Source organism: Diadema setosum, chromosome 19 (genome assembly GCF_964275005.1).
Source record: "Diadema setosum chromosome 19, eeDiaSeto1, whole genome shotgun sequence".
NCBI lineage: Eukaryota > Metazoa > Echinodermata > Echinoidea > Diadematoida > Diadematidae > Diadema > Diadema setosum.
Genome location: NC_092703.1, coordinates 7960532 through 8032620, shown reverse-complemented (window position 1 = coordinate 8032620; position 72089 = coordinate 7960532). Strand labels below are relative to the sequence as shown.

At 37.8% G+C, this 72089-nt stretch overlaps 2 protein-coding genes across 2 annotated transcripts; both read right to left on the bottom strand.

Moving 5' to 3' along the window:
• Nucleotides 1–22142: 22142 nt before the first annotated feature.
• Nucleotides 22143–46840, bottom strand: LOC140242781 (ectonucleotide pyrophosphatase/phosphodiesterase family member 5-like). Its single transcript, XM_072322540.1, has 4 exons — nt 45837–46840; nt 42274–42456; nt 40985–41314; nt 22143–22402 (listed from the first exon to the last, which is right to left on the bottom strand). Exons 1-4 carry the CDS (start codon nt 46693–46695, stop codon nt 22236–22238), a joined length of 1539 nt encoding a protein of 512 aa, XP_072178641.1. The 5' UTR covers nt 46696–46840; the 3' UTR covers nt 22143–22235.
• A 9098-nt stretch (nt 46841–55938) lies between these two features.
• Nucleotides 55939–70932, bottom strand: LOC140242969 (uncharacterized). Its single transcript, XM_072322712.1, has 9 exons — nt 70914–70932; nt 69996–70334; nt 68402–68719; nt 65547–65840; nt 63719–63739; nt 62187–62453; nt 60659–60766; nt 57983–58104; nt 55939–56561 (listed from the first exon to the last, which is right to left on the bottom strand). The coding sequence occupies exons 1-9, from the start codon at nt 70930–70932 to the stop codon at nt 56184–56186; spliced, it is 1866 nt and encodes a 621-aa protein (XP_072178813.1). The 3' UTR covers nt 55939–56183.
• Nucleotides 70933–72089: the final 1157 nt, after the last annotated feature.

Sequence of the window (72089 nt, the reverse complement as noted above, 5' to 3'; positions counted from 1 at the left end):
TATATGGTACTCTGTGAGTAAAGACTTTATCAAACACCAGACTGGAGTGGTGACATTATCACATTTCCTCATTATGAAACAATACTATCTGCAGATTTTCTTATTTCATGAAGACATTCTAACGAAACTGGTCATATTCTGTTTGCTGATTTTACTGTTTCTATTATAATCAACTCGAGCAAAAAGTAGATTCTCAACAGGAAAAACGTATAAAAAATGAGTCAGGCTTTAGGAGAAGACAAAAACTGTCTGAAGAACTAGAGGCATAGCCAAGCAGAAAAAACAAACAAACAAACAACAAACCGGACAACAAACAGAGGGACAGTCAGATTTACAGACAGACAGACAAACTGCATACAAACAGTCAGACATGCAGACAGAGACAGACTGATGAACAGATAGACAGACCTAACATATAGGCCAAGAGGGAATGAGTTGTTTGGATCGATTGAAATACGAGGACGCTAGGTGGATTAAAACGCGACTCTTGTACGATCGGATGGCCGATAACTTACTTCTGGGGACTTCTTTTCAATCGCACGGGGAGCTTGAAGCGCAGAAATACGATATGTACATAGATAGGCTCTACAGCGCGCAAACGGGTCAAGATTAATTACACGTGAAATTGTCTTCTTCCCGGCAGATGCTTTTGCCGCCATAGAAACGGCAGACCCTACTTGGCAGCCTGCCGTATTTCGTTCTTGTACATAAGCTTCAAGTCGGTGATAATCATCTTCTAAAAATCGACCCGGTCTCGAAAACCCACGCCATTCAATCACGTTTCTTCGTTGCGAAAAGCAACATTTATGAGGAATGGTTATGTCGGCATGCAAAATGTACGCACTGTGGTGCAATCGGCGACATAGTGTGATTTCCAGATGCTTCGTATCTTGAATGGGTCTTCTTGAGCAGTTGTCATCATACGAAAATAACAATACACAGCGTGGTAGATCTCTCCATACGGAAGGTAAAATGCGAGTTAATCGAAATGAGACAATACTTCCAACGAAAATAGAAAACGCCTTATCAAGGACACTTGCCGTTTTTGTTAACAGCTGAGATGACTTTCTCCAGTTTTCAATCTTCATCTTCTCCCCCCCCCCCATACCTGTTCTTTTAGGTAATTTTGTTGTTGTTGTTGTTGTTGAATATGGAACACTGACATGAAATTGAACACTCCACTCTCCTTACAGACTGATGTTTGATGAGATGAGAAGAATATTATTGAATAGAATCGAAGAGAGCATAGACGAATCTGCTAAATATGACTGTGCGCACGTGTGTACGTGTGTACGTGGGTGTGTGTGTGTGTGTGTGTGTGTGTATGTGAATGTATGCAACCTTTGTTTCGCTCTCATTCTTTCTTTAAATATATATATATATATATATATATATATATATATATATATATATGTATATATATATATATATATATATATATATATATATATATATGTATATATATATATATATATATATATATACGTGATATATATCTGCCTCATTGCGCACCCTCTCCCTCCCTATAGTCTGTATCTTTCCCTCCCTACATCTGATCCTCTCATTCTCTTGCTGGTCGCGGTCCCCACACCCTTTTCCTCACAAACGTTTGGGCTTATCTCTAATCGCTGGCCTCCGCGACGGAGAGCCAGTCCAGACGTTCACGACGTGTTGATGCGGTGTTCCCATGGCAACGCCTACGTCTCCGGCGAGCGAAGGCATTGGAACACGGCTGACTAATGAGCGGTACGTTTGTTACGGTCGGCTGAGATGGTACTGATGCTTAACCCCTTGCGCGCCACATCATAATTTCCTTTTCATACGTTTGTGTGTGAGATTTGTTCACATTAATTGAGACTCATTTGCAGAGAAAGGGTTAATACAACCCCTGTGTAACGTATTTTTTCTCTATCCTTCTCTCTCTTTCTACTCTCTCTCTCTCTCTCTCTCTCTCTCTCTCTCTCTCTCTCTCGGTATTTGACACGTAGACATTTTGTCGTGTTGCATATATATATATATATATGTATATATATATATATATATATATATATATATATATCTTATTTTTTATTTATTTATTCTTTTTTTTTTTTAGAGGAGATCTAAAGAATAGACTTCATTCGTGGAGAAAATGTCATGTGAAGAAAGGTTGAATAGGCGTATGTTATGAATGGCTATTTACATGAGATGGAAATGGGTAAGGTAAAAACACGGGCAACGGAGAAGCACAGAGAAATGCGATATTCAAAACACACCTATACCTCCCCCTCCCCCTCCCCAAACACACAAGCACTCACACCTACACACATTAAAAGCCCAAATGAGCTGCACCGAACTAATCAGACGTACCAGGAAAAAGGACAGATATTCTATACACAGACCTTGATACAGGCTTGCAATTTCAGAATTTTCTTACGATCGCAGTGCTTCATTCATGTAACCATCTCAGGAATGTATCAGCCTGTTTGACTTATTGACAATCTGACATTGCAATCACTATAAATGAACAAATATATAAATCTACTGAAAGAAAGCAGCATGAGTCTTGATACTAGTACGTGTAAACTGAGAATTCAAACAGAATACAAAGCTCATGATTTGCATGAGTGTGCTAACCGTGAAAAGGAATGAGACAAGAAGATATATATATATATATATATATATATATATATATATATATATATATATATATATATATTGTTATTATATATATATATATATTATTGTTATTATATATATATATATATATATATATATATATATATATATATATATATTATTGTTATCATATATATATATATATATATATATATATATATATATATATATATGTATATATATATATAAATAAAGGGAGGGAAGGGAGATGAGGCTAAAGATGAAGCACAGAAGAAAAACACATTTAGAGAGACACAGAGAGAGGTGAAGAAACTTCTTTGTCCATTTTTTGAAAAGAGTCGGAAACCTTGAGCGATACAAACTGGACAGTAACAGACAGTAATTTTGTCGCTGAGAATGAATAATTTTCATTGCAATTACATGTACGCCATAATAGGAGGAAAGGTAGTTTGCAAATAGGTGAGAAAAACAGAGACGGGAGTCTAAAAGTTATTAGGGGCCAGGGACAATGTGGCGAGGAAACACGTAGATGCAACACACTCCTGCGCAGTGGGTTTCTGCGTAAAGAAGAAAGAGATTCATGTTAAAACTATGCATAACTGTATTAGTTTATTTATGTTCTTTGGTTATAGTAATTATTCGGCTTTAGAGAAGAAACACCATCAATTTTAAAGTTTCATTTGTTTCTTTTACATTTTTTTTCTCTATAAAGTCCAGCTCTATGTAATCATTAATGTTTTCCTGTGGCAGTTTTTATTGATTTTTATACTTAGATTAGCTGGGAAAAACAATATTTTATGAGCTCAGCAAGAAAAAGTTCTAAAATATGTTTAAAATACACGATTTGTAGTGCGTATGACAATGGAAAAGACGCAATTACAGAGTGTCAACTAATTCACTTAAACGTTACAATGCAATACAGTAATTTACTTTCCGTGTAGTAAGTTGGTCAATCGTTCTTTTTATCAATGCAGACGATACTTCAAGTCTTATTTACTAATCTTGTTCATTATAATTTTTAACAACTTCAAGGAATACATTGTGTAGCTAGAACGAATAATAACTTCAAGAGTTTTGATAAAGGTATCGTACAGGCGATTTTGGTAATAACTGTTGCAAATTCTTAACATCTCCAGGGCCACTATTCAGCACCGCGTTTAAATGTAATTATGTCACATTAACACCCGCAATAACACTATTATGGTAAATTACTCTAGTCCCCGAACGTAATGAATGCATGAAAACATTAGAAGGGAATAATTACCGGTCCATGAGTCCACACCGTGTCTATGAAACCTGCAGATGAAAGTGGACAAAATTGGTACAACAATTAAATGCAATCCAAAAACATAGTTTGTATCTACCCCATGAAAATGGATTTGATCCTTTTCTCGTCCTATTGTCTCTGAAAGTTGCATTTATGTAAATTAGTCATTTCAGTGTCTCGTTAAGAAGGAAAACATGATTATTTTCTATTTACCTTACTTGCAACCACGTTTCACTGTGTTAAGTCACACGATTTTCACGAAAACTATATGAACAATTCATTAAAAAAAGGTAAATAAAATAAGTCAAAAGAGGTCTTTTTACAGAAATAATCACTAAGACCTGATAACATCAGATCACAATATACATGATATATGATTTCAAAAGAAGCAAAAAGACACAACCAGTATATTTTCCATTATTGTGAAGTACACAATTGATCCAGTGACTTTTGTATTCAATATCAGAATACATTTGATATATTTATTTCTCTTTCTGTTTCTTTTATTGATTTTCATTGTTAGGATGTGATTTTATTACGCACCTATCCAAATTAAATTTCAAATTAACTTCGAATGTGTTTCATTGATTTTTTCCCCTTTTTAGTAATTATTGCTGGAGTCATTCACATCACCAGCGCCTGTGGTTTGCCATCTGAGTCAGCTGCGTAAGTGTAACCGTATATTAAGTGTAGGTGACGAGCTGCCGTGGCGGTAATCCATGGACAGCTGTCAGGGAACGTCTGCTTTCAAAGATGGAGGGGAGAGAGGCAGTTTTCTTTCGTCGCCTAGCGACCGCGTTAGAGCTTACAATGAACCTTTCTTTTCAACGGTCGTGCGAGCCTGTATACTCTGTTGAACTTGCGAATGTTGACAGCAAGTTTGGCAGGACGAGATTCGGTCCGTTCGCATTGCTGCGGTGGTGACGGTGTTGGAAAACGCGCCTCTACCGCCACGGAGGTCACGCAAGGATAATCCAACCCGATAGAAAACACCTGCAGGCGATTTGTCCACGATAAGAGCTGATGTGGCCACCTTTTTTTCATATAATTTGTTTGATATAACCAAATATATATATATATATATATATATATATATATATATATATATTTATATATATTATGTGCATACACACATAATACAGAGAGAGAGAAAGAGATAGGGAGGGAGAGATTTACATAATGTAATAAAATAATACATGCAATATGTATAATCATCTACGCATTAGTGCTCTCTACTCAAAACATTTTACTTCAGGTGCTTTATGTGACTTTTCTTCTTAAATATAAGGCGTAATACTGCAGTCTTTCTACTTAATGCGATCAGTTTAGTATTCAAGAAGTTTTCCATCATGGCCTTTAAAAAGTGCGAGAGGGACAAGGGGACATAGGAAAATAGTACAATCTGTAAGAATGAATTACAAGAGTTCTGTTCACGTCTCTACCAAACCGAGACTCGATCGAAACTGAATATTCAACAGACCCAGTAGCTATACGTGACATTAGAATTCCACACAATGGCTGTGACATGGACTTTGTCGCTATGGAGTAGATGTTGATTAGGGTATGCTAAAAATTCAGTTTAAATTATAGAGATTTGTATAAAGATATGGTTTAGCCCAGTGTTTGCAAGTCTTCACTCAACATGCGCAATAATAGGGAGACACACATACTCCAACACATTATATCGTATATCTTGAGTTTATCTATCTTCGCTATTTCACAGGAAGTCTCTCGTCGTCATAATACTTTCTCTCCCTCTATGTCTCCCATTCTTTTCTTTCTCCCTTTCATATTTCCCCTGATTGCATTCCATTGTATCCAGAAAATCTCTCATCGGAAACTCAATCACTCTTGATGAGACATGTAGTACTTGTTCTCCGGATGCACCATACTTGTGGCTGTGTAACCATGGCAACCGGGTCGTAATTCTACGGCGCCAGTAATCTTCCATAACATCCCTTTAAATATTGAATGTACTTTGTCCCGCTGATTGTGTAGACTTCTCTGCTGGGTGTATACATGAGCATGAATAACAGCCGAAAACAACAGCATTCAGGAAGCAATGAGTGAAGTGGGGTTCTATACCATCTATTTTCAGGGCCCAATATTTTTCTGAAAACATCGGTGGATCTATACCATTGGGAGTGATGGGCTACTAAAGCCTTTAAAGTCGATAAGTCCTAACTTTAACTTCCCATATAATGACGATTTCATGAGTTACTTATAACACAATGAAAATGTAGAGATTTGGAGACTGCCTGTAATTATGAAGGTCTCCTCCACTTGTTCCTTGAAATGAATAGATTTTCACACCTATATGTTTACTTCTTTCATTCACTTATATACCTTTTATGTTATATGAGTAAGATTAGATATTTAATTGTTGTTATTCTATTACTATTTCTATAAATATCTTTTAAAGTGGACAAATGAAATAAACTGAAACTGAAACTAAACCTTGTGGAAGTTTAATGAGCGATCTATCAATAGTTAACTTATCTAATACTTATACGTTATCATAATTAACATTTTGACATCCTGGGTCAATGATTAATTAAGTTAAAATGAAGAAACGGAAGCAATTTGTCAAATAGGCAATGATAGCGGATCAGCACTGAGCTGGTGGACAAAACTGTGAAGCTTTGTTTCCAATATTTTTCGAAGTAATGTTTAACAGCAGGCATTCTAAGAAAAGCATAATATCTATGTGTAATCTGCAGTAACATGCAGTTGATATTCACGCCTGTCAGCAAGATGCATCAAAAACATCAGAGCGAGAAAATTAGAAAGACACATTATCCAGACGATATACATTAGCATAATACAATGAAATAAAGACGCCAGATGCTATTTCCGTGGGGAAAAGTAACGTTGTCCATGATATTATATGCTTGTCAGCACTTACAGAAACATGGAGAGTGCTTTATAACAAAAAAAAAAATGTTGTTTCTTGACATGCAGGTTTATCAGTCACTATCTGTTACCCATGAAAAACGTACAACAGCCCCAGCATAACCAAATATTCCGTGACGTCACCAAGAAGAGAAAGCAAGCAAGCAAACAAACACATAAAGAAGCACTTTAATCGCTACTGATATGGCCTCTGGTGCCCTTTGTCATAATAAATCATGTGTCTCTGTGACCAGAGTGCCCATGACTTCATTTCGGAAGTATTCAATACGATGTGACCACATACCATAGGAGCCTACTGATAGCCTTCTCTGCACTTTTCATATGTGAACCACAAACCAGTTCGCAGTTTCACTTTGCGCATGGGCGAAAAAAAAAGGGCATTCGTACCAACAGGCATGTTTGTTTGTTTTTAATTCACTGGCATAAGCATATGCGATGTAATGATAATTCATGTAATTCTTAAAAATGCTGCTCGCCAGCACATCCACCAGACAGCAAAAATGGAATATATATTTGGCAACATCAATAGAAAGAGATTGTCAATACATTCAGTGTAAAATAATGAAATCGATGCTTTCCCAGGAGTTAATTGACAGATCATTCTGGTCATCTGGTCTACGCAAATTCATTCTTTGTTTGATCAGGATCGATGAATTCCATAAACTGTTACATAAAGCTTCGTGATGCATTTTGTCTCTCTGAAAACGAGAGAAGTGCTCCTATAACCTACTGGGAAAAACAGAAAGGACACTTGTAGCATATACAAGGACATTCATCGTATCGTTAATTAATTCATGCACCCGCACAGCTCAAAAGCGCCACCAAGACATTTTTAACATGCTTCACTGCTTTGATCCCATCATCATCGCCGCCAGCAAGCTGGGAGAAGAAAAATTCGAGAAATCTAAAACTATATGCGCAGAAAAAAAAAAAAAACCTCACAAAAATCAAGTAAAGTGAATGTGCAGTTGTGGTGAAGTTAGGAAATCATGCCTCAAACAATTTCGCTTGGGAGAAGCAGGCAGTTTTTAAAAGAAAATTAACATTTTGGCAGAATGATTTTCATTTGTGACCTCAATATATCACTTTTCCGCAGCTTATTCCAGAGCAAAAAGAGACCGTAATGGTATAGAGAACAGGTATATCTTGCCATTAGGCAAGGACTTGTGTATATATGTGAAAATGTGCAAATCAGCCATTACCTATCTTTTGACACAAAATTTGTCATTTTCTCAGGTTTTGCTGCTCCTCATCATCTGTGTTTATTCAAAGACATTTCCGTCTGAAAAAGGCACATCAGCGAAACAAGACTGAAATGAGGGAAACAATTCTTTTGTTAGTGAGGATACATGATCACACAATGTTCTGGTTGATCGTTATTGTCCAGACACCTGAATGTACTCATTAAGAAGCACATAATCACATGTCGGCGACATCAAATGTCGGTGACGGCAGTCTTTCATCAAAGAAAGACTGCCGTGAACAGTCCATTTAGGTCCATGCTCGTAGCAATGTGCCAGTGAGCTAACTCCGAACTGGTTTATTGTGAATGATGCATCGAATGTGAACGGGGCGAAACGGTAGAGAGACAGACAGGTGGATGAAGAGAAAGAGATAGAGAGAGAGAGAATAGAATGAAAGAGGGAGATAGACAGAGGAGAGAGATTGTGTGTGTGTGTGTGTGTGTGTGTGTGTGTGTGTGTGTGTGTGTGTGTGTGTGTGTGTGTGCGTGTGTGTGTGTGTGTGTGCAGAGAGAGGGGGAGATAAGGGGGGGGGGGAAACGCATGTAGGAATTGATTACAAGCACAGACGTAGGTAATATCACACGTTCACATTACATTTCGTGTAGTATTACAGTGCCATGCAAGCTTCAAAGCTGCTCTCTTGGGCCATATCGCTGGCTTACCCATCAGCCATATTTCGTCGGGATGATATACCCCTCAAGGTGAAATCACGGACGGTTTATAGTAGGATTTATAGTCGCGTCCGGGTATAATGTTACTTCAAGTAAAATATTGTCGTCCTAGAAGGAAAAACACACAAACAGACAGACAGACCGACGGAAAGACGGACGTACAGAGAAACCCTGCAAGAAAAATGAATAGGCCACAAAGTTTGCTTATTGACTGATTGATGAAAGAGAGAGGAGAACAAAAGAGAACAAACAAAGGAAAACAATTGTATTAATGTTTGCACCAAGGAGTGTGCCTATAGACAGGAATTATGTCCGACAAGGGTTTGCGGGCACCAGCCTCGATCCACGAAGAGATGAAAATTTCTTCTGCTGTCCAATAAAGACATCAATAACCTGGATTATACACGGATTATGCCTCATCACCTCGATATTTCCTCCACGCCTATTATAGGTTGTCTATCCCACGACATCTTGAAAACCAATTACATGAATACTCCGCGAGCTGGACCGACCATTATATACGCCACAGGCCCTTACACCAAGCCCATTGCTGCCACGATATAAAGTAATGCATCAATCACATTGACTAGGGCCACCACCCTACAGAAAGAATCACAGCAACAGGGCTGGTCTGTTGTTGTGAATTTAACTTATACTTCAAGGGAGTTATAAATCTAATCCTCTCAAATTTGTTGCCAACTTGAGAATCAGTTGTAATTTCAGTTATCGCGCGGGAAGCTTTTGAAATATTGTAACAGACACACACACATACACGCACATGCACACACACATACACACACACGTCCACGAACACACACAGACAAGATCAACAAAGGGCTGAAAAGAAGATTTTTTTACTCTATCTTAAAAAAAATTAAATTACCAGTGGAAAAAAAAAATCTGAGATGAATAACAGAAACAGCGCCCGAAATACAGAAAATGGGGTTTCTGAGACTTCTTGCGTCAAAAGAATGAATCCTATGATTAAATTGAAGCCGGCGATGGCGATTGTCAGCTATTGAAGGAAGATTCCACATGGCGGGTTCCACAATAAAGGACGGCCGGCCAACACGATGTGAATACCTCTCAGTCTGACCCAGGGGCGACAGGTTTATTGTCATATACCCGGCACATCAACGGAGCAGAAAGAAAAGGGAATATAGAAAGGTGAAACGTCTCCAATATGAATATATACCTGCCAGCTCGTCTCAAGAAACGGGGATTTAAGAGTTGACAGGAGTGCAGGTGTATGAACTTTAACTGTGATTGTGATTTTATTTTCATCCCCTTGTTATCAAAGGTGGAGATCAGCTCAACGAGATTGTGTGTGTGTATGTGTGCGTGTGTGTGTGTATGTGTGCGTGTAGGTGTGTGTTTGTGTAAATAAATGAATATAATACATTGATTAGAATATAATTATACAGTATAGATTATACTACTAGTAATTACTCTTTACAACTACATTTTCAAAGGATGTGAACTATGGTGAATTATAAGTATGTATGTATTGTATGTATGTATAACATATGTATTTTCATGTAAAGACAATATATATATATATATATATATATATATATATATATATATATATAATATCTGTGTGTATGTGTGTGTGTGTGTGTGTGTGTTTAAGTTGGTTCCATTAAAGCAGAAGAAACGAAGTTGTTTCTGGAAGTCGGATCGATGGTGCTGGGAAAGTTGCGTTAATCATGTGATTGACATTCTCTTTCTGCCTTGGCGAGCATATATAATATATATATATATATATATATATATATATATATATATATATATATATACATTTGTATATACATATATAGTACTGTGGAAGTGGAAGGTTGGGAAAGCCCAGTTGTTGTTGTTGTTTTTTCCGTCTTTTTTTTTTTGGGGGGGGGGGTGTTCTGCCAGCATTTTCCTTTCTCTCCCAGGTCATTCATTTGCAACTCCAGTCACAATTAAATATCGGCACAAGTAATTTCTACTTCTGCTATTTACTGTTGTATACCATATAACCATTTTGCTGAAACTAACTTATCCTTTTAAACAATCATTAATAGGGTGCACTTTTCCAAAGAAGATCATGCAGGTCAAGAGAGGACATCGGAGATGGGAATCTCATATCAGAGATGTTCCTTTTTGTTCTTCTCTGATATTTAATTAAGCAGCAAGAAACTTATATATTTTTTACAAAATAACCAATTGAGGCGAGAGCTCCCTCTTTCTTTCTTTCTTTCTCTCTCTCTCTCTGTTAACCACACACATACACACACACATACACACACACACACAAACACAAACATACACACACGCGCGCTCCCTTGATATCTATCTATCTCTTTCTCTCTGATGATTTTGATGTATTCCCTGCAGGGGCATAAAACTTTCTCTTAATTCTTACTCCTTTCTTTTCTTTGAATCCGACGATTAGCAGTATCAACGTCTCGATCTCTCCCGCCCGGGTCAATCTCTCGCTCCAGCGTTCATTTCATTTACCCCTCAATTTCATCCCATTTCCTCTTCCCTTCCCAGGCCGGTGAAGACCAGACGGACTCACATTTCCCGCCAATTACGAGGGGGAAAGCAGCAAGGCCGAACTATATCGGCGAGCCCGGACGGTCAGGGGACGTTTGAAATAGCGGGTAAGAGCAGGGAAGCGAGCTTAAAGGGATCGAAGATATATAGCTGCGCACCTTGCCCGAAATATTGATCACGGCGAGCATGTTTTGAATACCACAGTGGTAGACGTATAATGATCCTGGGGGAGGAAAGAATTACCATCAATACGAACTGTCTATTGGTGCAGAAAGGATAACGTCATTAAAGAGTGAACATTTCCACCGTGATTTGTGATTGGTTGATTACAACCACAACGTCACAATGTTGTTTGTTTTTATTCGTGCATGTCAAACACCAATGCTATATAGGCCTATTTACTTTGTGCATTTTTCCATTATTAAAAAAAACAGCGCAACAGCGCATGCTTTGTCATGCGCTGTGCTTTAATAGGGAATTTACTTTACAGATAATTGCAAAGAACGCCCACCAAGAAATCTGATTATATCCGCAGTATTAGATAGAAGATTGGATGCAGAATTATTATTGATAGTGCCATAATCGTTATTACCATTACCATTATCATTATTGTTATTATCATTAGCATTTCTATGGGGATTATTATCAATATGGTAGTAATGGTAGAACAGAAGTACAGCAGTGGTAATAGCAGTAGTGGTAGTATCAGTAGTAGTAGTAGTAGTAGTAGTAGTAGTAGTATAGCAATAGCAGTAGTAGTAGTAGCAGTGCCATTTGTAAAAAATATAGTAGTAGCAGTAGTAGTCACGGCCGGCGCCACGTCTCCAAAAGTGTGTGTGTGTGTGTGGGGGGGGGGGGAGAGCACTTCCGGGTTTTATGAGCTAACAAGCAAGGGGGGGGGGGGAAAGAGAGGATATGGCGGACGCACAGGAGGGACTCTAGAACATACCGCTCATTTAATGGCAGTTCCTTCTTTACCCCCTGTCAGACGTTAATGACAAAACTTACAAAGCATGAAGCTCCGCACGATTGATCGTGAAAATTCTGGATTAATTGATTCGACGCGCTGTTAGATTGGTAAGACGTGAGTCGGCACTTCATTTACCTCATATCAGCGAGCTTTATATCTGCGGCGCGAATGCTGGACAACGCAGCCTCTCGGGTTGAACAATGAAAACAGCTGTCTCACGCATGTGCAGAACATTTTTTTTTCTTTTTTGCCTAATAAGCGTCGTCTTAGCGTTCGCGTTGCAGATCTCAAGCTCGCGTTAATAGCACTCCGCCTGTTTCAGGCTGGAGTATATAGCTTATTGGATATACCCGTATACAGGGTATCACACGCAATTAGTACATGTTAAACAGGCACATTATTATGTCAAAGCAGTACATTAATAGGGAGGGCCTATCATGGGTGTATGTGTGTGTGGGTGGGTGTCTATGTATGTGTGCTTGTGTGTGTATCATTTTTCGCATGTATGACTGTGTGTGCCTTGCATGTGTACGTGAATGTGCGTCGTGTGTATGTTCCATGAAAGGATCATGAACTTGTGAATTTTCGTCAGGGGAAGATGTGGACTTACTCCGATGACAGCAGATGTTTGTCTGGGTATGTTAATTTTGTTTGTTTGGAATTTTTTTTTCAATAATCCATAACTTCTGAAGTGCTTTTCATTCAGAATCAACGACCATGATGCCATGTAGAGAACTTTAACCTTTTGGTGTTTGTGGCTGATTATCATATTTTCCTCTACAGAAATCTAGGACTTTAAGGTAAGCATCATTATTGTTTGTTTGTTTGTTTATTTATTTATTTTCAACACATTTAAGTAGGTTTCACATTATGAAAAAAAGAAACTTAAAGTCCTGGAGTTTCTGTGGCAATAATTTGATTTTATGTTTATGCAAGGTGCAATAAACAAGCTGAAATTGATATTCATAGTGTATTATTGAAATACACTGTATCACAGATTTGATGGACATCTTCTGTGAATGGATATTTTGTGCGTATGCATAATGTTATGCGAGCATGTGTAAATGAAGATCTGTGTGTGCACTCTTTACAAGTTACCAGTACGTCATTAAGGCTCATACCGTCTTCTCATTATAATATATCATCTTAATACTGCATATGAATTCAACGTTTCATCGAGGAACGTTTTGCATGTTATAATTTCCTCCATCAGACACTTTGTCAGAGGCCATTGTTCATAATTATGCAATATACAAAACAGACAGCTTTGCGAAATCTAAGGAGAAAAATAAAATCACTTGAAAGGAAGGTTAGTTTGGGTTAGTCTGACAATTGAATAGTTAGCTTCTTTGATAGCTATGGTAACACATGCACGTATTAGATTTCTCTCGGCTATTGTTTTCCTATACGTGGGTGTTTGGTGGCTTCTTTGTTGTTTTTTCTTCTCTTCTTTAAGGAGGTATTGTATGCTGTTCTAAACTAAAAGTCAGATCAAGTTGACATTGTCCATGGGTTTAATGTACCAAAGATATATGTTCCAAAGCCTTTTACCTATTTCTTTTTTTTTTAAGGGAAGGACAGAGCTTGAAACCCATAACTATTCAATAGGTACAGACAAGATCATTAAGATCGATGAAATAATCATTATCGGTTTTATTTTCTCTTGTCCTCCTTTAAAAGCAAACATGACTATCTATCCTCTAGCTGTAAAGATCGCTTATATATTTGAGCTCATCATCTTGCTCGTGGCACAGAAAATCAGTCTGCGCGGGGATCAGGACCTTTAAAACTCGGTCAGCTGTGGGGAAAATCGAGCCATGTGGTGCGTGCGGAAACGGCAATTCATCTGACAGGGATCGCTTGAGATTAATGCAGCCGAGGACTTGCCCGCCAGTGGCATGGTGTCATGCTTCCAGTAAAATGAACAAGGGAATGAAAGAAACAAAAACATGAGGGAGAAAGAGTCGACTTCGGAATATATTTGGGCGGTGGTATCCCTTTCTCGACGTTATTGAATCCGAGGGGGACCCTTTTTAGTGGGACCAACTTTCAAATGGGGTGAAACATATCCGTCAACTGACATTAAGCCGTAAATTGGGCGAGGAACAGTAAACGGCCATCAAGCCCGGGGTGAGGGGAGGGGGTTGCATTGCCTGACGTTTCGTGTGCTGCGTTAAGATGCTGGTTGGAGATCAGTGACCCGGAGCCACACATCAAACGAAATAAGGTGGGACTAGAGGGTCTTGTCTCCCGCGCGCCAAATGGATCGACTGATTTGTCATGCCTCTTGTGGTTCTGTGCTTAACAACGCCCGACAGCCTGATTGCACTTGGCATTACACAAATGGGCTGATTCATTTACATAAGCTCTGAATATCTCACATAGCATAGTGCTTTTTAGTTCGAGGCTAATGTTAACCTATGAGGGATGGGCAATTAGCCCGTAATTGCACGCTTTATAAGAGAAGAACATTCACGGAAATCTAATCTAATGCATCTGACGAACATCGACGATTTCCTCCGATTTCGTTCTCATCTCACAAACTGGTTTGTTTTTGTTATTCTCTGTCTATGTAACTCCATAGGCATATAATTTTACAGTCGTCGAAAGCTCAGTGTCAATCAATGTGTATATTTTAGGTCTATCCCCCATCAATCAGTTTGGAGAAGTTACTCTTATATGAGTTACGTTTCAAGTAGTCATAACATTCTAGATTTCGCCAAAGAGGTAAAGAGACTTCCAGAGCGGCTTCTACTTATCATGAAAAAGGAGTAGGCCTGTAAAGCACACGGGTAAATCAATATGCTAAAGAAGCATCTGTATAAAAAGGAATAAATATATATTCCCCATGCGATAAACAGCGAGAACAAATAGTCGACACATTTTCTCAAAACAGTGAACAGGCCCGAACACTCAAATAAAAACAAACACAAAAAGGAGATGAAAAGCACTGATTAATCGGCTATACGAGATTAAGCCTGCATGCTTGTTTTTCAGTAGTGTACATGCGTCCTTGTATTCTACAGCAGTTAGAAAATAAAAAGACCTTGCTCACGCGCTCAAATTCACGTCACGCCTCCGCAAAGAAATTGATTATATATATATATATATATATATATATATATATATATATATATACGTACATAGGAATAGATGTATAAAAAATGATTAGGCAACCAAATTAGTAAATATAATTCAATTATAGATAAGCAAATGGAATAATGAATAAATGAATAAAAACAAATAGAGATAGAATTAATGGAAAATTCGGAGTGGAAAGTAATTCAAGGACCGGTATATGTCAGATATTTTTGGGGTTGTAATTGCTGGCGATTTCATAATAAGAGTTTTACTCATCTTGGTTGTGACGAAGACTAATCAAACTGCCCGGATGTAACTTACATTTTCATTTTTCTTTCACTCTCTCCTTTACAATCCACAACATAATTGTTTTTTGTTTTTGTTTTCTTTGAATGTCTTAAATTGATTTTAAGTTACTTTATACTTTACTTTGAAGGTACTGTTTACCATTGAGAGCAGTGATTTAATAAAGAAAATGTTCGAGATATTGACGCATGTGTAGGACAGTTGTATATCACAAAACATCCTACATATAAAAATTTCGCAATAAAGACTCAAATACAAGGAGATATCACTATTTTTCTCAATAAACCGTAACTGTAGAGGGTTTAGTCTAGAAACATTCCTATTATAATCATTGTTCACATTTTGTATACTTAACTATACTTGATATTGATTGTACTTGTTCAAAATACGCTGCAATGATTGTTTCTATCCCTGACTCAGATTTTAGAACTATTTTGAAGAACTAAAGCTGGGTTTTTATTTTATTAAATGGTAAATAATGCCTTTAAGGGAAAAGAAGACGTGGCAGACCCAAGCAGACGTGGAGAAGAACAGTAGAGGGTAAAATTTCAAACCACAGATAGTCCTTGGGGTATTTCACGATGAATTTAAGTTAAATTTCGACTTAAAATTATGATAAGCTTTGTGTAACTTCAATAATACACGACTTGTATTCTAATTTTCATAATGAAAATTTTGGAGACTTTTTCATGCAGGTTACAATTAATAAAATAAAGTAAGGGACACGGGTTTTTGTTTTTTCTGTCAATTTTGACAACAATTTGAAGTGGATTCTGAAAACATTAGTTAAAACTGAAAAGAGATACCAGCGGCATACCATAATTCTAAATCGATCTTAAAGGGACTGTACAGGACTGGTTGAGGTGGGGATTCATGTTTTGAACTTTCCTAAGTGAGATAATGAAAAGCCTCTTATGAAATATGAAAGAGCATGTAATTTAAGGATTCAACGTTTATTTGATGAAAATTGGTTTTCAAATGGCTGAGATATCAAAAAAGTGCTAATAATAAAAGGCGACATGCCACAACTTTATTAGGATCTCTTTTTTCACCTTGTTTTTGGTTATCTTAGCCATTTCAAAACCGATTTTCATCGAATAAACTTTTGATACCCCTTAGAACTGCATGCTCTTTGACATCTCATAGTGTGGTTTCTGAATATCTCGCAAAACGTTAAAAGCTAAATCCTCACCTCGACCAACACTGTACACACCCTTTAACGTTTAAGTTCGAATTAAATTCTTCATGAAACACTCCCCTGGGCTTCTCTCCAAAGGATGGCAAGCAAGAGAGACGGGTGGAGAGCCTGTCTACACACCAGGGGGTGTAAAGGGTTTACCTGACTTAACCTGACCTTCATGACCTTACTTTATACACGATTAACGAAATAGCGGCGAAACATGGGAATTATGCTTAGTCTAAGTGAAGTGTATTCCAATGCCTTTTGTTAGTCAAGTATTTTAGCAATGATTGACAGAAGTGACAGATGATGTCCGTGGTAGAATCTTGGTGTGGAAGGGGTGTAAAGGGTTGATTTGACTTGGCCTGACCTTATTTTATACAATCATGATTAACGAAATACATAGCGGCGAAACATGCGAATTATGTTTAGTCTTATATCACAAGGAAAGTGTATTGCAATGTTTTTTGTTAGTCATGTATTTTAGCAATGATTGACAGATGATATCACTGGTAGAATCTTGGTCATTGGTGTGGAAGTTGGGTTTGTGTGTGTGTGTGTGTGTGTGTGTGTGTGTGTGTGTGTGTGTTTGTAGGCGTATCAAAGTAATCTACAAAATATTATCCTAAAACATGATTAAGATATTCTTTTGAAAAACGTAAGCAATGATCAGGGTGTTATGAATCAATACAAGTCAACATGCATTTGCATGCATAAAAATAGTTCCTTTAACATGAAAAACTGTGAGGACATTAGAAAACTCACTTCTGAAGATCCTTCCTCATAATAAGCACACACGATAACACACGTGCACTAACATAACTATACACTGAGAAAGAACAGCGTTGACAACGCATTATTTCAAAGTATAGGGTGTATTTAGAGAGATTACTTGTGACCTTTGAAGACGGTGCTCGGGATATCATATGTGTGTAGGTGATCAGCTTTTCAATTATTATACTTCGCAGCTATACACACACACTGATGACTTCAGTTGTTCTCGCTCTCTCTTTCAACCGGAGACCAATCACCTCTGCTTCCAGTTATACACACCGACACACACACACACACACACAAGCACACACGCACAGACAGAAAGACAGACAGACAGACACACACACGCACATACCAGCTTGTGTATATTGATGTGTACAAGTAGGGCTCGACATTGGTGGTCCTTTTGGTGGTTCTTTTATTTCAGGCCATCAAAATTTCAAAATCAAATAGATTTTACTGGCCTGAAAGGACCATCAAACAAAATTTTTGCTATATATGCATATATATGATATATAATAATAATAATAATACATACAATTTCTATAGCGCCGTTCTCCACTTTGATTAAATGCTCAAGGCACTTTACAATTGTACATCAGAGCAAACAGACTGAAAATACAAGTACATCACAGTAATAGAAGAAGATGAAGAAGCAGAAGAAAAAAAAAAAGACATGAAAGTCTGTCTTCAAAAGGCACTGGTCTTCAAAATGCACTGCTAAACAAATATATATATGATATGATATGATATGATACGATATATATATTCACTTAGACTATGAAAGTTCTGCGGCGGTGTGTAATAAATAGATAAACACCATGGTGTTTATATGACTGTTTTTACTCTTGATATCTATCTATCTATCTATATATATATATACATATATATATATATATATATATATATATATATATATATATATATATATATATATATATTATTCATTTAATCATTTATACACACACATATGTAGATCTTTACTAAAATATATGAATTTACATAGCCACACATGATATCTGTTGTTAGTAAATGAGAGATGTCTAAATGATAAAGAAAGAAACTAATGATAGAAACAAATAAAAAAAAAATGTGAAAAAAAAAACAGACAGTAGTTAATTGACAATGTTTAGGCAGTAAAAATATTTCAAAACAAGTTTTAAGCTTGTTTATGTAAAAGACATCACAAAATAATCAAACACGACATGAAAGAACTGGTGTGATGATGTGTATTCATAGTGATTTAATCATATTGACTCAATGGTACATCACAATAAACAATCATAACTTTCACATTTGAAAAAAGGTCACTTGGCTATATCTAGGATAAACATCAGTAAACGTGAAATCAGCACTGGAAATATGTGCACAAACCTCTCACACACGGGACACCTGTATGTACAGATAAAACTTATTTCACTAGGAATCTCCACACCAAACACAGTACTCTCTTAATTTTCAATAAGCAAAATGAAGAGACAAGCTAGTACATGTACAAGGATTTTAGTGTTCTGTCCACAAACTTCCCCAAAAAGGTGATAGATTTACAAGAAAAAAATATACTTAATCCATATATACATAAACTGACCAATAACTATATGTATAATATCAGCTATAACATCATCAGGACTTGACAACTTCAGCAGAGAACAAGCTTACATGCACAAAGGGAAGATGACATTAATTAACATTCTCAGATACAGAAAACATTATCTTTCAGACTGTACTCAGGAGGGGATAATGGTGTTAATTTGCTGTTTCCACAGAATTTCTTTTCCTTATTTACTATATCACATGATCACAAATAATTACGTGGTGACTGGAATAATTAACCAATCAGAGCAAAGGTCAGCCCTTTTCCTCAAAACAGACTTTCAAACACCACGATTCTTGGGCCTCAAAACCCATTTTTACAACAAAGATGCATGAAATCAAAGATGCCTGCAAGCGATCACATTGTGACAATCAATCACCGCGAGCGGGGGTCTGTGATGTTTCTTTTATAGGGGGTGTACTGCGGAGGCATTCCGTAATCTGATTGGCTCTGAATAATTGAGGGCGTGATCCATTACACACCGTGTCACTCCCTACTTCCCAACACTTCTCGACCCCGTCGGTGGAGAAACCACTGATTACACCATGAAATATTCATCCTTTGGACACATGAACTGGGTAATATATCTCAGCTGTCCCCGTTGTCCAGACTCGGAGGGGGTCAACTGTTGAAGAGGGGGCAGACTCTTTATTTATTATAATTATTTATTCTTTTATTTTTATTTTTTGCTGGTAGAACGCAATAACAGCATTAACCCACTGAAGACTTGTCCCAATTATATTCGAGAAGGTGTCTATGGGAAGTGTGTGTTACAGCAAACTCAGCTCATCCTCAACAGGTTAAGATATGCTTGTGTTTCAGTAGAGAATAGATACTACACGCAATTTAACATCACAAAAGTGGAGTTCGGCATACATATCCAGCCAATCTTTTTTCTTTGGTGGGTGCAACACAAACGAACAGTCTGCAAAGTAACATATTTTCTATTTATTTATTTATTTATTTCTACTTCTTTATTTTTTATTTTTTTGGTGCTAGGGTATGAATGACAGGGACATTACTGACGCTGAAATGGTACACAATGTCAACAATTCCACTCGCCCATAACTGTTACCACGAATTCAATACATTCGTAAAAATGTTGCACAAAGCTGTTGCAGTGAAATCTAATGCGTAGCACGATCATGTCATATAAATATTTCATTCCTTAACCCCTTTGACTACTTGATACAGTATTCATACGCTACCTAAGATCTACCTGATTTTGCTATGACTAAGTGCTCATATTTTGTAAATCCCACAGCATAAATGAAAAGATGCAAGAAATAAAATATAGACTTTGTGCAAGCACAAACAAAATAATTGATTGAATTCAGCTGCGATTGGAGCAATCCATCACACAGCCTCCTGGATACATGGATGCTTCAGTCGAGGTGTACAGGACATTCACTGAAATTTGGCACTAAAAGTGATTATGTAAACTGCCATTTCAAGTATTTATACACAGCATGAAGAAAAAAAAATCAACAACGAAAATGATCTACCAGCGTGGTACTGAATAGCAGACAGACAGACAGAAAGAAAGACAAGAAGATAGGATCAGGGAGAAAAGGTAGGAGAGAAACTACTGTGCATCTTTGAAGGTACGTATTGCATACTTATATTTTTCTAAGCATGCTATGGGTAGAAAATATTGACCACTGCTTGTCTTCAATGAAGAGCATTAAATTGACAATGCTCTTCATTGAAACATGCTATGGGTAGAAAATATTGACCACTGCTTGTTTTCAATGAAGAGCATCAAATTGACAATGCTCTTCATTGAAGCATGCTATGGGTAGAAAATACTGACCACTGTTTGTTTTCAATGAAGAGCATCAAAATGACAATGCAATCAAGTAATTGATATTAACTCCCTCTCTCTCTCTCTAAAAAAAAAAAAAAAAAGAGATAGATAATTGACAGACTACATACAAAAAGTTCTAGAATTCCCTGTGCAAATGGGAATGAAGTCAATATATTAGATGCCTGCAAGCAGAGACTACAGAACACAGAACATCATGTGCAATGTGAATTTTCAAAACGTTTTCCTTCTGCCTATGCCTTTGAAACTTTCTCTTTGTCGACCTCCTGAGGACATCTGCTCGTACTTTTGACGGACACTCGTCCGACACCTCCGCTTACGCTCTGGTGCGGGCAGTGATTGAATGACATGTGAACGTGTCCGTTTGCAGTGGAAAGAGGCTCTCTGAGATGAACTTATTGGGGAGGGCACTGGGGGAAAAGAGGAGGTAGATGCAGGAGAGAGAAAGCTGTGGAATAATGATGATGGTGATGGTTGTATTTTACATTTAGCACCTTTCTACCACGTCATGGCACTCAGAGCGGTCTAAAATTTGCCAGTCACTAGAGGTACTGGAATCAAACCAGCATCTAGAGTGCAACTCTCACAATGTTCTGGGGGAGGGGGGGGGGGGGGTATTCCAGGCAGCCTGCGCCTTGCTGTCCAAATATGAGCTATACAGTGGACTCCTGTTATAACGAAGTCCTCAGGACCGGCAGTTTGCTTCCATTATATCAAAATTTTGTTATAACTGAATAAATAAACAATTACAAATACATAAAGATGATAATGTTGCGGCTTGGATTTTTACTATGTTGTAACCAGAATTTTGTTATAACCATGTTCGTTATAACGGGAGTGCACCGTACAATGTAGCTGTGAAGCCAAAGATCTGCATAAGTGTGAGGAGGGAAGACAACAGGATGCCTTGGAGATACACATGGAGATGGTCCATCATAGGTACTAAAGCAGGAAGGAGGTGAAGGCAAGGGGGGGGGGGGGCTGGGGAGGCTATGTGGGTGTGCATCCTGTATGTAAAATGTGAACCAGTGTACAGGAAGGGTACAAAGAGTGCCACAGGGGTATCGGTAAGTGGTCTATCACATCACCCCCACCCTCTTATTTTGAATGCAGATGTGGTGGTGGGGGGGGGGGGGGAGTCACTTATTCAGGGAATATGAAAGAGATACTTCAGCGCACACTTTTTTATGACTGACAAGGGTTTGTGCCTGCAAACTAGGAGTCACTGAGGATGCGACTGATGTAACCAGGGGGCCCCATCAGAGGCGCGAGTTTGGTAGGAAGGGTTCGTGAGAGTCCCTCTCCAGCGAGGTGTCGGCGATGGGGTGGTACTGCATGGGCTTCTCGCAGTAGGTCCGCTGCTTGAGACACATGGCGGACAGGAGGGTGACCACCAGGATGACCAGTCCGGCTGCCAGACAAGCACCTGGATGGGATGCAACGGAAACAAACGAGGGGACGCGTGAGAGAATTTTCCCTCGTGTCATTCGTATGACAGTCATTGCAATGTATTCAGCATTGCATTTGATTCAAGGAGCATCAACATTTCATGAGGAGTAACAACCGAAACAACAGAAAGTATTTCCCAAAACCCAGATGCCTACTAAACTATGTGTCTTATATGTTAGAATGGCAATGAAACTACTTGGTTTTCTTTTTGTCTGTCAGTCAAAGACATTCATTGTTCTTTCATACACATTTACATCAAGTCAGTCACTCATCAAAGGCATTGTCTCAGTAAACAAAGATATAAGGCCAAAGTTCAACACACAAAATTGAGGAATAATATATTGATTGATTGACTGATTGATTGATTGATTGATTGATTGATTGGTTGGTTGGTTGATTGAATGAATGATTGATTGATGATATTATTTCAACACATCTTTTTTAGACAGGAATGTATTAAACACAAAGACAATGGAACAAAGTTTTGGGAAATGTTATTCATGATAATGATATTTACTGTTAAAACAGAGACTACATAAAAATATGGACTTGTAACATTATTCCATTATAATACAAAATGAAGAAAATTGGATGATTTATTATTTATTATGAACGTTCAAACTTACGAATTACAAGTGTACATGTAACTGAAGTTCAAAAGACGATTGAAACAACTCTAAACAGATTATATGTCGGCATATGCAAGAACTTGACAAGGATAGCTATTATGGCCTCATTGCCTCATATATTCACATTGCACATGGCATAATTTGGGACAAAATAAACAAATTAACGAACAAGACATGTACAAAATACAAATGAATAAACACATACAAACAAAAGGGAAGAAAAACTGAATAAAAGGGGAAAGAAAGGTGATGTATGTGTGCTCAATCTAGTCATACGTAATATACATTTAATGTACACAGACCAGTTCACTGACAGATATTGACTTTTCAGTCAATTCTTTGCAGCAAACGGTCCATGTCACAACTGACAAAAGCCAAAATAATTGCTTTAATACACAGGTTCTGTTCTCTTCTCTTGACTGCAAATTTTTGGCTTGCTAAATGAACCATTTGAGTCACAAGCATTATGTTATATGATGAGTACCATTGTTTTTTGTTTTGTTTTATGTCAGTCTCTTGTCAATGTCTGTATTTTCTCAATGTTCTGTATATATATCTTTTTTCTCCTTCTATGATTTGTTCTATTATTTTTGTACAGTGAATCTATTGTGTTATGTTTCTCTGGTATATCGATGCATATACAGTTGCAGAAAAACAGCCAATGGCTGAGCAAGTTTATTTTATCACCATGTTAAGTGAAATGACAATGAATGAGTGAAATGCAGCATAATTCTTAAATATGGATATCATTTGTGCCATTTGCAACACTTCTTCTTTTCTCAATGCTGCCACCAATCTGAGCTGATGCGCATATCGCCAACCAAAAGTTGCGGAGCCTGAACATCAATGTATAGCAAGTGCAGTGTATATAGGCTCTCCCCTCAACTCAAAAACAATATGGCCATCGATTAGATGAGCTGTAATCATCACACACACTCTTCCATAGTACACAGTGCACAGAGATGCACAAAGTACATGAGTGGATTATCTCCCGCTCTAATCAAGTAGATGAGGCATCCGTTGCCATGGTCACCAAATTCAGCTGGTGGAGATTCGACGCTGTGCAAGGCAAACATGGCATTTGTACACATTCCATGGGGTGACAAGCACATGAAACTGACATACATTTGTACTGCAAATACAATGCTTTGGGAAATGCAAAATATTTCCTGCTTGTAGTGTACCTGGTATTATTATTATTATTCTTTTTTTTTTGGAGGGGGCGGGGTGGAGATGGTGAGGGGATGCACACTTGAATGGCACTGTACTGTAACTGACAGTGCGTCTGCATATAGTTATAATCATAATAATGTATCATAAATGATAATTTGATGATGCACATTTCTGCTGTATCATGTCACAAAAAAAATACGAGTCATCTGTCAATTAGTGGCAATTAACTTATCATTTTATATTGCAGTGTAAGAAAACAGGAAATAGAATAAAAAACTGTAATTCTACTGCTATGGCATATTATTGCAGACAATTGTGTAAAATACATACTTGTAGCTCATAGAGACTAAATGCAATATATATCTATCTATGAACCTATCTTGTCATAAAACAGATGCTTGTCTAGGTACAAAACCACATAGCTTGAGCAACTTGAATTTTCATGACAGATTTGTCCTTGTTAATTTCTTCAATCTGCAAATTTATTATCTCTAAACAGTGGCATTCATTTTGATATTATTATAGATGACATGAAAATTGAACAGAAAGAAAGTACGAAGTTTTTAGGCATTACTATAGATGACAAGTTGAACTGGAATCTGCATATTGCCAATGTTGTGACTTCTGTAGCATGCGGGGTTGGAATATTGTACAAACTCAGACCATACATATCAAGCTCTACGTTGTTCACCATTTATAATTCCATTATCCTGCCTTATATTTCTTACTGCAATATCGTTTGGGCTTGTCAGAAGACTAAACTCAACTCACTGTTTCTCCTTCAGAAAAAAGCTGTTCGTATTTGCACGAACTCGGATTACAGGTCTCATGCAAACCCATTGTTTTTTCAATTGCGGACACTTTCCATTTACGACATTCATTATCTCCAAAGTGCTGTCTTTATGTATAGATTCCATTCGCAAGAACTTCCCACCAACCTGTTAAACATGTTTCGTTTTAATTCGGCTATTCATAGTTATTCAACCAGAACCTCGACAAACGTGCACCTAGAAAATCCAAAAACTGCCCTTGCCCATCGATCCATACGACATGCCGGTCCTGACATCTGGAATTCTCTTTCTCAAGAAGTACGACGGTGCCAATCAAAGCATACTTTTAGAAGACTAGTAAAGAATACCCTTCTTTGCAAATATGTTTAAACAATACTATCTGCATGGTTCTTGCCTGCTGTCTTACCCCAGGTTCACAGGTTTATTTTGTCATACGTACACTACGTACATAATAGCAGCGAGTCTTTCTATGTTAGTTGTTACCAGAATTGTCAATCTTGTATACTTTTAACTACCATGATGTAGAGTATCCCTCTCCTTATCTTTTCCTCTCACTTTTCTTTCCTATTCTCTCTTTCTTTCATCTTCCTATCTATGAACAAATTGAACGCGCATAATACATTTTTTTTTAATGATGTTTATGTACATAATATGTGTACGTTATCCATACTGGGCGTCCCAGTCAAGCTTTTCATAGCTTATGACGATCCACACAAAATGTGTAATATGTTTCATGTACAAACTATGTGCATATTTGTGAATAATGTATGTATATGCATTTTGTGAATAAATCAAATCAAATCAAATCAAATTTTGTGAAAGACTGGATATGTGTCTATGCTTTATCCAGGCATTTCTGATTGCTATACACAGGAGTTCTTGTATAAAAACATCAGCAAGGGAAGTGTAGGTGTGCATTATTTACATGGTCACCCATTGTTATTAAAATGTGCTGCAAATGTGCGAGAGTACGAGTGACTAGGGCAGCCTGGAAACAGCCAAGATGACTGCTGATTGTGGCACTGATCCAAACTTCAACCCTAGAAATCGAAAACACTTTGAAGCTCCTTGAAAAAAATGGGGAAGTTTTGAAGGACACTGCAGGATGTGGTCCCATGAAATATAACATCCTGGGATTGTGTGAAGGACAATTAACAACCTATTGAATGCAGATTCTAGAGATTACAAATCTCTGCTCACGTGCCACAAGAAGCATGTGAGAGCAAAACGTAATGATGGCCTTTATGAAAAAAAAATTGTCAACTACAATCAAGCATTTATGTTACAATGGACTCTGCCAGCAATTGCATTTGCAAGCATCGATTTCAATCACCACTGATCAGAGGCGAGGGCGGAGCAGTGAAAAGATGTTTTGATCTCTGAATTTTAATACTTGCTGAAGACAGTGTGCTACAGCTGTACATGTACAGACCAACTTGCCCACTTCAGCTGAAGCAACTACATGTAAAGCTCGTGATCCGTCAAGTATATGTATGTCGTGATATGAATGGTCACTTGTCAGGGATGGATAGTATTAGTTGTAATGGTTGAGGTGAGGATTCAGCTAAACATTTTGCAAGATACTTGGAAACCACTCTATGAAATGTTGAAGAGCATACGATTCTAAGAATTGAAAGTTTATTTGATGAAAATCGGTTTTGAAATGACTAAAATATCTACAGACATGGTAAAACAAAACGATCCTAATAAAGGTCATGAACTGTTGCATTTTATTAGGATTGTTTTGTTTGGATATCTCCGCAATTTCAAGACCAATTCTTATCAAATAAACTTTAAATTGCTCTAAGAATTACATGTTTTTTTTATAGTCCATCTACAATGTATAGAGATTTCTCATTATCTCATAAACACACACACAAAGTAAGTTGGAAAATTGCAGCCCCACCTAAACCAAAGCTGTACCATCCCTTTTAGTATCGATGGTGGCCCTCACCCAAATTCCTAGTTGGATGAGTGGGAGGTGTATCTTTCATTATGAAAAGAAACATTAAAGGGATTTCATTACTTGGGTCTCAAGTATCTGAAGAGCCTAGACATAACATTGTCCAAACAGATACAAGTGTATGTATGGTATTACACTTGATAAAAGCAACATGCTTCAATATGTTTTCTACCAGCATCGATACATTTTGATACTAATAATGTGACTAAGACTTATTTCACACTTATTTCAATTATTTTGATTGTGCAATTCATTTGCAGATGGTGACCATTCAGTCCTGATGTTGACTTGAGAACTCACATACTTGAATTATAAAAAAAGAGAAAAATGTACTGTAAAACAAGAAATGTTTGCATGCATCTTAATTTTGCGAATTTCGCGAGAGCCAAGGTTCGCCAAATCAAAATGCATGGGAAAGTTCTTGTCTACACTACTGTACATGCACTGAATTTCAGTGGCAATTCACAAAACTTTCATGCCACGAAAAAGACAGTCAGCTCCCATTCGCGAAAACTTTATGCTGCGTACATTTCTTGCTTAAATACAGTATCTACAGTCCAGCGAAATTATGAACAAATGTTAAACTACACATACAAGTATAGTGGGTGTGGTATCTCCGACACAGACAAATGAAACAAGCTCTCTAGGAAGACACTTTAGATTAAATTACATGTAATCAAGATTTATAATAGAAATTTTCCTAACTTCAAGAGCTTTAGTGAGTGACTCAGAGGTCAATATTCTACACAGATATTGATCGTTTTCATCAAATGCCAATTCATGTGTAAATATCAGGTAAATGAAAATCAATCATTCCTCTGGCAAAGAATTATGATTAATCAGGTCCCCCTCTCTGATTAGTATGTGTAGCCATACCAAGCTGCTAAATAATTGATTTCCAAGCACAACACAGATTGAGCTAATTCACCCTAGAGAGTTTCATGCATATGTGGAAAAATGCATAGCACGTGGAAATCTGTGCTCAACACACATAAAGAATTGATTAAATTCGGTGAAATTCAAATGTAAGTACCGCCTCACAGGGAATATTGAATCAACCATTGTGACGGTTAAAAAGTAACACATTCATAATACATAAATTTCCGTGATATGAAGAATGCGAAATATGTTGTAAGTGACGATGCCCATTCCATTGACATGATATGGCGCTTTGCACAATGCTGGTGCTACAATGTAGGTAGAACTTATCACTCATTGATGGGATATTATGATTGTTAAAAAGTACCACAATTATAATCTATATTTCCCATGACATGAAGGAAGCTCAGGATGTGATGATGCTCATTCAAATGGCATGATTTAATAAGGCGCACTACGGCACAACGCTCGTTTACGCATGGGCTGCTCACTATACACCAAGAACGGTAACATTTTTTTTTTTCTATCCTGGTCCAATTAATTACCCTCGTGCACTGCAGGTTAGATCGTACACATGGTCGCTACGGTGCTGTATTGATATGGCATAGCCTTGTGGCTCAATCCACCAGAAAGGACTTCTATCGATTGATGGGCACAAGGCGGGCAGGGATGCGTTGAATAGATCATTCACAATTGATCTCCCATCTTGGTTGGCATTGAATACTCTCAGACATCAACAGTCAGTCACATGACCGGGATTCAACGATTCAGGGACTTCTTTGCTCTCAGAGAAGTCATGGATCTCATTTTGTTCGTTTACTAATTCGTAACATATTTTTGTAGGGCCATGTCATATTTTGATTTTAATGTTTTATACGCAAAATGTGCTTGTGTAGTTGGATCATGGCACTCAACTCTACAGAGCTGGTAGCTCTACCAGTTTGCAATTCTATGTATTTTTCTATATTTATTCTATGTGATGATGATGATGATGATGATGTTAAAAATGATAACTACCTTGATAGTAGTTGTTGAGTAGTAGTAGTAGTAGTAGTGGTAGAAGTAAATGTAAAGAGAGTAATAAAAATATTGACAACAATAACAAGGTAATTGAATTACATATTAGTATGATATTCTTGCACCCTATACACGTACTTCAAACTAAGCATTATTTTTTTTTTTGCATATTAAATAGCCAATATAAAGCAACTGATATCAATACGTCTTACTTTTCAATATATTAGTTTGGTTTACTAAGCGTTCAAATTCATGGATTTTTGTTTTCTGAAGACCTAGTAATGAGCTAAATCTTAACATATGGTCAATTCACTTTAATACTTTAAAGGGATGGTATTTACAGTATTGGTGGAGATGAGATTTGGGCTTTTCACTTTTTGCGAGATACCAAGAAAACCCTTATGATGATTGATATAGTGCAGAGCATACGATTTTAAGAGGAATTCAAAGTTTATTTGATGAAAATCGGGTTTGGAATTACTGAAACATCCAAAAACAAGTAAAACAAAGCGATCGTAATAAAGTGTGGGTCCCACACTTTATCACAATTGCTCTTTTTCGGATATCTCAGCCATTTCAAAACCAATTCTCATGAAATATATGTTGAATTCCTCATAGAATTACATGCTCTTTCATATTTCATACATGTAAGAGGTTTCTCATTATCTCACCAAAAACTGTTAGAAACCTGAAATTAGGTCTCAACCAAAACTATGATCCCTTTAAATCCAGTTTGCATGCAATAGCCATTGTTGATACATGTAAGTTGGGCAAAGCTCAGACACCCATTCTGGTCACTCATACTTCTCCCCTTCCCCCCCCCCCCCCCCAAAAAAAAAAGAGAGAGAGAGAGAGAGAGAGAGAAAACCCCAAGCTTCGTTATGATAGTATTTACTAAGCATACAATTTGACTGTGTCAGTAAGCTGGTCCTTTGAAAGTCCTCGCAATCAAAAGAACTTTAATCCCATTCATGTTTAGGAGTATGTTGACATTTCTATTGGACTGAGGCATTTTAATGCCTGATAAATTACATTTTAATCCATTGAGGATGAGTCCCTAGTATACTCTGGCAAGCGTCTGTGAGAAATGTGTGTTGTGGCAAAATCAAACCGTCCTGAACGGGTTAAGAACAGGTCTGCTCATGGGATCAATACCAAGTGCTGATTTTTTTAAATTGACCAAAAAAAAAAAGAAAAAAAAAAGAAGAAGAAGCTTAATAGCAGTACCATTTAGTACAGAGCTGTACTAGACACACAAAGGGATGTAAACTGTGGTGTTTGAGCTTTCCATTCATATTTCCATTCATGCTTAAAACTGAAACGCATGAAGTTTCAAAGATCAGCATTTTCTGAGCTGTAATGTACAAATTGATACAATTGGCACAATAGTCTAGTACAGGCAACCATGGCTATGACATCACAACAGCCCGAGTGGCCTGTTGCAACTTTTGAGCGGAAGTCTAGTGACCGAAACTCGCTAATACTATTCCCATTGCAAAATGGCCAAGGCGAACTCCTGGTGTGGTGATAGGAAGTAGCACTCAAGTCTGCCATATTATATTTCATTTATTTATTCATTTATTTCTTTTGCAATGATGTTTGGTACATATGGTTACCTCATTGACTTTCACATGAATGCTGCAATTCATCTACGTTTGTAATGTCACAAAATAATATTAAACTGGTAATGGCTGCCGAATGAGACACTAGCTCTTTTTTTCTTTCTTTTTCTTTTTTTACTTTCATACTGACATTAAATATAAGACACAATCAACAAAAATGAATATTGTGATGATTTCTAAAGTCCACTTCAGGAGTTTATGAGGTCACTTCCGTAAAAGAGATGTTTGAGTGCACACACACAATGCATTACAACTTTTGCACTGCATCACTTTCTCTTTTTTTTTTTCTTTGCTGTCACATTGAAAAAAAAAAAAACTCTTTTTTTTTTTCATCAGTGCGATGGACAATGCTTGAAAGTCAGTCTGAGAAACTGTGGAAAAGGAGACTGATAAATAATGGAACTGTATGAAGCCTGTATCACAGAGCTGAAGCAATGCACGTCTGGTTTGAAACAATCGCTTGTTCACAAGCCTTTAACAGTTCCTTCTTTTCCAGATTGTATATTCATGAGATTGTGCACACACATTTGGCCGGTGTGGCATAGATTGTAATGCTACTACACTTGTACTGCTCAGTCTATTGACACTGCAGATACTGGCACAGGGTTGCTCCTAAAGACTACAAGAAACGGTGTCAAACAGACGGTATTTTCTCACACATTGTCACTTTTCTCACGCACACTTGCCATCATACGGCACAGCCATATGATGTGCACTATAATTGCAAGCATAAGAACCTAAAAGTGGTATACATGTACTGGCTGCTCAGCAAACTGATTGTGAACCTGATTCATTGGAAAAGACATCCCAACATACATGTAGGCCTACGTATATAAATTGTACATTTGATCATACATAAATGTATTCCTTTTGTTCAACAAGGGCAGGCATAGAATGTATACAGTATGCACACAATAGCAGAACATCTCAATACAAGCTATACTGAATCATAATACTATCATTATTTCTTTTTCTTTTATTGTTATTGGTGGGGCCACTTATTTCTTTTCTTTTTTTAAGTACAGTTGTACTTTGGTACAATCCTACTCACAAACGTAACTTTTAGTCCAAGCATACAAATGTACTTTTTGTAAAAGATTGTTTGAAGAGTGCTTAGGTTCTCCATTGAGGAAAAATACCGTAGCCATCTCGGCACATCTGCTGCAGCTGCAAGACTTGAACCAAGAATGTTGTGATTGATAATCTGTGGTCTTCTCTGGACACAATTTAAAGTCACAACAGACTGTTTGGCAACTGTGTGATACCAACACTGGTCTACTACCTTCACAAATCCCACAGCTTATAACTGCTTACCCTAACCACACATAGACAATCTACCAAAAAAAGAAAAAAGAGAAAAAAATGAAAAAAGAACAACAAACAAACAAGCAAACCCTTACATGGTGAAAGAAATGACATGTTCATATTATCATGAATAATCATGATACTATTATATAATGTATGTAGCATAAATAGCGTTATCATTGTAACTGTCTTATTTTCCTTCAAATACAACTGTTGTCAAAACCATTTTATACAATTTACAATACATTGTAAAACGAGGAATGTTCACATGCATTTTAATTTGGCGAATTTCGCGAGTGCTAACATTCGCGAAATTAAAATGCACACGAAAATTCTTGCCTACACAGTTTGCATTGGATGCCAGTTGCAATTCGCGAAAATTTCATGCTGCGAGAAAGGCCATTGGCTGCAATTCGCCAAATTTTCATGCCGCGAATATATCGTGTTTTACAGTAATCTATTGCTCTCATTCTCAATATAATCATCGTTCACTAACACTACGTCCTGCACTATTTCAGTTTCACTACTTCTACGTATCACTGTTGTTGATCACGATGGGAGTACAAATGTTAAAGGAAAGGCGAATGAGTGTGCGAGCGCATGCAATCATGCTAATGAACAATAATTACTAAGTACGTTAAAATGATTTATTCGAACAAGACTGTCTTTGGAAAATATCGAGTAGGATAAATCCCACCACTTGTAGTTTTTTTTTTTTCTTTTACAGCATCAAGTGTTTTACTACTCTCAATCCTAATTTTCTTTCAAGCTTTGTATAATATCAGAGATTCTAGTTAGCAAGTAGTACAATGCAGTTCAGATTTGCCAAGCTGGAATCATTGTTCAGCAATGCCTTGCTAACGATGTCAACACATTTAAAAGCATGCATTGTGTGCATCTCTCCAGCGCTTGCTTTAAGAGTTGGACTTTGGACTTCCTCCTACAGTGCTGTTGAATTGTCAACATTATGTTCATCAGACGGATGCAGAATTAAAGAATGCAATGGATTCTGGCAGATTATCAGTGAAGGTAACAGAAATAATCACGATGTAATACAAACATGATATGGTATTGTCTGTATGTAATCAATGCAACGTTGGTCCATGAAGCGTAGATTTGTTCAAATTTAGATATATAGATATGAATCTCTGTGTGAGGCCACATTTTCCTACATTCCCATAATTTTGGCAAAGAGTGTATACTGGTGGGAGCATGGGTGCATGACTGAAGGCAAAAAAACAACAACAAAGAGCACACACACACACACACACACACACTCACAATTGCTCACAATTTATGCTATGTGAAAAGCATTTACCATAAACTTCACCTATATCAAGTGGAATCCAAAGCCACCAGAGAAAATCCAAGTTTAGACTCGCATGAATATCGACTTACATATCAAATTAACAAATGTACGCTGTATGTTTGTACTGTATCTATCGGGAGCAGAATTTCACCACAACTTGGCCAACATTTGGACTTGTACAAAGTCAGCTTTGGCGAGGTTTGTACTTCGTAAGGCAGGGTCTGAGTAGACTGCAGCAGACATCCCCCCCCCCCCCCCAAGAATTCACTGGTCTCTACACAATGAGGGAATGTTTTAATTTGTTTGTGTCCATCAACCAGTCGGAACAACTTGATATTGCTCCATCTCAGCTGAGATTTGGATGATAGATTACTAGTTCTTGTTTGCATTATCAAGGTTAGTTTCAGGCAAAACCGGAATGCTAATTACAAGCGTATATCAACATCATGAGGATGTACAGTACTCTCTTCAAGAAGGGTCTCTCACCACAACTTGAGATGGCGACAGTTTAGTGTGCCATTCAGTATTACTACGTTATGAAGCTGAAGTAATTGTTAGCATTCAAATTACTGAATTTTCCATCCAGTTCTTTTCACTGAAACTGATTGACAAATTGCCCTTCACCATCATTAGAGATAAATGCTGGTTATTCAGCGAAACTGAAACAGTCCTCTAATACATGTTTTGGAGCAGATTACAATCAGCTTTGGAGAGAAAAGAAATTCCTTTGGTCATAATTTACGTCAACTAGTCTCATAAAAAAAAAAGAATTTACGAAAAGCATGAACGATGCTGAGAATTATAATTTTACAAGACTTCCACAGGGGAGTGCTTCACATTGCATTCCTCTGGTTCGAAACAAGAGTAACGAAAATAAACGGGGGGGGGGGGGGGGGGTAGCTGAACCTATGGCTGCAAATGACATCCTATTTTTTTGTTATCAAAGTGTTGAGTGCCTTTCCATTTACTTCCACTAGCAGTCAAGTTCAGGCAGAATCTTGTCATTTTCATCCATTGTCTAGCAATTAATACATGACTTGATATTCCCACCTGGATTAATGGTTGGTAATGACAACATTACGCCAAAGTACAATGTACATTGAAGTCATACCTCACCCTGTCACTTCTCACCTCTTATAAATTTCATGCAAATGATTGTCTATTCATTTCTCTTTCCTACATGTATCACACTACATCACCACATGACTTTCTAAGATGAAATAATTTTCTCACAAAAATTGCCACTTTAGTGAAAGTTCAGTGACCTTTGCCCTTGAGAGATTTTGCCCAAAATATGTGACCCTGCACCACAAAACACACAAAAAGTCGTCAGACATGGATTTTTAGTTAAGGGCAGATTCTGAAAGAGCAGACTCTAAGCTTTAAAATGATGTATAACTCAAGTCAAATGATTCTCCTAACCTACATAAATGTTGGAAAGAAAGCGCACACTCTGGAAAAGTTTGAACTGAGAAAAGACTCTGCGAAGTACAGGGTCTATTCAAGTGCCTAATCCTTACTAAGCCGTGCTACCTGTGCAGAGACTCCAACCCAAAGCACCTTCTGATCTGGAGATTCTCCCACCTGAAACCCCTAGCAAACGGGAGATTCCAAGTTGATGTGTGCGAAGCGCGAAATTCTCAGGGTTCTAGATGCTCTCTGGTGCTATCTAAGGCTTATTTTTTCAACATACAATAGCAATAAGTAAGAAATCCTTTCCAACGGGAGACACAGAGCCAGGGCGGGAGAAATTAAATCATAGGCGGGAGAACGGGAGATTTTGCAAAAATGAGTTTTCGGCGGGAGATCTCCCGTCGAAAACGGGAGAGTTGGAGTCTCTGCCTGTGCCATGAATGGGACAAAAAAACTTGATGTAAACCACTGCAGTAACAACAATGAAGGGATTATCAGATTAAGCTGAAATTGAGCATGCTTGATTGAGCATGCTTGATTAACACATTCCATTCATAATAAATGTCAACTTCCAAAGCAGTTGCATCATCCTTTCAAAAGTTATTAGAGTTGAGAGTGAAGAGTGTGCAAAGAATTTTCAAAAAATTAAAAGGGACCTCTGAGAAAAACCTGATCACACTACTTTACAAAAAAAAAAAAGGGTTGTAGAAAAACTGCTGAAAACCCACTTTCCCTTTCAATTTATGATCCCAAACAACGGAATAATGTAGAAGAAGAATAGCTCTTTCAGAAAATATGGAAAACTCAAAACTGACTGACAGTTGACCCGTTTCACCTTTCTTGAGTCCTCACATAAAATCAAGGGGTGCGACTTTTTGTTTGTTTTGTGATGCACGGTCACATATAATCAGCACAACTGTACCACATAATGGTCATTATGTTCACTGTAGCATACCCTAGCCTGGTCCTATGAATATTTATCACAGGAAGATTTTTGTCTTTGTTTATTTTGTTTTTTTTTTCTCTCCAATTACTATAATGAGACCTGGGAACACACGGATGGATAGACGGATCAACAAACTGAAGACATACAGTGTTTTTATGTATGATACCCCCTGGCCACCTTCAAGGCAAAGGCATAATTTAGATGACTGTAGTGACTTTAAATGGTGGATTGTGAGGACAGACAAGAAATAGAGCAAGGCCCACTATCCAAATGGAAAATGGGCTAGTAAAACAGCTCTGCTCAGTGATCCGTGATTACCATGCAGTGCAAACACACATGCACACACACCCACATAGATAAAACACATCACAATAAAAGCACATTCATGTACACTAATTAGCTATTATTTTCATTTTGTATTACAATTGACAGTGTACTGTATATTCTTATTACCTCCGCCAAGGGAGGAGGTTACGGTATGTTTTCCTTACCGTTTGTTTGTTTGTCCGTGTGCAAAATAACTAAAAAAAATGCAAATGGATTTGGATGAAACTTGCAGGAAAGGTTGAGAATGACACAAGAAACAGATGATTAAATTTTGGCAGTAATCTGGAAACTTTTATGGATTTCATGAAGGATTTTTCTATATTTTGGCAGGTAGGGTCAATGAACTTGACCCTACCACTGGGAGTTCAAGCTGCGAATTTTTTAGGTTTTCATACGCACACTAAAGTGCGTGCTCTACTGTGAGGCGTGCCGCGCAGCTGAGGGTTGATGACGTAACAAAAGCCTTCAATAATTACCTCCGCTATTAAAGGGAGGAGGTTATGTTTTTGTTAGACCGTTGGTTTGTGTGTTTGTTCGTTCGTTAGTTAGTTAGTTAGTTTGTCAGTGTGCAAAATAACTCAAAAAGTAGTTAACAGATTGGGATGAAACTTGCAGGAAAGGTTGAGAATGACACAAGTAACAAACAATTAACTTTTGGTAGTGATCCGAGAATTTTTGGGGAATTTATGAAGGATTTTTTAATATTTTGGCAAATAGGGTCAATGAACTTGGGAGTTCAGGCTGCGCATATTTGAGGTTTGCATGCGCGCACTAAAGTGCGTGCTCTAGTTTCTGCTAGGGCGAGGCGCGCCGTGCAGCTGAGGGTTTATGACGTAACAAAGGATTCTATAATGGGAAATCGGGTGACTTTCTGCACATAATGCTATACTAGCAAATGGGTGGAAATCACTGATATCTCTATGGAAGAACAAGATCAGTGGTGGAAATGAGCTGCATGCTTGGCAGAGGTCTGCGCTCTCAGAGTGCTTCTCTAGTTCAATATAAATCCAGAGGAGAAGTCTAAGATTCATGGGAAAACATAATGCTTTTAGAGTCAACAGTGAAACATTTTAGAGGAACATGCCTAAAACTGAACAATAATACAAACATGCACCTGTGGCGTGAATGGGTGGGGAGAGATTTTGGAATCGCAGGAGTACTATAAGTGTAGTAGAGAATGAACATGTAGTTGGTCTGTGGCATTAATTGCCAATTTTACAAATGAAACAAAAAGTACGCAGGATGACAAGGACACAGCTCTTCACAATTACAAGCAGACTCTACACAATGCTGTAATAGAGGTGTTACTGTAAACATATGACTACAGGCTTGTACATACGTGTAGTAATAATATATTCTTGCTTTATTCACTGGCTGATTTCACACACTTTCTTTGTGTAGCTGAATCTTCTGTTAATTTTCCTACAATATGTCAAAGCAATGGAGTGATGTCTTTTGATACAATTTCCGGCTCAGTCAGGGCATGGCATATAAGGCTGGTTCCTACCAGCAATATCTGGATAAATTTCACTGAGGAAAACTGTAAATAAGACCCTTGATAAATTGACTGACATCTCATTCTGTAACAGAAGCATGGTATATTATAGGATTACTTTACAGATCTACACACTGTATTAAACAAATACAGTAGGTTGTACGCATTTACTTCCATGTTTATATGTTATTTATAAACACAATGTTGTACATTAAAATTTTGTGCATACACTAGGATTAACCTCACTAAATGTAACTACTGTAATAGGACTTGTATCCAATTTGTAGATTTATCATTTGTTTTTTAACATATTCTGTGGATTTATGACAGAACTATTAAAGATTGGTGAGAAACAAGTTCATTTTTACAATCCTTATTTACCAGTTACCACTGTAGAGCACATCAGAACTTTGGAAAGATGATACGTTGCTGAGTGTAATGCTGAATTGATACTGTACATGTACAAGTTGTACGCCAAGAGAATAGGCAGCATATACATTGTACATTTGTAAGGATGTGAAGCCTCAAAATAACAAACACCAGTGGTTCATCATAAATTATGCAAAATTTGTATGCAAGCAAGCGCAACTAAATGATTGTAAAATGGATGTTTGTGGTTTTTCCGACGCTCAAATCCACCCTACCCCTCCCTCTTCTTTAAAGAAAGAAAGAAAAAACAAGAATATTAACCCCTTTAGCACCAAACAAGAATAATCACCTAGGCTCTTTTACCTGCCACTTTGTCGCCTGTGGGTACAATGTAATTATAGCACTGCTTTATGTACAGTGGTCTTGAAGCAGTGGTTTCCATTCTCAGGTGCTGCTATTGTGCATATCAAGGCCAGGGAATAATAATTGGTCACTGGCCACAGACCATGGTTGATTTGGCGCATGATGTATTTCACTTGGTTCGAGGAAATCATCTCTCTCTCTCTCTCTCTCTCTCTCTCTCTAAACAGTGATTGATACATTCTGGTATAGACAGACTCATTTATAAAGTTTTTAGCAAGTGGCCTAATTTCTCCCATAAAATTCTACGCACACTAGAAGGAGAGATGGGGTGAATTCTCCTTCTTCTTCTTCTTCTTTTGTTCATATCACTGTCATATCACCTTACAACATCACAGTAGATTTTACAAAGATTTGTGTAGAGTGAATATGAGGACCGTGTGGCAATGGCATAGTCAGCTTCTTCAGTGGCACATGTACATACTACATAATGTATATGTCTAAATTGCTCCTTAACACTGTATCATAAAAACATGTAAAACTCTACAATTACATTACAAGTACAACTGCACAGTTTCCAATTGTTGATTCTAAGACACAATACAAAATTCTACCATACTGTTTGTCTGACTTCACCCTTTAATACTTTATCATGGTCCCCTGGAACAAGGTTTGGAATCTCACATCAACCCTTTACATGTATGTGTCAAGCCACTCAACTTTATGAATGGAATGGAATTGAATTGAATTGAATTGAATTGAATTGAATTGAATTGAATTGAATTGAATTGAATTGAATTGAATTGAATTGACAAACTTTCTGTACATTTTTTCCAACTAAATATTCATTTCTGGTCAGTTCTTAATCTTCTGTTTGCGTTTATACTCAAAAAGCTGCATCACTGATCCCTTGCATCTATCCCCAAGTTGAATTATCCTTTGGGTTTAAAATGCCAGGTTTAATTGTGTCTATGTGTGTCACACACAAAGACACTGCTATACAATGTAGCTTCTGACCATCCAAGCATTGAGAACTTAGGGTTTCTGGGACGAACACTGAACTACAACATAGGGCTTTCTATAGCTCAATCGGTAGAGCACCGGTCTAGCAAAAGGCGTGACCTGTCGCCTTTTATTATCATCACTTTTTGTGATATCTCAGCCATTTGAAAACCAATTTTCATTAAATAAACGTTGAATCCTTCTTAAAATCACATGCTCTTTCATATTTCCTAAGAGGTTTCTCATTATCTCACTTAGGAATGTTCAAAACATGAATCCCCACCTCAACCAGTACTGTACAGTCCCTTTAAATTCAAGCGTGATATGTGAGAGTGGGAAAGCGAGCATTCCTTGTGTACATGTCCTTGGCTCATTACAACTGATGGACAGATTAATTATCTCTTAATTGGTGACAATTGCATCAGTAATGGCAGCTAGTTTCCTTGCAGAGCTTCCAAGTGACACTTCGCTCATTATCACATAAAACAGTGAAAGCAATGTAGTCATAAGTCAAAACGATGGGATCCATACCCACTTCACTCATTATCAGATGAAACAGTGAAGCAATGTAGTCATAAGTCAAAACGATGGGATCCATACCCACTTCACTCATTATCAGATGAAACAGTGAAGCAATGTAGTCATAAGTCAAAACGATGGGATCCATACCCACTTCGCACATTATCAGATGAAACAGAAGAATATGAAGCAATGTAGTCATAACGATGGGATCAATACCCACTTCACTCATTATCATATGAAACAGTGAAGCAATGTAGTCAGAAGTCAAAACGATGGGATCCATACCCACTTCGCTCATTATCAGATGAAACAGAAGAATACGAAGCAATGTAGTCACAACGATGGGATCCATACCCACTTCACTCATTATCATATGAAACAGTGAAGCAATGTAGTCAGAAGTCAAAACGATGGGATCCATACCCACTTCGCTCATTATCAGATGAAACAGGAGAATATGAAGCAATGTAGTCATAACGATGGGATCCATACCCACTTCACTCATTATCATATGAAACAGTGAAGCAATGTAGTCAGAAGTCAAAACGATGGGATCCATACCCACTTCGCTCATTATCAGATGAAACAGAAGAATACGAAGCAATGTAGTCATAACGATGGGATCAATACCCACTTCACTCATTATCAGATGAAACAGTGAAAGCAATGCAGTCATAAGTCAAAACGATGGGATCCATACCCACTTCACTCATTATCAGATGAAACAGTGGAGCAATGTTGTCATAAGTCAAAACGATGGGATCCATACCCACTTCACTCATTATCAGATGAAACAGAAGAATATGAAGCAATGTACTGATAACATCAATGGGATCTACAGTATACCTACTCTATTATCTGTCCTTTTCTTTTCCTCGTTAATAAAGAACAATGAAATGAAAACAATAACAGCAAATACAGTAAACTGTACAAAAAATCCGGGCCGGGGGGGGGGGGGGGGGGGGGAGGCTTCTCGGTAGTACCATCAATTTATCAAGATACTGATGGATATTTTCATGCTTCACTGTTGTCAAAGTGTTTCTTTTCTGGCCTAAAGTTCATATCAGTGCAAGCATGTGTGTTTGTGTATATATTTGTATGCGAGTTGGGGAAGGATCTAGACCCGTACAAAGATTTAAATTCTCAATGTTACAAAACAAGTTATTTCAAGTACAGGCCAGGTAGGAGTAGGTAGGAGTAGGTAGGAGTATATTATAAGTGAAGTAAGATACTGAAGACCACAGAAGCCAGAAGGAAGTTTTTGTACGAGGACAAGTTTTCTGTTCTTATACAAACTTCAGCAAATTATCTTAAATTGGATGGAAGAAAAAAAAAAGTTGAATTATTGATAACACAAGATGCAGTCACAAGTTTGATGCTGTTTTATATCAAATTATGCACATGATACATTTGTACATTGTAATGTCTCATACTCACCAACTATAGTAAATCTCGATATTGATTTCCCTGTTGACTTTCCTCCTTCTCCTCCTCCACTTCCTCCGTCTCCAGACTGAGGAGCATGGCCATCACTGCTGCTGGTGGGCTCTGTAGTGTGGTGGCCGGGCCGCAGCAAGGCGCCAAGGTTCTTCCAGCTGCCGTTGTTGGGGGCGGGCTCAAACTCCGCGAGGTGGCACATTAGGGCGTAGATGTTGATGCTGCTGAACGGATCCGACTCGTATCCCTGCTTGAAGGCGGGCCCATGCGCGATGAAGAAGGGGTGCATCGACATGAGGGAATTGTTGTAGCCGTGCGTGCCGAGATGGGCTGGTCAAAAGAAGGGGCATCAATGCCAAATGCCACTTAAAATCAGATATATATTGCAGAATGGAAGTCTTTTTAATTCCAACATCCTAGCCTCATCAGCCATATGATTATATCAATTCTAATGATTCCTGAAAGACTACTGCACACACCATGTATTTAGCTACATATTTGTTGTCTATTATATATATATATATATTTTTTTTTTTTTTTTTTTTTTTTTTTTTTGCGAATCAGGACTTCCTGACAATTTCATAAGTGATTACTAGTAATGTGATTGTGGAGTACAGTCCTGAACGGAAAAATGTATGTGTGCATGTCACATTCATGTAGGGATCAGAGTTAATATTTTTGAGTGCTTTTGAATTCACAAATAGCATCACACTCCCAAAATAAAAAATCATGACATATTCAGCATATACGCAAAATTATGCATGAAGACATTTAGATTACTCGTGTACAGTGGAGTCGGTATTAACTGGCTATGGACATTCTAGAAGGCGTGTAAGAATTATCATAACTGAAGGAATGACAGGATCTGGTAAAATCTAAATCTAAAAAGTACAGTTTATCCACAGTCACACAAATACACATGGCATGCCAGCACAGTAAGTACATGTATGAAAGTACACCTTTTTAACTTAAACTGCCTCAGTGTAAGTAAACAGATCTATCAACATCAAGAAAGGAAACTTTCTCTTTTTGCCAAACTTCCCTGCCATGGTAACTGGGGAAAAAAATGGAAGAAGCCATGAAATATAAGAGCAAAAAATGAAATATACTTTACACATGTATACCTTTAATACTCCATGATCCCCAGTTGTACGTTAAGATGGTAAATTCCACAATGATTTCTCTCTTTTTTTTTTTTCTTCTTCATTACTCTTCTCCTTTTCCTACTCATTGAACTAGAGATAAAAGAGAGAGGTTGGTGGAGAGATATATTCAACATAAATACTCACTCGGCCAATATTCATCGCTTGTGTTGCTGTGTATTTGCCATCCTTCGTGGGCCACAAGAAGGATAGGAGCGATGCGACGGTTGTCACGGTAATGATAATAAGCTGGGATGTCTTCTTTCAAGTACACTGTCATATGCTCATTTTTGCCATGCAACGAGTGGTAAATGGCCTCCCTGTGACTATCTGCAATTTGAAAGTAAGATACATTTATCGAGATACTTATTTTTTTCTGAGGAATATCATAAAAGCCATCACTTATAATCAACAGCATCTTTACCTTTAAGGATTCGACCAAACAAACAAAAAAAGTTGGAAAAATGTAATGTGGTACATGTATAAAAGGTAACCAGGCAAAGTACAATTAACTTTAAACAGCAGTCAAAATAATCAATTGTAGAGCACACACCCTCATTTTGTTAAAGGGTTTAAAAGAAATGACTGCATGAAGCCAGCAAATTAGTGACTCATTTACACGTAGCAAGACAAGTAAAAACAGAACTTCCTACCTCTCCCAGAATACGAAATAAATAAAGAACAAAAGCATTCTAGACCAAAACAAAACAATTGTTTCAAATGAGTAATCTAAAAGCATTGTTTCTGTCCCTACTTGCTCTCTTAATCTTCTTCCATTATTCTTGTTGAGAAAACACAGAAAAAAAAAAACAAACATGTTTTAACTTTTGCACACTTTGTTTTAACACAAAGAATTTCAATCAACAATTTTTTTCCAGAGTAAACACTAGCAACAAAAATAAAAGATAAATACTGCTTTGGGTAGTTAAGATAATTTTCATTACATTTTAAATGTCATTTGCTGATTCCATCATTTCTGGTCATATTCCTGTACAAAATAATAAAAAGAAGTAGCAGCCAAAGAAAAATTTCCAAAACAAAAATCTTCTTGAATACTTGGTTTCAGACAGCCTGGAAAGTCATTAACAGTGATTACACTGATTTCAGTCTAACTGAATATAAACATTCCTAGCACTCTTGAAAATGTAAGAACTGCTGCAAGTTTCTTTTAAAAACTATATGTGACCGTGAATCACAAAACGAACAAAAAGTCGCACCCCTTCATTTTGCGTGAGGACTCAAAAAAGGTGAAATGGTTCAACCAAGTCAATCTTGAGTTTTTCATATTTTCTGAAAGAGCTATCCTTCTTCTACATTATTTTTCAGTTTGGGATCTTAACATGAATGGGAAAGTGTATTTTTAGTAGTTTTTCTACAACCCTTTTTGGGGGAAGAGTAGAATAATTAGGTACTGTATGTCTTGGAGGCCAGTATTCATTTCTTGAAATCCTTCGTACACTCTTCACCTTCAAGTCTAATAACTTTTGAAAGGATGACGCTACTGCTTTGAAAGTTAGCATTACTCATGGGCAGAATGTATTAATAGAACATGTTTAATTTTAGCTTAATCTGATGATCCCTTCATTGTTGTTGCGTCGGTGGTTTACATCCCTTGTTTTGTCCCTTTCATGGTACAGCTAGCATGGCTTGATAAAGATTAAGCGCTTGAATAGACCGTGTACTTCAGAGCCTCTTTTCTCAGTTCACACTCTTCCAGAGTGTGTGCTTTCTTTCCAGTATTTACAGTAGGTAGGTTAGGGGAGTCCGTTTGAATTGAGTTATACATTATTTTAAAGCTTAGAGTGTGCTCTTTTAGAATCTGCCCTTAACTAAAAATCCATGTCTGGTGACTTTTTGTTGGTTTTGTGGTGCAGGGTCACATATTATCAAATATCCAATGTTTACCATCATCAAATGGGATACATTCTTGGGGACACAAAAAGACATGCACGAATAGAATAAGAATTGAAAAAATCTTTGTTTTCTCAAACCACTGAATATGAATTAAAAGGTCATGCAATTGTTGCATCAAACTCCACAAGGATGTTATAGTTTCCCTTGGATGGTTTCTCCAAAATTTACTCCAACAATTTACCCATCTTGTGGTGTATAAAATTTGTGCACTTGAGTATTTCTACATTGTACCCATAATTTCAACTCATAAAACCATATCAGTGATTGTTTTTGCATTACTACAAACTTACAAGTTCAATCATCTCTTTGGGTCACATCACTGTTCTTGTGAACTAATTGCTTTATACTAAATAGACAGGAAAGTAGGCATTCTCATCTTTATCATTCAACCTTGCCCTGTAAAAATTGCACAATATGACCCACTTTACTACATAAAGCAACTACTGCACTGAATGAAAGTAGCACAATTGAATGAAAGGTACATGTGTAACCTATCTATTACTAATCACTGCATCACTTGCAATGACCACTTGCTAGAAATGTGTAATCCATGATCCTCTTTGTGAAATACTTTGCTGAATTGGGCCATTCACAAACATGTTTTGGAATTTCCCTACATCCCCCCAAAAACAAAACAAAAACAAAACAAAACAAGACAAAAAATAAAAACATGTGTAACAGTTAACTGGAGGCTTGTTAACAAATTACTCCACAAGAAAATATTGAATATGATGTGCCCAATAAAGTTTCCATTTCCTTTATACTTGCTAACAAATGGTAATTTTTTAAATCACACAGCTTCACAGCAAATCATCTGCACACATTAATTATCTGTGTGTTACTGCCCTTGCATGGACATATCATTATAGATGATTATTTCAGTTTTTCACAGCCTTTCCCATGCAATGTGGACGGGTAAGGGTGGTACACTACAAGTAAGTGTAAAAGTGGAAATTTTCGTGCATTTCCCGTGATCAGAAGCTAGCGCGAGAAAAAAAAAGCATGCAAATATTTTTGCTCGCCATATGTTCCAGTAGTTACTGTCTTGATTCCCACGAAATTAAAAACATACAAAACTCTTCTTAAAGGTCCAGTTTACCTTTGGGAGCAATGATTTTAAAAATGTTCAAGATATCACATTTGATGCATGTGTAGGTCTGTTGTATCACAAAACGACCTACCATATAACATTTTTGCAATAAAGCCTAAAATATAAGTAGATATCAGTATTTTTCTCAGTAAACCGTAACTGTAGACGGTTTAATCTGGAAGTATTCTCATTATAATTATTGTTCACATTTTGTGTATTTAACAAATACTTAACATCGATTATACGGATTCATTTTTTTACAGTGGTTGTTTCTATCCCTAACTCGCATTTAGAACTAGTTTAAAGCACTAATGCTGGGTTTTTGTTTCATCTGCAAATGGTAAACTATGCCTTTAACCAGCTGTGCGCGAAAAATAAGTGGCATGAAAATATCCACAGTTTATATCTTGGAAACACAAAACTCTAGTGTGGATTGACTAATACAATTACAAAGGCCCAAGTCAAGCTGTACAAGAGCAATTATTTTCAAATGCTTTGTTAAATAGCAGGGGCGGATCCAGGAATTTCGTAAAGGGGGGCGCAAACAATATTTCTGGTGCTACTTCTGGGTTTCATCTCATTTTTCTCGTTTTATTTCTTTTGTTTTAAGAACAAATAAAGAGGGGGCGCACATTGGATCCACTGGTCACTGAATAGTTCTCCACAAGTGATCTTATTTGTGCTGCATATAATTACTAGTAATTACCATTATGGGGCCAAATGCTGACAATAGGGTTGTTGCTAATGACACGGAAGGGATAGACCTTTGGGTCCACGTATTGTTCAATGACGATGACTTTATGCGGGCTTATTGATGTCATTCCATGATCAGATGTGATGATGATGTTCACCCGGTCATACAGACCCGTTTCTTTGAGTCTCCGCACTAAATAGCCAGCAGTTTCGTCACACATTCTTATCACTGGCAGCAGGCGCGGGGAATCTGGGCCGTACAAGTGACCAGAGTGGTCCGGTTCGTGGAAATAGAGTGCACCAACATTGACATCGTCGTTGAGAAAGTGTTCGACAATCATGTCGATCCTGGCGTGAAAAGGATAGGACTGATTATACTCTGGGAAGTAATAGTTTGGGAGGATGCCGTTGAATTTCACGTTCCCGCTGGGCCAGAAAGCAACGGCGCTCTTGCCCCCTTGCTTCTGGTTTGTGATCCACACAGGTTCGCCCCCGCCCCACCACCTGGGATCCGTGCTGCCCATCGAAAAAGTTTCGTTCAGCACGGGATCATACATTGCGTTCCCTATGACACCGTGCGTCTCCTCGTACAGTCCCGTGACAAGGCTGAAATGATTAGGAAATGTCTTGGTGATAAAAATGTCTTTGGTGAATTTGGCCTTCACTCCAGCAGAGCTTAGTTCATCGAAGTTCGGTGTGTCTGTTTTCTCCGTGTAATCCCAGCGAAACCCGTCGAAAGACACAATAAGAACCAGCGGTTTCTTTCCGCCAGTGGCAGCGGCGGAGCCCGCCGGCGGTGCCTCCGTTGCTCCCCGGACGAAGGCCACCACAACGAGCGTCAGGAACACTACGTCTTGTACGATGGTCATCATAACATCGAGACGCTAGCTACGTAGCAAGAATTGGAGAGATAAGCACAGATGGAACTGACCCTATCTACGATGAGCATTTGGACGTCCTCATCTCGATCTCCTTTTCAAATGGCGTATAATAGACATGTTCTAAAAGTTTGTCGGACCGTCGTCTAGTGCGAGAAGCAAGTGCAGTGATAAACAGACAGTGCGCGATGAGTACGAGAGTACAGTCGAGTCGTCGCGATCTGACACGTACACACCGCCTGCCTAACGTTAGTGATTTACGGTAGTTTCTTGGATAATCTAAAGCTAGCTGCTGTCGCGTCGGGTGAGCGAGCGGGCGGGTGTACACAATACGCGCTGCGCTGGTTTCTATACATGTGGACGTACGTACACGTAAAACCCGATTACTAGAATGACTACAGTACTGTATGCATGGTGCCCAGCCTTTAGTGAAAGGGGCCGGGTGAAAGGAAGGCGCAACAACAAGAACAACAACTACAGCACAAACAATATCATAAAAAACACTAAACAACAACAACAACATCAAGTCACGTTTTCGTCCATCAGCTGAGGTTTCGCAATCAAGTACGGAAGGTGTACAATAGATTGGGACAGGGACATGATGAGTCAGCGAGAAAAAACAACAATTTGAAGAAACAAACAAAATACATGCATTATAGCCGTGCAGAAAATGCTCAATTTATTTTCACACACCATTCAAATGCAACACAAACCCCATGTGGGGACAAGTACATTGTTTTGTAAGACAACAAATTGAACGAGGTTGCATGATGTTTACATGAAATGTTCAATTTGTCTTTCTTTACTTAGGTACCAATCAAGATAGGTGGGGAAAAGGTGAACAATCGTTTTATGTTCACTCAGAATTTCAAAAAACAAACAAACAAACAAACCGGTAGTGATGTCACCCACCCTTCTCCCCTAAAGAAAAACAAATTGTATGGCATGATTACCCCCTCACGATTAGCAGGTTGATGTTTATTGACATGCAAATTACTACTAAAATAAATGCGGAATTCAGTACTCATTAAGAACTACTTTTATCTCCCCGTTGAATCACACATAATAACTAAATGTGTTCATTAATTCAATTCATTGAATGAATGGCTAAATGTGTCACAACATGCAGAATAAAACACAACAAAATTACGTGAGCCGTATATGATTTCATATGCTTGAATTCAATCAATAAACAGTAATAATAATAATAGTGGCTATTTTTATAGCGCACAGGGCCACTTTTTGGTGCTTATGGCGCTTCAAAAAAAAAAATGAAACGATTGATAGGCCTACCTGGATATAAATACAGTAAAATCCAGTGAAGATGTGAGAAAGGAAGAAATTAAGAGATGAATAGACGCAGGACATCATGCTCCACAACCTACCTAGAAGACACGAAAGAAAGAACTGAAATATACACTCAGCGAAAAAGAAAGTAAACACTTTTCCCAGTTGATATTTTTCATAGAAGATTTTGACAAAAATCACTGTGTCATATACCATATTAAAGATTATTTAATTGGCTATCAAGCTGGTAGGTTTATTACAAAGGGAAACTTTATGCATGAGTGAGCACATTCATTTTTGTCCTCCAAGGCAGAAAGGCGAAAATTGCAAAAATTGACATATTGAAATTCATGTGCAAATGCCCTCCAAGATAGCAATGATAACAAAAGACCAATTTGACGCAATGAGAGACATGAATGAAACAGCAGAAATAAGTTTCCGTTCCCTTGTTTCCCTTTGAACAAAAACAGAGTGAAGGTGGAACATAAGAATTTTCTGTCAATTCAAAATTTAAATGGCATATAGGGAGTAAGCCGCAAAGGAGATAAAATCGACAGAATTTCTTCATTTCACCTTTTAAATAAGGAATTTAAGAATGCATTAGACAAATTTAAGAACCAAATATAATTTCACTTTTTTTATATTTGGAATAACGTTTCAATTTAACCTTGTTTGTGTACCATTACTTTTTCTCTTATGTCTTTTGACTATGGATTTGACAGATGATTCTTCAATTTCCTCCATTATTTTTTGTCTTTCTTTATCTTTGGAGGGTTACAGAGACATTATAGAGATCACAGGTTGATTTTTGCAAATTGATTTGCATTTTTATTGTGTTTAATTTGTCTTTGGTTCTCACTGTTATATGAAAGAGCATCACTACACGCTTGAATAACAACTTGTCCATTTTTGCAATTTTTACTTTTGTGCCTAGGAAGAGAAAAAAGAATGTGTTCACTCATGCGTAAAGTTTCCCTTTTTATTGACCTACTGGGTAGATAGCTAATTAAATTACCTTTAACATGGTATACAAAACACCATCATTAGCCAAATAGTCTATGAGAAAGATGAACTCGAAAAAGTGTTTACTTTCTCTCTCTCTTTTTTTTTTCTGCTGAGTGTATAACGGCAGGTGTATGATTCATTCATGATTATTCATGACGTTGCATAATATAATTTCAAACCTAGTTAAAGCTGCCTAACTTTCTCAACACGAAGAACAACTTGTTTGTGTACAAAATCAGACGCCCTGCGAGTGTTGAGGTGGTGGTAACGATTGTATTACATACACACAACAAAAAAGTATAGCTCCTCCTTAATCAAAATAGCGAAACTTTTGAACCAATTATAGTTTTAGTATAATCATTTGGAAGGAATATTTCCTACACTGTTGACTAAATTCTGTCTGAAAATACGAATGATCTATTCTGTCACGCATAAATGAGCAATAAACATACCGAAAGACAAGTGGTCACTTTTCAACAGTCATAAAAGTCATTTTGGGATGTGTGAAAAATCCAGTTTCTGGTGTATGTTTCAGTGTTGTTGCTGTTTTATTATCATCCACCCTTTGGTCCTCATTGCACCTATCCTGACACTTTTATGATTTTATGATCAGGCGAGCACAACTGTATGGGGAAACGGCTTCGTTCAAATGTCCTGTTACTGCAAAATTCATTCCGTTAACTGAAGGAATATACACCGGATATCGTTATCAGGATGTGCACCGGTCAGCACATACACGATATGCGAACACAAGAGGGAGTCACTGTAATGTGGTTGAGTACGATGAACACACTGAAAAGCTGCAACAAGAAATGCTAAAGTACACTGTTTATACTTTGGCATAAGGTGGTCAAACAGTGGAATATCACAGAGGCCAGAAACATAATCTTTCACAGGCCACTAAAAATGACTTTTGACCTTTGAAAAGTGCCCATTTTTTCTTTATGCATGACGCGAAGAGATCACTCTCATCTTTACACAGAAGTTAGTCAATAAAAATATAACTCTTTATGCCAATTCATTTTGATCAAAACCCTTTCCATTCAAGTGTTTTTGTTATGTGTAGATAAAGCAGACTGAAACACTACGACCGTAAACTGAAAAAAAGTTATTTATACATTCACAATATTAAAACAGGGAATAATGGCATCTCGTCTCACGTGTCAGATTTACCTGCACGTTGTGTCTAAATTTCCTCCAGTTTGACAAAAAGTAATATCTTCTTCTTCTTACGATTCGATTACTGAAGTATTTTATGTTTTTGAAGGCGTTTTCCTAAAATGAAATCATAGTTCTTGAATTAATGATGAACAATATTTAATCTGGCATATTTCAGGACCGAAGTCCAATACAAGAGTTTTGCATAGTGACATCACTTTTTAAAACTCGCCATTGTCGTTTTGACTTCTTTTAGATACCGTTTCTATATTACTTAAAAAGATAGAATTGGTGATGTGTCAAGTTTCTATTATTTTACCCGTTAAGCTGGAAGTTTCAACTGCTCCCTTTGACTTAAGTGGTTACTCCTTTATGATGTCACCTTGCGCTTGAAGTAGAATTCCTCTTTAAAGGGGAAATCCATTCCAAATATAAGTCACTCTGATAAAAAAAGAGTAAAATCTTTTGAGTTCAACTGTACAAATCTGACTGAAATCGGATGAAGAATAAGGAAGTTATGACGTTTTGAAGCTTTGCTTATTTCTGCATAACAGTTCTTGTACAGTGGATGTGAATATGCAAATGAGTGAGCTAAAAATGTCATGACCTCACAATTTTCCATTGATTGTGTACAAAAAAAAAAGAAATGACGAAATTTTAATGTTTCTGACATTGAAGTCTGAAACGTGATGTTATTCCTGACTAAATAACTTCAGAATTAGTGATGAGTTAGATACACTGGCGTAGCCAGGGGGGGGGGGGGGCGATGGGGGCGGTCGCCCCCCTAAGATTTGGACCGGGGATTTGGGAGGCGGAAAAAAAATGCGTGTATACTGTATGCATGCACATGAAGCGGGTCTCCTTTGCAACCTTTCATTAGATAAGATCATATTTGTTTTTTGAAACTTTCACTCGAAGTGTGCATCAGATCGTTGAATTTCAATTCAAAATATGCAAAATCTTTCGTGCTTGGGAGGGGGTATCCCCCTCCAAAACCCTCCCCCTCTGTGCCTCTTTCCCTAGCTTCTACACTTTTTAGATTTACAAAAAGAAAAATATGAATAATTCTGAGTGCACAAGACTTATCACTTATATTCCGAAAACTCAAAGTTCCCTCATGTACAAGGGGAATTTCACCTCTTAATAGACCCTTTCCTCCCTCAGTCTCCCCCCCCCCCATCATTTTTTTTTTTTTTTTTGGTGATTTCCCAAATATTCCATCAAATATGAGTATACGAGATATCTTAATTTCAACCTTAAAAAGGCAAAGGCTCCATAGTAAGGGAAAGATGGAGATAACACTCGCCCTCGCCTTCTCCTTGCTCGCCCCCCCCCCCCCCCGCCATGCATAGAAGTAGACTGTGGCTACATTTTGAACATAAACAGTTTTCCAAATATGACACAAAATGTGCGCACCAAAACGTTAAACTGCAATCAGAAAATTATACAGAATCTCCTTCCACAGACACTTCTCTTCTGATTGACAAATTTCCAGATATTGCAACAAAAGTGTGTGCCAGATTGTTGAATTTCAGTTCTAAAAGCTTAAAACTGAAAAAAAAAGGTTCCCTTGAATATGGGAGAGGTATCTTGCCACCCATTCATTGCTTGTTACCCACTATAGACTTGGTACATTTTTGGGAATGATAATTTCCGAATTTTCCACAAAAGTGTGCCCCAGATCGCTTTATTTCAATTCTAAAAACGCAAAAGCTCCGCGAGCGGGAGGGGGAATCCCCCTTCCCCTAAGCTCTACCTCACTAGACTTTGTACATACACACAGATGATGCACATTCGGAATGAGAGCTAAATTCCGTGATTTTAACACTTCGATGAAAAAGTATTGCACCAAAAATTTGCACCAGATCGCTTGAATTTCAGGTCTGAAAACGCAAAAATCACTTTCGTGTGGGAGGGGATATGCCCCTATCTACACCCTCGTGTGCATGCTTTTTCTGTTTGATTGCTGAACAGACAGCGTTCATGATATTCAGTGTAAGAATTAATACAAGAAGATTATTTAAATGATACCAATTTATTGTTCACCCTCCCCTCCCCCTCGCTCGCTCCGCTCGCTCGGGTTCAGTCTAGTTCATGATATTCAGTGAAAAGAATTAATACAAGAAGTGTATTTAAATTATACCATTTTATAGGCAAATTGTTCAATAATAATCTACATCAAAATATACTGCAACCTTAAACAAGTAGGACTGTTTGAACTCGTTAAAACACGCAAAAACATGCATAAAATTGCACCATTTGCAACATCAAAATCCAAAAAGTTCTCACCGTGGGAGGGGGGACACCCCCCTCCCACACCCTCCCCTCCCCCTCGCTCACTCCGCTCGCTCGGGTTCAGTCGCGTTCATGATATTCAGTGAAAAGAATTAATACAAGAAGTGTATTTAAATTATACCATTTTATAGGCAGATTGTTCAATAATAATCTACATCAAAATATACTGCTACCTTAAACAAGTGGGACTGTCGATAAAACGCGCAAAAACATGCATCAAACTGCACCATTTACAACATCAAAATGCAAAAAGTTCTTACCGTGGCAGGGGGGTCACCCCTCCCACCCCCTCCCCCCCCCCCCCTCGCTCGCTCCGCTCGCTCAGGCTCGGTCGCTTCGCTCCCTCGCAGACTAACCGCCCCCCTAAGATGAAATCCTGGCTACGCCGTTGGTTAGATATACCAGTATTTGAGCCTTGGAAACAATTGCGTTTGAATAAAAAAAAAAAAAGAAATATCAAAACCTTATGTACAAACAATATGGCAAGTTGTGAGGGAATGACATGCTCACTTTACCATTTGCGTACTCATATTGACCGTTCAAGAAATGTTACCTGAAAATGAGTGAAACTTCAAAACGTCATAACTTCCTTATTTTCCACCCGATTTCGACCAAAATTTCACCGTTGAAATTGTACTCTTTCTTATTAGACCAACTTATATTTGGACTGGATTTCCCCTTTAAGTTCCTTTGTGTGATCTGAATGCCGATTGGAACAAGCTTGCAGAAAAGACAATGGCACTGTAATTTTTGATATGTCCATTGGTTTGGTCCGTGGTATAGGAGAGGTTATTAAGACGAGGCCTAGTCAGCCATTAAAGGGCACGTTAGAGCGACTGTCCTCTGGTTAAAGGGATGGTACAGTATTGGTGGAGATAAGAATTGGGCTTTTAACTTTTTGCGAGATACCAAGAAAACACTTATGATATAGTACAGGGCAGCCCATTTTAAGAGGAATTCAAAGTTTATTTGATGAAAATCGGGTATGGAATGACTGAAACATCCAAAAACAAAGTAAAACAAAGCGATCGTAATAAAGTGTGGGTCCCACACTTTATTAGAATCACTCTCTTTGGGATATCTCAGCCATTTCAAAACAAATTTTCATCAAATAAACGTTCAATTCCTCATAGAATTACATGCTCTTTCATATTTTATAAGAGGTTTCTCAATATTTCATCAAAAAATGTTAGAAACCTGAAATTAGGTCTCAACCAAAACTGTACAATCCCTTTAACCTTTTGACACTGTTCTTTTCAATTCATCTCCCTCATTTTTTGTTTGTTTGTTTGTTTGCTTGTTTATTTGTTTGTTTGTTGAACCTCCTGAACCTCCACAGTATTAATAATTACTTCTCATTACAGCTGCTTGTACTTCATAGCTGAGCTAGTTGAATATCCATCTTGACCTATCGAGAGCACGACCTCGCAGGCGAGAGGTATCGTTTGTACAATAATTATTGTAATTATTGTATAAAATGTAATGCATACACACAAAAGTGAAAGAAATACTATCAGAATACGCGTTCGCGTGTATATTAGAGTTCTCTGTGGGTGACGCTGTACGTGTGTGTGTGTGTGTGTGTGTGTGTATGAGGGAGAGGGAGAGAGAGAGAGAGAAAGGAAGCGACATGCACATTCAAATTCATACAAGAATTGTATTTATTTATCTATTTATTTATTTTTATTTATTTATTTTTTTATTTTTTATTTATTTATTTTTTTTTGGGGGGGGGGGAGGGGTTTCATAGATGCGTCGTATATAGTGTTTAAGACAATGTTGTTGTTGTTGGTTTTTTTGTTTTTTTTTTTGACGCACTTCCAAGCACCAAGGCTTTGGTGTCGAAATACGCAGAAACGTTTGGGGTAAAACCAGTTAGGTGGATAATACATCTTTTGCAGATGGCTCACTTTCAGACCTAGTACTTTCGTGTCGAATGATGGCGCTGTTGTTTTTGTGTTTAATATACATGTACTGTAAACCCTCCATACATGCTCTGGGACTCTGTAATATTATTTGTAATAAGAATCAATATTTGTAATAACGCAATATCAGCAATAACACAATTTTCCAAACAAACGTCTGCACTCTTAACCAAACGTCATGCACAATATTCGACTAGGTATAATCCTAGGGTATCACTGTACATTGTTTTCTTTATAACGGATATCATTACACGGACACGTATTCTATTTTCATAAACACAGCAGATCTGAGAATTGTTTCTTCAGTATCTGGTCTTATCAAAAGAATACCCATTTTACGACTTCGTGCAGCTTTTGTGATTCAAAATTATGTAGGAACAAAGAAAACATTATCAGATTTTTTTTTCCTCGTCAGATGTTCAAGTTGAACAGACAGGAGAGGTGACTACATGATTACAATTTTGGAGATATGAATTCTCATAGGAAAGTATAGTTCCAGTTATAAGAATAATTAACGCAAGACAGCGGAGTGCGCTAAACTAAATCCTCTGGAAGTGAGGGGTGTAACATGGAAATTGCAATACTTTTTTTTTTACAACCCCCCCCCCAAAAAAAACACAAACAACAACAACAAAACAAAAAAACATGTGTCACAGAATGCTAGTGCGATCTAGTTCAAGTATTACACATGCAGCAGAACTAGTTATGATTTAAAGAGGAATTCCGGTCCCGTTTAAAGTTATAGTCTGATAAGAAAGAGTAAAATATTACGAGTATAACACTGAAACTTTAATCAAAATAGGTGAAAATTAAGGAAGTCATGAAATTGTGAAATTTCGCTAGTTTCTGCAGAACAGTTCTCCTACAGTTCATATGAATATGCAAATGAGTGAGCTGATGTCATCACTTAGATCCCCCGCAAATCGCGAACTATTAAAAAAAGAAAACAAACAATCGAAAAGTCATTGATATATCGTGAATACACACACACACACACACACACACACACGCACACACAAAATGATAAAAATTGAATGTTTTTGTTTTTACAGTGTAAAATATGATGTAGTTCCAGGTTGAAAAACTGCAAATTAAATGATCAATCAAATATATCAGGATTTGCGTATAATATGTGTTTGAATGAAAACTGGAAATTTCACAATTTAATGCTCAACCTCAATGTCAAGTTGTGAGGGGATGACATCATCATTTCACTATTTTGCATATTCCTAATAAGTTCCTCATTTTTGTCTGATGTAGATACATTTTTCATTTTTTGCTTAGAAGTGTTTTCTTTCTCTTCAGACTAACTTTCTAATGTAATCGAATTTGGCCTTTTAAGGCAAGACTGAACGGTATTTCTGTACCCTCTGCTCCAGGAAATGTTTCGCGGTCATAAATAATGGCCAAGCTGCACGGTCGATGGTGCTTGAATGACAAACGGATGTAAACTATAGTATCTTATATGACATCACAAATGGTGAGACTTATCAAGACGCTAAGAACATGAAGACTTTGAATCTTTTCTAGATTCTCAATAGGGCCTACTCAGCCCACATATGTTCAGTTTTGTGTGACTTACTGTCTATGCCATTTTTACATACAGATGGATTCAGACCCGTCTTTGGATGTATAGACATCATAGAAATTTGCCACGGAAGAAGTTGATTCTCTTAGATAAATATTGAAATATTGCTCATTGAAATCAGTGGGTATGATTGTTCAAGTGGTGGTCAATTTCAGCAACAATTTTCATCAATATTCGGAAGTCTGGATCACGATATGGATGGGTTGTAAGATGTACGGGTATAGCTATTTGCATGTCTGTGGAACGAAGTCTTCGTCATTGGAGATAACGTTGTCCGGTGATATACAAACTGGGGGCGACGTGCATTCCTCTATGCCGCCGTCTTCGACTTCTTCTCCTGCTTCGTTTGTCTTCGCTGGAACCGCATCGTTGCCGCTAATAGCACTCCCGCCGTCGACTTCATCCGTCTCATCATCGCCGCCCTTGTCCATTCTTACGATACGGGTGATGTATGTGTCTGGCAACATGGCGTCGTTGATGGTGCTCATCGGAAAATAGTCGTGGTTTACTTCGGATGCAACATATGTCGCCGACATCGCTTCAGTAGTCGAGACAGCAGATCTGATCTCCATTCTGCTGGGTACGCTGACGGAATCGTAGGTCTGTTTAAAAAAGGAAAATGATAAGATAATAAGATAAAAATGGAAGGATAAGAAGGAATGAAAATCAAATAAGTAACAATGATAACAGATAATGAAGAGATAAGTGGTTGCCATAACTATCATGAATTTGATGATGACAATGATGAAAAATGTTTCTTTCAACGGTGATGACGTGACCAATGTCGTATTTGGTGACAGGATTTTTTTTATATCAGAATCTGTTATGGCAGTGACAGTAAAGTAGATCATTGGACTGCTCATTTTCTATCACCTAAAAACACCATGATAATGATTTGACTTGATTTGATTTGATTTTGTTTGATTTCTGCTTTTTTTTTAACAAAGTAAATATAACGTAACAAACAATTTCCACAATTTATTTCCACAATTCATATAATGGACAAAAAAAAATAAGCAAAACAATCATACACTGGATCGAAAAATTGTATATGTATAAACATGTATTATAACTAAAAACATAGGGTAAAGTATGCGCAATGTGAACAGTACGAACAAACGGGAAATGATTGATTATTCAATCGAATTGTTAGGAATAAAATGCAGGAGACCTTCATCTTGAGTAGAAGCTTGATTTTGATGACGTCATCTGAGAAGAATACATTTATTATGCTTTAATTGTCATTACAAATCATTTCATAGATAATGAATTTTATTGCAGGGTTGGGTGAGTAGAAAATGCATGTGCTGTGCAAGGGTGACTTCGGAGGGTGCGTGTATGGAGGTGCAGTTTGGTTACTTTTTACTGCTGTTGTTGTTTTTATGATAATAACATTCTTTAGATGACAATAAAAATGTTGAATAGCTGAAATTAGTAGCAAGAGAATGATGACATGAATGTAACAGATGAGCTAATACAAACACAACATCCCCTGTCACAATCATTAATAATCTGTAATTCTTGGTTCAAGGAACTTGTCACCATGGTCACTGTGCAGCAATAAACATGATTTTAGATTCAAGAAGCTGGAATCCTATTATGGATTTAATCATCAGAATACCATGTCTGTGTGTGGAATATCATGCCAATTAGCACATCATGACTCCACACAAGCCCAGTTTGTCGATCGCCTCCCCTGCGGTTATGGTGGTAAGGAGCTTTGATAACATTCTTATCTGTAAATCATGCAATCCGATGAATCCTGAATACAATTGGCTTATTATCAGATAAAAGAAAATGTTGTCTTTATAGGCGCAGTGAGACTGACAAGAGATCGGTTTAAATACTACTTTTATGTGTGTCTAGGGGTTTTGTGAGGAAAAGACATGTCAGACGTGTGAGCGTGAGAAAGACACGTGAGGGGCGAGTCTCAAGCCTAATGCGTGAGATTTGGTTCGTCTATGATCATAGGAAATTCAGGGTAACATTCAATTATGATTAAAATGGCTATCTATATACTTACTGCTTCACATTCAGGCTCGTTTTGACAGAGCTCTTGTGTCGTCATCTGTGCAGCTGGTAACTGGGCCGGTTTGGGGAGGGCACGGGAGGATGTTCTATGGCTGGACCTCACGATTGTGTGCGCTGAGTCAGCCGATCACAGCCATGTAGAGATTCAAGAATTTTAAAGATACCCGTTACATCATTTGATCATGTCGCATGAAGTACTGATGTAGGTCCTACTTCAGTATCTTTCTTCCGCATTCTTGAGAGTATAATAAGACGGACCATTTCACTGGACTTACATCCTCCTTCTTGTCATTTAGTTTTCTCTATTCATTCAAACTTGAATCATTTATACTATCTCAGAGTGTTTAGAATTAATCAAGACATGACAATGCATGGTGAAATACAATGTAGATTTAATGTGACATTATAATACTTTCATGGATCTTTTAAAGGACAAGTCCACCTTCATATAGACATGTGGATTGAGTGAATGCAGCCAGATAAGTAGAACACATTAGTGAGAGTTTGAGGAAAATCGGACAATCCGTTCAAAAGCTATGAATTTTTTAAGTTTCTGCTTAGTCACTGCTGGATGAGAAGACGAATACAGCTTGTGATGTCACATGTGTACAACGATATAAAAAAATAAAGAAAATTCAACATATTTTCACTTTTCTTGCATTATAAAAGAACACATGACATGCCTCTTTCAGAAGGCAGGGGAATGATATCACCCTTAACATACGTCAGTGACAAGTCGAGGAAATGTGCACTTTTTCGAAAAAAAATAAAATTTTGTGAAATTCGCTTTATATCCTTATATCGTTCTACGCATGTGACATCATACACTGTAGTAGTCTTCTCATCCAGCAGTGACTGCGCAGATACTTTAAAAATTCATAACTTTTGAGCGGATTGTCCGATTTTCCCAAAACTTTCAATGACGTGTTTCACAAAATATTGCTGCATTCACTCAATCCACATGTATATAAAGGTGGACTTGTCCTCTAAGAATCTCGTTATTGCTATACTGCAACGTAAACACGAAGACAAAACAAAAAAGATTTGTTGATACATAAAGACATGTGACATCCAGTGAATGCAATCATTTTTTCTTCTGAACAGTAATTGAAATCTTTATCAATGTAGTTTCACGGGGGACTGAAAGCTATAAGGGGTAAAATCGGGAAAGAACGTTACCTTAAAAAAACCTCATACATGACTGAGGTGAGTGGTTATGGACGAGAGATAACCTTGCGGCATTTTCGTGAAAATGCGAGTGAAAAGTTCTCGAACTTCAATTTTTTTTTAATAGATTCGTTGCGATTTCAAAGAAAGATGCTAGTGCAGCAGTGAACATGGAACAAGTTGTGCCTACATCCATCATCATCTTTAAAAAAAAAAAAAAAAAAGAACGTCTAAAAACTCACACCCCATTGCAAAGCGCATTTGAACATGTATGTACATGGAAAATGTGCTACGGTACCTATAATTATTATTATCATTGTAATTATTATTATTATTATTATTATTATTATTATTATTATTATTATTATTATTATTATTATTATTATTATTATCGTTATAATTTTCATTATTAAGATTATCAGCATCATTATCAATCCAACACCACAGCATATTGTTAACTTCACAAAGACTAGACAACAATAGGATGACCGCAAAGAACTCTAATGGCTCCTTTAAGGCTTTGACAAGTATTTCCTTTGCGCTTTAATAGCCTATCGCAACACCAAACTAACAATTTATCACCAACTGACAGGAGTGGATTCTACAATGCCAAGAGCAACACGTCCGACAGATTTAGTTTTGCTTTCGACCTGCGCTTTCATCCAATTTATCACTATTTGTGATTATCACAGCATGTAACAAAAGTGTTGTCAGCGCAGAAGTTCGAAACACCTCTTGGCCAACCGACTACAGTTTTTTTTTTTTCAGAATCTAGACATAAGTGGGCCTTTTGTAAAAACTATGATACTTTCGAGCTTGACAATGATACATGTGTCACCTATATCAATAGACGGTATCCAATGTCATCCCAGGGCCTGCACGGATGCAGCATTGAAGGTCGTGTGTCTGACTTGAATTCTCGGACGAAGAAAAATTTTGATTAGACAGTTGAAAATCTAAATAATTCATAGCCTACAAAAACCTCCAGAGTTTATCATGAGGATTTAATAATCTTTCAGAAACAGATTAACCAGTGGCGGATCCAGACGGGGCGCACCGGGCGCGCGCCCCCCTCTTTATTTTTTGTTAAAACGAAAGAAATAAAGAGAAAAAAAAAAGACCAAACCCGGAAGTAGCACCAAAATATTCTTTGCGCCCCCTTTACGTAATTCCTGGATCCGCCCTGTTAACGTGCGTTGTATCTCTATGACCGACTTTTTCTTGGTCATGTCTCGGTATATTTTAGTTTGACTGCTGTTGTGGTAATGTCTTATTCCTATACGTTTTCATCACTTAGTATTAATAGAAACATTTAGAAGATGCGCCTCGTTTAAAACACCTTCCCTTGGAGTTAAAGTTCATACAATCCGACTGAAGATCGTCACCAGCAAACAGTCTGCTAGAATCAAATCTCTCTGAAGCTCGCATGCAGAATTGAAAAGAAAAACGTTTACCGAACCAAGTCTTTTTAACGATATCATTTTAGTTGCATCACACTTACATTGCCTCCTCCTGCAACAACATATGGCGGTTACACCGATGAAAACAATCAGCACTGCTGCCAGTCCCACGCTGGTTGAAAGTAAGAGGTTATTAGACAAAGGGAAACCTGTTCGACACAGAGAAAGCAAAAATAACAAAGAAAGAGAAAAACAAACAAACAAACAAACGTGAGGGGATTGAAAGAAAGCCATGAGGTTTACTTCCTTTGGGAGCTTATTTCGGTAAAATGCTTTTTCACAGTGACGCGGGGGAGGGGGCAGAAATCACCGATACCAATGATTATTATGTCAAAATTTCAATCAAGTTTAGAATATAATTCCACACCATGTCTAATTTGGTTTTGATGAACAACTGCCAAAGTTTTATCTGAATGGCATCTTGAATAATGTTTAATTAATTGTTATGACGTCATCACCTCACACACCATTGAAAGACATCGATAGGTAAACATTTTCACGAGAAATCAACAAGACAAGCTACGATAAAGAAGGAAGGAAGGAGCATATTACGTTTGTGCACTGCTTCTCTTTCCATCTTTTTAATGTTAAGTACAGACACCTTCTGCAGTAACTTCTGGAGTAAACTCAAGTTTGGCTGGTCAGCGTCACACATCCATTACGGGAAACCAGAGTACAAAATGCATGTACATTAATACTGATGCACGCAAAAAGCACCGTCTCTGCTATGCATGGTGAGAATATTCGTTGGGTGTGCTGCACACCTCTCTGAAATTATTTATGGATATTTTTTAAGTCAATCACCTCTTCGTGGGGTCCCAATGAGTGAGTTCCTATGAGGTAAGTTAAATTTTGGATGAAGATGTGCTTGAAGGTAAGCGTCTTCGCAAAAGAAATAATTATTGTTCAGCCTCGGTACACTCTGTATAGATGAATGTAACTTATGGTGGCCATAACTAGAAGGCTTCCAAAGAAGAACAAAAGCACTTTCAATGGGTAATGCAATGAGTCAGGTGTGTTGCTATGTCTGTGCATAAATTATCTTTTGTTAGGCATACTAGAAGTCCCCCAATCATAAACCACCATAAAAACAGTACCCCAAACCGAACTGGTCTATATACTACTAGTATGCCACAGGAGGATATCTACCAGAATGGCAGATTTTTTAAAGTGGTGCAAGGAACACTGGACACATCATGTTGCAGGGCACCGTTCCATGAAAGCTGTCACCCCTGACAAGTTGTCATTCTCTGGCATTGTATTACCATAGTAACAGCAACTTACCAGAGCTTCTCAGCCAATCAAAAACCAGGGATTTTCACAGAAAATTTTCACAGAATGACAATTTGTCAGGGCTGACAACTTTCATGAAACAGTGAGATTCCTTATGTGCCTTGATCCTTGCATCACTTAAAATGAGGTTCTGCACCTAAACGTACTCTACCACTCTGACAGATATCCTCCTAGGATAGCATATAGCGTACCGAGGCTGGACAATTATGACAAGGGGGGGGGGGGGGGGGTAAGAAGTAAAAAGTGAAGGAGATGAAGATTATAGTTTGTATTTACCATGTTTACCGCTCTCCGGACTTAAGAGAGTTACCTCCGAAGGGCGCCCGCAGATGTCAGGGTCACATGCTCTTAGCCACAGCTGCCTCTCACGGAACCCATTTTTGACAAAGATCGTATCACCCGGAAGAAGACACGTCTCGTTCCGGTGCGTAAACCCCAGAACTCGAAATTCCACGTGGATGCACAGGCCATGAGGAAGAGTGACGATCCCCTCACTGCTTATACTCAATTTACCCGTTTCCACGTCAAACAGTGATCTAATCCCTGTTGACGGAAGACAGTCGTGAAACTGGAGGTGATTTTTACATGAATTGTAATAGTCGATTTCACAAAAGTTGACAAATTGGCTAAGTCGAAGAAAAAGTCCCCGGCATGGAAATGATCGTGAGTGCATTACACTGTGAAAGTCGAAATTCACGTAATTTGAATTTGTCTCTAAGTCCCTTTAGATTTGACTTTACAGGCGCGGTTATATGCATTCCAGAAAGAAAAAAAAATCGCTGTTGTATTGTGTCTATTTGTAGATCCCGAACTGAGCCTTCACCCTACGGTTTGGGGTTCGATACCAGCAATCGCACCTCTATCTTTTTGAGCATGCCACATTGTCTGCGCCACTCTACTTTAACCAAGTGTAGATGAATTGCCTTCCTCATTGATAGGTGATTATTGTTGCTGGATATAGCTTTTGTGAGGAAAAATGTCAGGTTAACAAAAATATTGCCTAAGGAATTGACAGGTTAACAAAAATATTGCCTACCGAATTGAGTACCCATCAGGTGCAGGGGTGTAAATTTCTAGCAACCGGAGGATCTGTCAAATATCTTAAAGGCAGTGAATGTGTTCGAAAGGAGCTACATCAAAGATAACTCATTTTATCATCCTCTCCACCCTTCTTTTTTATCTTCTATTCTTATCAATATTAATTTTCATTGATCATTTTGCCTCTGACGAAGATTCTGCTATAGGATCAAAACCTCAGGCCCATTTTGACTCCATCTTCAATATCATTTCATTAGCTGGTATGACAATCACTATATTAGATGATGACGATTTCACAAGGACCATACACTATCGCTTGTACAATCTGTGATCAATTTCGTCAGGAGATGTGACGTGTGACTCAATTCTACTCTCAAGCTTGACCGTAAACAATGTATATAAAGTTTTGTTTATGTTTGTTTGTTTGATAGATATGGTTGCAGGAGATCACTTTCGACAGAAAGCGTTCCTACATATTCCTATTTATAAGTTGTCACGTCATAAATGTCATAATTTCTTATTCTACACTGATGAATAACTACGCGATGAACAGCAGTTGTACAGTAGAAACAAACAAACTAACAAACAAACAAACAACAAACATAAAATGGTATAGGTCAACATATCATCAGTGATGAATAACTAATAAATGAACAGCAGTCAGACACCACAAAACAATCGAACAAGCAAACAACAGAAAATCATTGAATACTATATATTCGTTTGACATAATAACCAGTGGCCAGTTTAACTACCTCGTTAATACTCACCATAACTTTCCACGACATCAGCTGAAAGAGAGTGTCAGGATTATGAGAAAGAAATTAAGAAGTCACAGGTTACAAGAGGAATTTTGCTGTCATTATTGATTTGAATAGCATAAAATCATCTTTATTCAACAGAGGGTAATGTCCAGAAAGAACCCGTTGACCAGCGCTGCCAGTCCGATCTAAAAGCACCATCAATTAAGATTTTGAGATTTCGTCACTAACTTCATTTTCCCACAGAAGAACAGCATGACACCGTTTGGAATTATACATGTACATTTGAATGACCCCTGTTAATCATCGTATAGAAGAATTAAAAAAAAGGTACAGCAGTTTGTTTGTTTTTTCATTTCCTTAGAAGATCTAATTTCTAAAATCTGAGCGTGAAATGCTTCCTTAATTTGTGCAAAGTAAATATTTGCCCTCCGATTTGTCACAGGTGTTTTTTGTTCTTCAATGTAAAAAGAAAAGAAAGAACCTATTAATCTCATTGCGGTTACCTATGGAAATGCTATTATTCTTTAGAACTTAGAGATGATAGCAACAATTCTAAACAAACCATATCACGAGATGCATTGTTTGATTAAAAACGTGTATATATACAGAAACTCGATAGTGAAACCAAAATACCGGTCGAATGTATATCTTGTTTGTAGTTTGGAGTGGTGGGAAATATGAACACAAGTTTATTTCCTCGATCAATCGACATTATTGTTTACACTTTTGAAAATTTTGCAAAGCCCCCATAACTGTTATGCAAACGCTTCCACAAGCACGAATAGGTTGGACTGAGATGAAGAATGATCATTCGATGCACTCGAACTTAGTTTTGTACATCTTGACAAACGGTCTTTATTAATGTCGTGCAACTTTCCGCATAAGAGTAGGTAACGATGGTATCTATCATTAGCATACAGGGTACTTTAAACAAATGGAATTCAAAGAGCCGGCAATTTCTAATCCATGAAAATCTAATCCATGAAAATCTAATCCATGAAAATAAGCGAAAACTTGTAACCCACAGACGCACTATATTAAATACAATAGCTATACAAAAAAAAGAATAATATATTGTTTACTCATTAATTATCTAGTGATCGACGTCCCACAAGCTTTGCTTTTTAGTGGATCACTATTTTCCGTAATCGAATTTACTTTCCGCACGCCCATATGCATTGTTCCTCCTAATTGTTGTATATATATATATATATATATATATATATGTTGTTATATAATTTATCTCGTATACTACATGAATCTTTTGCAAATGTTTGAACAATATCATTTCATGACATGTATACTTTGTACTATGTTTTGATTTTCGTTGATTGGAAATAAACTATGATTGAATTGAATTGAATTGAATTGAAATGAAACAGTGTTACACAAAACATTGATTATATATATATATATATATATATATATATATATATACCTTCAGGAACTATTTTATAAGTACAAACCAACTAGATTTCTTCGTTCATCCACTGCTCACACCCTTCGAGTTCCCCGTACTCATCACTCGTGGGGCAACAGAACTTTCACCCAGTCTGGCTTTTCTCTCTGGAACTCACTGCCTTTGAAACTGAGAATGGAGACCTCATTCCCTCTGTTCAAGAGGGAACTCAAGACCTTTTTATTTCAGTAACTGTGCTTTCTTTCAATTGGGATCTTTTCCTGAATGAAGCAATGTGGGAGGAGGTCTTACCTTTCTGCGCCAGGAGTGCCACTGTGTGACAGACATGGCGCATTACAAGACTCCATTATTATTATTGTTATTATTATATATATATATAATATTATATACAAACATTCTACGCTGTATACCTACGTGCAGTTGTTGCTGTAATAGAAGGGTTATTCTTGCTTGAGCCCAGCCCATTGCTTGCCGCCACTTCAACACTGTACTGGGTGTAGCCCCGGAGATTCGTCAACTCCGCTGCACTCCCCGTAATATTCTTCAGGGTCAGACACCCGCGGTCGACGGCTGCCGGAGAGACCGGGCAGGCGGTCACTGAAAAGATGACCGCAGCGCTTGAACCATTAGGTCCCGGTATCCACGACAGACGAAACGAGGAGCTGGAAGAGTCCATTATGCGGAGGGATGTGGGCGGATTAGGAGGAACTGGTAGATGAAAAGTGAGTTGAATATGCTTTATTTTAACTCATACTTATTCTATCCGAATTAGCAACCACCCCGGATGGAATTAGAATAGATCCGCCTTATTTTCCTGGTGTTAATGATAAACCTATTAAGTTGCTAAAATAGCGTCCTTAGAAGTTCTCAACGTTTATTACCGATAGCAAATTGCAGAGATAGGCGTCGGCGTAAAGGGTGCTGTTCGTTATTTCGAAGGTTCGTTATACCGAAGTTTCGTTAATCCGAAACACACAAATTCCCTATACCTAGAGGTTCGTTAATCCGAAAAAGAAAAAAAGGTTCGTTAATCCGAACATTTGTGGAGTTATTCCGAAGGTTCATTATTCCGAAGGTTCGTTAATCCGAAAATGAAATAGGGTTCCTTATTCCGAAGGTTCGTTAAACCCAAAATGAAATAGGGTTCATTATTCCGAAGGTTCGTTGATCCGAAATAAAATAGGGTCCGTAACGAACCTTCGGAATAAAGAGCTTTGTTTCATTTTCGGATTAACGAACCTTCGGAATAACAAACCTTATTACATTTTCCGATTAATGAACCTTTGGAATAACGAATCTTCGGAATAACAAACCTTCGGAATGACAAACCTTCGGAATAACGAACTGTAACCGGCGTAAATTATAAATTTGGGTTTGCTTTTGCAACTATTCATTTTATTTGGGCTTTTGGAACTTTTATTATGTGCCCTTCTAGAAGAAACTGCTACAGTAACAATGCAGTCTCCGACTTCGTGTACATGACTACTGGGTTTGTTTTGACCGCTTTAATTGTAGATGCAGATCAGTTTCGGCAAGATCGATTGATAGAATATTATTCCGTCCATCCCTTTGATGATTATTCCTCTACGATTATAACACTTTGTTGCATAGCATCACTTCTGCTGTTCAGAAAATATTTTTCAAAACCTGGTTTCATTCGGATCATGATGGGAAAAGTTACAACGGTTCTCTTCCCTGACTTTTGCGAAACATGCACACACAAACACACACACACACACACACACACAAAATGGAAGAAATTAAATTGACGCAATATCACCATTGGTAATGGAAACATAAGCTATTAACGTCATATCAAAATGAGGCAAACTACCAATGCATTCATTGACATTCGTTTGACTGTATCAAGACTAGTGCAAGGGGATCCTTCTCGTCATAACTGTTCTTTGCCTACTAGCATGGACTAGTGAGTGAGCAAAATAATACCTATACTCTGAATAAAAGGTAGAGTATGTCAAATTCTTTTTGTGTAGGGATGCTACCTGCCAAGTTTGACGAAAATCCATCATGAGGTTTTCAGGAAGAAGATGAAAATGTACAATGCAGGCCCCCATTTGGACCTTCCCAACCCCCCCCCCTCCCCCACCCCTGCCCCCAAGAGGGGCACCCCTGGATCTTCTATGAACAAACTCAAAACTACAGTCATTAATGAACTCACTCATAGTATTATCTTAGCTCTTTAACTTCTGATTCTAGAGAAGATTTTTAAAGATTCCTTCATTTTGGGGGTTTGGGCCCCCTGGGGGCCCCCTGGGTGGGGCATGGTGCCCATTTTAACAAATTGAGATCCTAACCCCTTAGGGATGCTACCTGCCAAGTTTGGTGAAAATGGGTCATGGGGTTCTAAAGAAGAAGATAAAAATGTACAATTTAGGCCCCATTAGGACCCCTCCTCACCCCCCTCCCCTGGGTCCCAAGGAGGGCACCCCTGATTCTGCCATGAACAAACTTGAAACTACAGTCATCAATGTACTAACTCATAGTATTAACTTAGCTCCATCACTTCTGGTTCTAGAGAAGAACATTTTTAAAGATTCCTTAATTTTGGGGGGTTTTGCCCCCCTGGGGGCCCCCTGGGTGGGGCATGGTGCCCATTTTAACAAATGAGTTCCTAACCCCCTAGGGATGCTACCTGCCAAGTTTGGTGAAAATGGGTCATGGGGTTCTCAAGGAGAAGATGAAAATGTACAATTTAGGCCCAATTAGAACCCCTCCCCATCCCCTCCCCTGGGTCCCAAGGGGGGGGGGGGGCACCCCTGATCCTGCCATGAACAAACTTGAAACTACAGTCATCAATGTCCTAACTCATAGTATTAACTTAGCTTTATCACTTCTGGTTCTAGAGATGAAGATTTTTACAGATTCCTTAATTTTGGGGGGTTTGGGCCCCCTGGGGGCCCCCTGGGTGGGGCATGGTGCCCATTTTAACAAATTGAGTTCCTAACCCCCTAGGGATGCTACCTGGCAAGTTTGATGAAAATCGGTCCTGGCGTTTTCAAGAGGAAGATGAAAATGTAAAAAGTTTACGCACGACGCACGACGCACGACGCACGACGCACGACGCACGACCGATGACGCACGACGGACGCCGGACGAAGGGCGATCGCAATAGCTCACTTGAGCCTTTGGCTCAGGTGGGCTAAAAAAAAGGATACAGATACACACACACATTCATACACGCTCTCTCTCTCTCTCTCTCTCTCTCACATACGCACACACACAAAGCTCTTTAGATTTGTTGCACTAACATTGTAAGGTAGTATTGCATGGTGTCGCGCACAAGGTCTCGCCGTTGGTGTCGCTGTCCGTGGAAACTATCGAGGAGATCTCCATGCAGCATGAGAACGCCACGAAAATGGCGCCACTCTCCCCGACGGACGCCAAAGTGGTCCTGTGAGACAGATCTGCGCGCATGTCCACCACGGCCGGGCGCCACGAAGCTCCGTGCGCGGAGAATGTTTCGAGGTGCGAGCCGCTGTCGTGCACTAAAAACACCTGCTGCTCCTCCTCGCTCACGTTAAGATCTCTGAAGAAGGAACACTCGACTGGAATGATAAATTCCACGACTGCAGTTTGCGGACATGTCACGTTGGGATTTCGAAAGGAAAGTGCTGAAGAAAAACGGAAGATATATAACTTGCAAAGTCCTGAAAATAACAGAAGTTGCATTTACCCAAAATTGATGCAGCAAATTAATAGAGCCTTACATAATATGAGAGGGAAATTTCGACGAAAATCTTCTTTTACTATGAAAGGTACACATTCGCTTGGTATGTTACTGAGACAGTGTATCAAGACAAATATTATTTTCCATGTTATCTGGATGTAATTATAGTCAGGTCCATTTTCTATGACCTAGTAAGCGTGTGTGTCTGTGTGTGTGTGTGTGTATGTGTGTGTGTGTTACTTCTTTTGCAATATTTCTATTAAATACCGTACGAGTCTCACATTATATTTTGTTTTTTCTATACAATTTACAACTGTACAGTGGGAAAGCAAATTGGCCTCAATGATAAGTAAAATTGTGAAAAATCATTAATTCAAACGGATTGTATTATAATCCCCATCTTTCATAACCATCATCAATGTAGGCCCATACAAATGCTGAATTTACATAATAATACGTGTGGGGGAAAAATCTCTTCAAAGATCGAGTTATATAGTTGCTTTTTAATCTTTAAATCGTTTGTCTTATTTCACAATATCATTAAATTCACTTTGTAAAATTAATCATGGGCATACAACATAATATGTTGCATTATACAAATGCATTATACACAGCATTAATTCATAATGTTTTATTCACGTAATACACATTTATGCAATCATGAATTATTTAAATGCCATGTGTGTGCTGAAATTGTTTGTTCATATCCAGTCCATTGATTTGTGCAAACTAATGTCACATGTGCATCAGCATTTTGAAGAACTGAACAATATGCGATGGATGTTATGACTGATCTTTTGTCCGCTCATTCGTGGTAGTTATTGTTGAGCTGATCTGGGCATAACAATTAAGGTTTCGTTTACGATCATGTAATAGAAAAAAAAAATCCAGGATTTGGGTCTTTGCCAAATGATCCTAACGCCTATCTATGCATGCACTGAGTATTGGAATAAACACAACGTTACAAAATTGATTCGTTGCATCTTTGTTTACGATTATAATTTTTATTCTATTATGACTGCGAACTCTTGGAACTGATTTTCATTTGCATTCGGAGAAGAAGAAGAACTGGAATGAGTCTAGATTTTCGCTTGACTGAATGTGTGCAATCTATGCATGCTCCACTTGCTGTTCTTGCGTCTTCCGCAGTCTGGCTGTCGGCTAACTCGGCTTACCGTCCACTCTGAGTTCTGTCTGCGCGTGCGTGTAGCCGTTTGTTCCTACCAGGCGACAGGTGTAAGTTCCGCTGTCTCCAGGGCGCGCATCCAAGATGGTTAGCTGGATCACCTTGTCCTGTTGGTCCGTGCCGTCGTCAAATAGCAGTCTGTACTTCGATGTCGCGCAGCAGGCCGTACAATTGACGATCTCCGTGGTTTTGTTGGAAATATTGCGGAAGTGCCACAATACGTACTTCAGCTGGCCAAGCTGGTTGTTAATGTAAGGGCACGGGAGATTGACATGTTGGTAAGGAGCCGCCAGGATTACTTCTCCATTTGAAATTCGTCTGACACAAACTGGCGGGATGAAGAAAAGAAGCGAAGAAGTTAATATAGGTTTTCCCATCCATTTTCGCACTTTTGTCATTCAATTTCAAAGATTTATTATTCAATTTCGTCCCGAGAAGCAGGTGGAATGCAAATCCTAACTTCAATTTCGTCAATTGTCATTGTAATTCGTTTTTCGTCAAACATTTTCGAAGACATAGCATTCAAAATCGTCAGTTGTCATTCAAATTCGTCCCTCCCGCTGACGGATCGCAGAATGTGAAGATCAAATTCGTCTTTGTTCACACAATTTCATGAAATTTTCATTCAAATTAGTCAGATGTTGTCGATTTTTTATTTTGATGGTGAACCAACTTTAAGCCGACATATTTTTAGTTTCTCTCGTAAACTGTATCGTTACACATTATTCCCTAACCATTTGCTTTAACAATACACAAAAAACAAGACAACCAACGAAAATGATTGAAGGATAAACGACAGTCAAAAGTCATAACCCAGGACAGTATGTCAGTGTCACATTTTGAACTCGTAATGTTCAGGTTTTCGCATCATAGGCCTAATGCATGAAGCAAAGTTTAAATGTTATACCCTGGAAAGCAGCAAACATGATTATGTTATCCATCCATTAAACAGGAGACAATTCTACACTTAAATTTTGTCTTTAATCATGTTTGCCTAGAAATTGTTTGTCAGTGTTTTCGTTTACGAGACATGTATATATGGTACATGCATGTTTGTTTCAGTGTGTACTCGGATTGCTTGTGTGTGTCTGTATCTGTGGTTTTGTGTGTGTGTGTGGGGGGGGGCACTTGTGTGTATGTTAACTCCTGAATGTAAAATGTGAACGGTTACAGAAAAAAAAAATACATGAATGACTGGAAAATCACGCCGGGTAGAGATATGAGACGAATATGAATGAAAATTTAACGAAAATGATTGACAAAAGACGAAATCGATCCTGCTGTTTTGAGTGCTGCGAGTGAGACTGACGAATTTGAACTATAAATGACGAAAATGTATGCCAAATGACTAAATTGAATGGACTTTATTTGAAAATGAACGACGAAAGACGAATTTGAAAGTAAGATTGGCCTATTCCAGACATCCCGCGACGAAATTGAAGTAAAAATTGTGAAATAGAATGAAAAAAGTTTGAAAATGTATGGGAAAACCTATACAAAATTTAGATTTCTAAATAATTATATGTTTGTGAAGAACGAGCGTGAAGAACTCAATGAAATACATACTAAGAATTGTTCAAGCACGCACGTACCGTAATCCAAGATGGCGTCCAAAATGGCCGCCATTTTCTGATTTTTTTGTCTCATGATTTTGCAAAATAGATTTCACCTGTACACACTTGGAATGTCGAAATATATATATATTGAGTGACAAGGAACCAAGTATCATACTTATTCAGAGATTTTGAAAGACACATAAAGCACTTAAACACTTTCAGAAATCCAAAATGGTGTCCAAAATGGCCGCCATTTCCTGTTTTTCTCATAACCCTGCAACTAAGTAACCGCGATACGCATTTAAATGTCTAAATATATATTTTGAGACATAAGGAACCCAATGAAATACTTATTAAGAGATTATGAAGTACGTAAGTACCAATAAAACCATGTGAGTTCTTCCCGAAAACCAAATGTTGCCCAAAATGGCCGCCATTTTGTTTTATCAAAACATTGCTGTTTTTGGCCTGTTTCAAGAGACAAAGAAATTCAATATAACGTTAGAGATTCAACAACTCAGAAGGTC

Excerpts from the sequence above, each read along its gene's own strand:
- LOC140242781 (XM_072322540.1), bottom strand. The coding sequence starts at position 46,695 with ATGATGACCATCGTACAAGACGTAGTGTTCCTGACGCTCGTTGTGGTG. Across the intron at positions 42,457-45,836 it reads CAGCATTTGGCCCCATAATG|ATAGTCACAGGGAGGCCATT; the intron begins GTAATTACTAGT and ends TTCAAATTGCAG. Across the intron at positions 41,315-42,273 it reads AAGCGATGAATATTGGCCGA|CCCATCTCGGCACGCACGGC; the intron begins GTGAGTATTTAT and ends TCTTTTGACCAG.
- LOC140242969 (XM_072322712.1), bottom strand. Across the intron at positions 68,720-69,995 it reads GACAGAACTCAGAGTGGACG|TCGTGGAATTTATCATTCCA; the intron begins GTAAGCCGAGTT and ends CGCAAACTGCAG. Across the intron at positions 56,562-57,982 it reads ACGAGCCTGAATGTGAAGCA|ACCTACGATTCCGTCAGCGT; the intron begins GTAAGTATATAG and ends TTTTTTAAACAG.